This window comes from Mixophyes fleayi, chromosome 12, assembly GCF_038048845.1.
Source record: "Mixophyes fleayi isolate aMixFle1 chromosome 12, aMixFle1.hap1, whole genome shotgun sequence".
In the NCBI taxonomy this organism is placed as follows: domain Eukaryota; kingdom Metazoa; phylum Chordata; class Amphibia; order Anura; family Limnodynastidae; genus Mixophyes; species Mixophyes fleayi.
Window position 1 is genome coordinate 11,022,864 of NC_134413.1, and position 72,089 is coordinate 11,094,952.

The following is a 72,089-nucleotide window of genomic DNA, read 5'->3' on the forward strand; positions in this document are numbered from 1 at the left end:
GTGGAACCCAAATCCTTGCCCATGAAAAGTTTGAAAAATATCACTAATAGGTTGCTGAAGAGATGAGGCAGAAAATGCTGTGGTGCGGAAAATCTAAAGTGGAACGCCTTGACATAAATGATAAGAGATAATCAAACACTGCACACCAGCCAAATAATACAATCCCTACCATGACGTATCACGGATGATTATTAATGGTAGGGATTGGAGATTTTGCCATGATTGAGGGGAAGGTGAATGGTGCAAATTACAGACAAATCCCAGACAAAAACCTGTTACTCCCTGCCAAAAGCTCAAACTGAAGAGGAATTTTGTCTGTCAACAAAACAACAATCCAAAGCACACAGTAAGAGCAACACTATAGTGGCTCAACATGAAGAAAATAGATCTTCATGAGTAGCCTAGTCAGAGTCCTGATCTTGATCTAATTGAAAATACCTGTGGCAAGATCTCAAATATCACTGATTCTAAACTAAACTGACACAGTTACAGCAAGTTTGAAAGGAGAAATGAACTAACATTACCTGCGGCAAATCTCAAACTTGCTGTCTAGAGTCTTGAATATGCTAGGATGGCAAAGAAGTGCTAGGAATTTTAGAGGAGGTGACTGGGTTCCTATCTCAGCAAGTTCTAGAACCAATAACTGGGGCAAAGGAGTTTCCTTCTATTCCAAGAATTCCAAATAGTTTATAGATGTGAAATCCAACCTATAAGTATGTAAATCCCTGACGGAATTGATTGCTGTGTAGTGTGAGGAGCTGAACGTGATATCTACTTAATATGTTGCTTTTCGACATTCTAATTTTGACTGTGGGTTTTCCAATTTATTTAATTAATCTGGAGTTAGTGGGTTGTACAGTAATATGTAACTATACTATACATTTCAAAATTGTCCGCAGTGAACAACAGATGTGTGTGTGTGAGGGGGAGGGGGGGTACATGGGTGTTAAAGTGTCCTTAGCTCCAGCACCAACTAGGGCACAAGGACATTTTAATCCACCACTGGTCTGGATATTTAATTTTAGTGTCAAAAAAGCAAAGATTCGATGGAAAATGATATCTACTCATTGTTATACAAATGTTTGCAGTTTGATTGGTGACTTAATATCTTTGTTGTTCTGTTAACTGCGACACTTTTGGCTCAATGTTTAGGTTGCCTTACCTTACCTCTTCCTCCAAGCAATCATAGCCTGGTCCAATTATTTAAATCTAGCTGAAACTGTGACTGCATGCTGCTCATCATAACCGTTCCTTCTGTGCACAGGCAAAAACAGTTTGCTTGTCGGTAGCTCTAATGTCATACGTCGCAACTTACATTAGTGTTCCTGGACTTTATAAACAAGGTGAATCGTCAGTGTTCAGGTTCATGCATCCCTAAGATAGCGGGGACAAAGATTGCTAGTAAAAGTCAAGCATTAAGATGGAACACTTTTTGTAACATTTTGGATGTATGGAATATTTTTTTACACTTGAAATTGAATGACATTTTATTTATTTTTGTAAAGAAAATGTTTGTGTTGTCAAAAAGAAAACATGCTGTATAAGCTCTATGCATATAGAATATATTGCACAGTAAAATAAAATATTAGCATATCCCTAATTTCCAGTGGACCTATAGGGGGGAATTCAATTGGCCACGTTACTGTCAAAAGTAACGCGGCCTGTGCACTATTACTGTTATTACGGTAGCTTCAACGCCGGCTTTTTGCTCGCAGCTCCCTGAGCTGCGAGCAAAAAGCCGGGCTAAATTTACCGTAATATCGGTAATAGGTTTAGCACGGCGCTATATTGGGAAGAATTGAATATCCCCCATAGATTCTGTCTCATGTTCCTACCTTGAGTATCATTGCTCTCAATGGGTTGGGTGCACAGACAATTGCGAACGAGGAAGAATTTCCGAAGCAACATGACTGATTTACTTTAATCAAATTCAGTCCTTAATAATCCAGAAGGGAATTATGTTCTAGCAGATGATTTGTGGGACATCTCCTCCTGGATCACATTTACAATGATCCTTGGGATTACTGTGCCTGACATGTAATCAACCCAACTGGAGGTCCAGGGTAGGAGGACTAGTTCTCCAAATTACAGGGCAAGAATCTCAGTGCCTTTCTTTGGCAGGAGGCCATAATTTGACCTGTATGTTGACTAAATAATTAGACAGACACTTCCTTTAGCACATAGACATGCTCTAGGTACTACAGATACTGGAAACCTTCTTGAGGAGCAAGCAAGATGTCAAATATCCTTCACTTTGACTGACAGCCTAGATAGTCTCCCTTCTTCATGGCAAATCCATGGCAGACCCATCGGCTTAAGACTATACTCCTAACCTACCATTTTGAATAGCCATTCTTTTATTTTACTTATTAACATTTATTTATTTAGCGCCAGCACACAGCGTGGTGATTTATTTCAATCAATCATGCTCCATACTCTGGGTGACTCATCAAGTAAAGAAGAGGGAACGTGATATAAATTATGGACGTCTTCACCCAAGACAGACAAAGGAACTGTCTGAGAAGCGCTCCTAGGGATCGAGGCTCTAGTCCTGGGGAAACCCACCTACTGTACATTGGCTTTAGACAAACTTCAAGCTAATATTCCGATCTAGATCGTGTGCTACATAAAAGTAAACGTTTGGAAGGAGTTAAGCAGAAATTTTGTATGTTTTAGCTTCCACAAAATGATTGATTTTGCCGTCTGCAATTTTTTTTTTATCAGTTTTAGCTACGAACACTGAACACTGCAAGATTTTTGAATGATTAAAAAAATATGAAAATAGTCAACGAGTCATTTATCAGAGATGTTATGTAAGTAGCCAACAGTTCTCTGTCCTTTGGAGTAGAAAATGTTCCTGAGTCATTTGAATGATTTACGCGGAGAGTTATATGGATTTGAGTCAGTGAATTAGAACCTCATCCTTTTCAGCACCACAAGTGACTTATTACATAGAGATTATAAGGTTTGTTTTTAATGTAGAGTAATACTTTGGTAAGTCTTAACATAGAATATAGACCTATAGAGCCACATTATGCTTATTCTTAATGCTATGTGATATAATATAACATGATAATATATATTTTTAATTCCCACTTTAAATATAGACATGATCATATCCTAATCTCTTTTTTTTATTATATAGATAATCCTTCAGTTACTGTATGCTCTGAAAATTAAAAGCGTAACTATTTAGGTTGGTCCTGAAATAATATAAATATAACAAGAAATGATCTTGGCTGAAATGGAATTCGTGACCCTGAGCAAGTTGCACATTTTAAGTAAAAGATTTTGGAATCAAAAGCTCAAGACCCCAAGATGTAGCATAGCATTCAGCGATACATTTCTCTGCAAGCAAAGTACTTTTATTCCAACAGCTGAGCTCCGAGGTGTCAATTGAGCTTTTAATTCACCTTTGTTCCCTACTTCTGACACCATTTCTTTCTTTCTTTCCAAAGAGCAGGATGAATGATTCATGATTTGAGTCCTTGGTGGATATAAACAATACGAAAACTATTAAAGTTTTGAAAAGCTATAGGCTAATTCCTAAAAAAAAAAAAATCAATAGTAACCAAAGAAAAGAAAGTTAAATTATGTAATACGAAATAATTTAGTGAATTGCATATAAAAATATGACATTGCAATAAATAATTGTCATGAAACTCTGGATTGTATGATAGCAGTTCAATAAAAACTTTCTGTATTTCGTCAATGTCACTAACCATCGTTTTATCAAAGCTGGAAGTAAAAAAAGGAAACAATTGCACAAAGTTTATCTAAAGCAAATAAAAAATTATGTTAAAAAAGTAATAATGTGTGAGAAAAGATCAAAGAAGGGTGCACTCCCATGGTGAAAAATCAGTTTTTATTAAAAGGTTTAAAAAGTACACACATGCCAGATATAGAAGATATATAGGTATGATTCAGTCTTGCGGCTGTACACTTTGGCTATCCTTCCCGTCCTATGGACCAGTGAGGTTAGGCACAGCATACATTAGATACAATGTTGGCAACTAGCTGTAAACCAAGACCCTACGCGTTTCGTAGAATTTCTTTTTTTATATATATATATATATATATATATATATATATATATATATATTATGACAAATGGAAGGGCTTTCCACAGGCGTCTATTCAAATGTCAGTCTGCAGGTAAAGTCTTCAGACTGGGTTAAATACAGGTATAGCAGCGCACCTAGGTTCAGAGATATACAGGTGTAAGATGTGTCACAAAATAAAAGTATAAAGCGTGATTTAACTTACATGCTTTGAAAGTGTCTTTTTTCGCAGCTACAGAAAGCTGACTGGATGTGTCTGCAAGAAGAAGTAATTACAGAGCCTCTGCTGAACTCCTTTGTGAAGGCAAAGTGGGAGTGTGGCCTGTCCATCAAGCTAGGGATTCACGTATGGAAACCTGAAATGTGCACTTGTGCATTGCAGCCTGTGTGTAGACAGTAATATTCAGTCTAGCCAGTGATAGGTTTCCTGGTGTCATCCTAACAGTATAAGCTGTTTATTGTGATGGAACAATAAAAGTACTGTTTATTTCAACCAAGAAGTTGTCAGTGTATAAATCACTTGAGGGTGCCCGTGACACAATATGTATTTACGTGTACATCATGAACTACATTAAATTAACTTAAGTATGAGGATGAAGAGGGACTCAGAGAGTGTGGATGCAGAGGGGCACAGAGAGTGTGTATGCAGAGGGGCACAGAGAGTGTGGATGCAGAGGGACCCAGAGAGTGTGGATGCAGAGGGGCACATAGAGTGTGTATGCAGAGGGGCACTTAGAGTGTGGATGCAGAGGGGCACAGAGAGTGTGGATGCAGAGGGGCACAGAGAGTGTGGATGCAGGGGGGGCACAGATTGTGTGGATGATGGTGCAGAGGCACAGAGTGTGTGGATGATGATGCAGGGGCACAGAGTGTTTGGAGATGAAGGAGGGCACAGAGTGTGTTAGCTGTAAATTATTCTTTGACAGAAATGTAATTGAAAAAAATATATAAAAATATTATTTTTCCTTGGATTTATGTGTATTATTTTTGCATACAACTAAATAAGTATTTCTGTCCTGACCTAAATACTTATTACGGTTTTGACCCAATTACTTATAAAACGGGACTTATTATTTTGGAGGGGTGCTTGAAAAAATTATGGAGACTCTAAGGGTGCCGCGAACTGCAAAAGTTTGGAAACCATTGGTCTAGTTTATTGTATATAGAAGGTTGACAAACAAGTGCTGGGAATATTAGAGTAGGTGACTGGGTTCTTATCTCAGCAAGTTCTAGAACCAATGACAGGGGTAAAGGAACTTCCTTCTATTTCAAAAATTTCAAATAGTTTATAGATGTGAAATCCAACCTAAGTGCTATATGTGTGTGTATGTTCTCGCTTCTCGGCCTTTTGGCTAAGATCAAGTGAGTACCTGTCCAAGTAGGGAATCGCCCACCTGAAAGAGCCATGGGAAAACTTGGTCTGGCCAGAAGGCCGCTAGCTTGAAAGCCTGGAACAAGTGCCCCTGGAGTGGTGACCCAGGGGTGCTTGAAATCACTTGGGGACTGGTCACCCTCACTTGAAATTAAGGCACATTGCACAAATTCCACTTCCTTTGCTCTGGCCTCCTGGCTTGGCAGGAAATTTTTTTACATCTCAGCCGGAAGGCTGGGGCCGTCTTGCACGGTCACTATTTATTTATCTACACTGTTTGTTCCTTTGACTTATTTATATGTTTTTTTTCACTGGATTGGAGGAGGTACGGGTACCCTTATGGGTCCGATCCCCAAAGATCTAGGATGGGGGGGTGCGGTCCTAGAGGCTCCCACCTCCCTGACCCATCTGAGGTCTCCCCTTGGGGGAGGCAGAAGATTTTTGTGCCAAGGGAAATGCTTTGGCGGAACCCTTGGCAAAAGAGACCCCCCTAGCCTTGTGGCGAAGGGGGTCTGAAGACCCTTGCTCCCCTAAGGGGCCTTCTGGCACCAGGGGGTCGGGGATAAAGGGACCCTTCCTCTTTTGAGGAGGGTCTGAAACCGTACCCTTGAGCATGTTTTTTATGAGTTTCTCACTTATTTTTTTCGAGCACTTTTGAGAAAGCACGTTCCAGGCTTTCAATAAAAAATAAAATGTGTGTGTATGTTCTTGATGGAATTGACTGCTGTGTACTGTGAGAATCTGAACGTGATATCTACTTCATATGTTGCTTTTGAACATTCTAATTTTGGCTGTTTGTGTGACCATCAGACAAATAATATTGATATTATGCAAAATAGTAAAGTCAATAAAATACCAAAATAAACATAAGAAAATAACGAAAATGTATAAACCATAAATATACTATATATACATTTATATATATTTACATATAACCGAGTGTGGATATTCTTTATCGATACATAATAATTAGCTCTTGACAAAGGAATTCTGATTAAAAAAAATTCAAACAAAAGCAGAAGCCTTCTGGTAGCCTACAGATATACTTTTATACTGCCCCATATAAAAGTCTTCTTTTTGTCTGAAGCCATATGTCATTATAAAATCCCCAATTATTCTCAACACGGTAGTATGTAACAAAATAACATCTTAAGAAAAATATATGTTTTAAAAGTCAAAGGAAATGTTTCAAACATTCTGAATGTATTTGTTTTGTTTCCAGATGGGTCCCGCAGAACCTTTGAAGTAAACAGGTGTAGAGCTTGGTAGAATCACTTGTTTTAAAGCATATTGTTCTTTCAATCAATAGACCATTTGAGAAAGAAAGTCTACCGCCAGACATGATCATTTTGCTAAAAGAGCAAGTTTAAAAACAATGATTTTATATTTAAATACAACGTAATATTGATCTCATCATTACTTACTTTTTACTTTTAAGAGAAAATGGAACATAAAGTACATTTTAGCAAATAAATAATGTACTCAGTAAATATCACTTTACTATAAATTAGTTTCATGTTAAATATGAGCAGCACCTTGGCACAAACTTGCAGTCATAGGTTCAATTCTGACCAGGACCCTGTCTGTGTGGAGCTTATATAGATTAAATAAATGAGTGACTGTTCTACAAAACATTTACCTTATTATGCATTTGAATGTAAATATCAAACCTTGTTCTGACGTAATGTGGCCTCAAGTGTTCACATTCCTACCCCAACCATGGGACAGAGCAGAATAAAATGACCTTCGTTGTCCCAGATCTTTCGAGCAACTATAAATTTCTTCAGATGTGAATTTCTAAATAAAGTTTAGAATGTCAAAACAAAAATTAAATTTAAAGCTAGCATAACGCAACAGTAATCTAATTTTGCAATAAAACAGGTCAGCTTGCAGAGAACCAAACTTCTTACGAAAGAATCTACGAGTTCCCCTTTTGTTGCACCAGTCTGCGGAATGCCATTACATGCTGTATTCATGAATTGGCTTTCCGTGACATCTATTGTCAGCTACGCTGCTTGGATGATGATCAATTCATTTTGCTATGTGTTGAAAATTAGGGTAGAACTAGGAACAATCTCGTTCAAATTCTGCAAACAAACCATGTGAAATGTTGCCGCCCAAAAGCGGAACGAGGTTAATGTTTCACAGGACAGCTTTGACAAGCATTTATTTTAAGTTGCCAAAGACCCAAGAGCACCACAACAAAACAACCACAACTTTTTTTCTTGTACAGTAAACCTAGTGCGTGTGTCATGGTTCAATGCAGGAATACAGCTAAGGAGCCACGAATACGGTGAAAACATACAATGTTTATTTGCTGAAGAGTACAAACCAGAATGTATAATAATGAGCTTGCAGGGGAATGCAGAAGTAAATATCAGGTTCACAGATGATGCAGGTAAGCAAGAGGTATGGAGAGATCCCAAGCAGCTAGTAACCCAGAAACACAGCAGAAAGGAAGCAACAACAGCATGTAACAACAATAACCAGCAATGTATGCTGGGAGTGACAGGTATAAGAAGGGACACAGCCAGGTGCAAGGGATAATTAAAGAGGAGGTTAACCCCTGGTACAAGAAGAAGGCTCAATAGCAGCACCTCTGGTGAATAGAGGTACTGCCACAATATATATATATAAAAAATAATAAGTCCAAAAGTCCTGGAGGCAGGAGCTGACAATACAAAGCAGCAAGCTGCAGGCAGATCGTTACAGTGTGATGGCTATAAGAGGTAGTACCCCCAAGATGCTGTAAATTAGTATAAGATTTAATTAAACATAAAATATGGGGTAAGGGTCAAAATGTTTCATGAAAGTCAGAGCTAGTGCGGTTGGTATTTTCCTTTTTTTTGTGCAATTGCCTAAATCAGGCTCAACAATGCTTGGGCTGACAAATGACAGCCTGGATGCTACAGTGCCACTTCTAACACCAATTAAAACAATTGATGAGAAAGCTTTTTCTTCTGTACATATGCAGGCATCAATTTTTTTCTCAATGCCAAGACTGCCCATTTCAAAATCTTGCAAAACAGTTTTTATTTTTGATCTCTTTCCCTCCTTCTCACTTTGTCTTTCCATTTTTTTTTTCCTCTCACCCTCTATCATTTTCTCTCTCTCTCTCCTTTTTCCATTGTTACTCTCTTATTATCTTTTACTTTTCGCTGTCTATATCAGTCTCTCTAAGTCCCTTACCTAACCACAGCAGCTGTTAGTGGGGTCGAGCCTTTAATAACGTGCTCCGTGATGTCACAACGTGGAACAGAACATATTAAGGAGAAGACCAGGTTGCAATCGATGTCAACTTTCTAAAAGCGTGAAATTTCGCGCCCAAGTGAATATTCAGCCAACAGTTTTGAAAATCTTCTTCAGTTCTACATATATGTAAGTATAGAGCCTTTACAACAATTCATCACAAGTGAACAACATACCTTCACAAATTCCCTACTGTCCGTACAAGAGAAATGTGAATCAATATTTCAGCCACTTAATACTTGTGTCTTTTGTACGACCTCAGCAAAATGGCAGAGAAACAGCTCAATAAACATGTAGAATAAAGCCTGATACATTCTAGACAATGTAGCTTGGACCCCAATTTATGTGTAAGGGTCTGGAATTGGATTTCTGTGAACTTTGTAAAGCACAGATACATGAAGCAGTAAAATCAATGTACTGAGCAGCTGAAACTTTAGACTGGAAAGCCAGAGCAAGTGGTCATTGAGTGAAAGGTTGCTTATTACTTCCAACGCGGAATGGAAAAGACAACAGTTTACCAGAATATTACCCACTAATGACAGCAGTTTGAGATGTAGCATGTTTCTAGTCTAGTGTTAGAGGCTAAATCAATATTTTTCCTTCATAGTTTTTTTTTTCTTTTAACAAAACTGATAGAAATGGACAAATACCAGATAGCCTGTAAAAGAGCAGGGGCTATTTTTCTATATTATTGTGAAAATGTGAAGTCTTTTTTTTACCAGAACTTGTTTTCAACCTTTAATGTTGAGCCTAATTTGGCACTTTTTGGTTTGGTTACATTCCAACATCAATATCAATCATTTTTTGTGTGCGATATCATCATCATCATCATGATTTATTTATATAGCGCCACTAATTCCGCAGCACTGTACAGAGAACTCATTCACATCAGTCCCTGCCCCATTGGAGCTTACAGTCTAAACTCCCTACTACATACACACATTCACACACACAGGGCCGGTGCTAGGGTTCTCGGCGCCCTAGGCAAAATTTCGCCGCCGCCACTCGCACCCGCCCCCCGAACACACTAAATAAAAAATAATTAGATTTTATTTACCTTTTCTTTCTCTAGCTGCTCCTCGCGATGCATGCTGGGAGGGGAGGGGGGCGTCGGGAAGAACTTTATTCACACTTTCTGTCAGTACTTCCCAGAGGCGCAGCCAGACAGACTATCACATGGTCAGTCAGTGATCATGTGTGAGATGCGCCGCGGACATTGAAAAACAGCGGCGGCACCCTGCTGCTGCTGCACTTCTCTCCCGAGCCGCTGAGGTCCCGGCGCCCTAGGCAACTGCCTAAGGTTGCCTAATGGGAGCGCCGGGCCTGCACACACAGACAGACAGGCAGAGACTAGGGTCAATTTTGATAGCAGCCAATTAACCTTCCAGTATGTTTTTGGAGTGTGGGAGGAAACCGGAGCACCCAGAGGAAACCCACGCAAACACAGGAAGAACATACAAACTCCACATAGATAAGGCCATGGTCGGGAATCAAACTCATGACCCCAGCGCTGTGAGGCAGAAGTGCTAACCACTAGGCCACTGTGCTGCCCACACAATACCCACAGAATTTATACCTTGATTTTTTCTGAAGAGTTTAAATTATCAGTGAATACAATTAGTTTGCTTATACATTATGTCACTGCAAAAAAAAATGTTTTTACCCAATATGTATTTTTTAATTGATATTGCAAGAAAGTGAAATATAAGCAAATATATGTATTTTTTTTCTCTAAACACCACCAATAAATACTTTGTGATTCTGGCTCAATACACCTTTTAAAAAAAATCAAAAGTCAGGATTCTACACATAGTTTTTCATAATACAATCTGCACTTGAAATTGATAATGACATTCTTTTTTTTTTTTTTTGCTAGTTTGCACAGACTTGAATGAAATGCAGAAAATGTGTAGAAACATTAAGGGCAGCCCAACTAGACAACCTACTGCATCAAATGACTGTACCACTGAATTTATTGAAGCCACGATGGGAAGGTGCTGGGCATTATAGACCCTCTTCTCTGAAGTTTTTAGCTCTTACTGTAGTGTTGGGTATTATTTTCTGGTGTTCAACAGATTATAACTATGGGACCTCTCATTTGAAAGAGGGAACCCACTGCTTTCAAAGGAGGTTCCCCCTGAATTTCCAGATGCCAGAATGGAGGAATTAGAGCCACTTGCATTTATTTTTATTTATTTATTTCACTAAGATTTGGCAATGTGTTATATAATTGTATAACAGTTATACGGACTTAACCACTGGATGTCTCTATCCTAATGTAAGGAAAGGCATAAAAGTTAAGAATGTCTGTTTTTGTGGGTTTAATATAACTTTACCAAGCTTCACATGTGATATATTAATCAGTCATTATTCTCCCATTATATTTCCTAACGGAAACACATAACAACAAACTCATTTTTAATTTTCTCATTTTTCATTTTTACAATGCAATCATAAATATTTTAGATTCATAGAATGTTTCATAATGGAGACAATTAACGCAATAAATAACATAAAAATAGGGACATTCAGCATCCGTTTCATATATTGTGCTTGCCTTTGAATTATGAACTTGGAACCATTAATGAACATAACAAAACTATAAATTCTTACAAAGAATACTGACAAAAATGATAACCCAACACCCCTATCTCATGACACCTGCACTCCATGATTTTTCCTTAAATTGCGCCATTCCTTTGTTACTGTGTCGTATTACAGATGCCAGGATATTTTAAAAGTCCTGAGCAGTTATACATCATTTTCTGGCATCATTCAGAGAGTAGTAACATATTACAGTATTATATTGTACATTATGGACATTGTTACTATACAAAACGTACACTTTAACCGCTGGCGCTATGCCCAATATGTGTCCACTGTAGAGGGTGAACTAGTTAAAGCCAGTTAACAAAAACAAATAAATACATTGTTGCATTTTCAACAACTATAAATGAAACAAAATCCTTTTATTTTGTAAAAACTGTTTAATTTTAATAAATAAATAAATACATACTTAAATTAGTATTATATAGCGTATATAAACACACATATAGAAATATACATGCACATATATAAATACATTATACTGTACTATATATATTTAGATATATAGACACAGATACAGATCTATCTATCCATCTATCTATCTATCTGTCTATCGAGGGTGACCAGGGCCGGATTAACCATAGGGCTAACTGGGCTACAGCCCAGGGGCCTATGGCATCCAAGGGGCCCTTGAAAGTGCTCAGCATCAGTATTGATCGGTCAGGGGCGGGGGAGCCCCCGGTGCGATCAGTGCTGCTGAACACTTTCCTTGCAGTCCTTCCCCGGCGCGCTGTAGTCTCCTTACTGAGGAGATCTCGTGAGTCTCACTCTCACGAGATCTCCTCAGTAAAGAGCGTACAGAGTGCCGGGGAAGGAGGTAAGTGTCGGGGGGGGTTCAGCTCGGATCACGGGGGAATGGAGGCCCCCTTAGCCCAGGGGCCTCCATTCCCTTAATCCGGCACTCAGGGCGACGCGTGCCAAATGAGCAAAAGACTACAGCCTATGATTTAATGGGCAGAACGGGGAGGGGACCGGGAGTATGTACATAGTCATTGTACAGTAAGGGCACGTGCCAAACTCGAGTGCACACAGTAACGTCCGATTCAAGCTTTGGGCATCTCAAAGGTACGTGTTTTTCTGTCGTATTACTTGCACCAGCTACAGGTCAGTGTTACTAGTGATGACGGCTGTGTATACAGCTAGAACATGTGTTTGTAATCAGGTGCAACTGTAAAAATGCAGTTTATGTACAGTAGACATTAATTACATTATAAAAAAATTATTTTCTTGAATTTAAATAAAAACAATTACTTTATTTTTGTGAAAAAAAAAGTGTGCTTATTAGTGACTATATTATTACCTTATATATATTATTACTATATACCACAAATGAACTATAAGTACCAACATGCAGTCCTAAACCACATATATGATACAGTTCATTTATTTGAATGAAATCTCTAGTACAGATGTACTTTATACAGTATTATTGAAATAAGCCAATGAAACACTATCACAAGAATGAGAATCGCTGGTATTGAAATAACTGACAACCACTGTAGTATACATCTTTTTTCTACTGTATATTCTGTCTTGTTGGAATCCATTGGAAATAACATTAATAAAAAACATACCGTATATAGTACATCAAACACTTAACCCCATTTATCTATGTTTTATTTATAACTTATTATATGTTTAACTAAAGGGGGGGGGGTGCAAGTGGGGTGGCAGAGAGTGGAGCTTGCATCTCTGGTGCTGCTCATTTATTTATTCCCGGAGTAATTATATTTATGGGGTTCCTTTGTTCCTTGGTTCCGAGGTTCCTTGGTCATGCGCACATCGATTTCTTCACGATTACCTCTGGTGGTAGAATTAGGATACTACATATGTAACTATTTAATTCACTTGCGAACCCTCACAATGCCATGTGTTTTCATTAAGCGCCAGGGCATGTTACAGTAATGGCCGTGTGACGGCGCCAGGTTGCTACATCTGTAGGGCGATTTATTGACATATACAGGTATTATCTTAACAGAAGCAGTGAAAAGATCACAGACTGGCGGCAACAAAGATCAATACTGTTCACTACCTGTAATGCATTTTCTGAAGCTTCTATTCCTAGACTAAAGTCAAAATAGCTGCATATTAATTGATGTGAATAGAAAAAAAATATACAGCAGCTTATGCCTAGAAATTAATGAAGAGGTTTAGCATTTTTTTTTTTTACAATCCTTGGAATTTTGCTGGTTTAGGGGTCTTGCAGTCACGCAGAATGAAATACAAGAAGCACGTTCAAAGAAAGTATCAATAAGCCCTTGACACCTGTGTGACTATGCTCTTTTTAACTAATTTATTTGGCGTACATACAACTACTAACGTCAATAAATGCAGATGCACACCATATTATTTATAGTTAAAGTTAAATTCGCCTATTTGCACTAATCAACATAAAATGGCCCACTAAAGTGTAGGCCAACGCCCGATTATTGCCACCTCTAAGGACGTATAAAAAACAATTGTTAAGTGGGGGCCAATTAGTAAACCGGAATTCACCTTCTGAAACTGATTTAAGTTACTTGCTATACAACACATAAGAAAATGTGGAGGTGTTGCTCATAGCAACCAATCAGATTCTACCAATTATTCATCTAGTGCATTCTAAAATCTGATTGGTTGCTGTGGGCAACACTTCCACTTTTCCTTATTAGAAGTTGGGACGATTCCAGGCCTAGCCCATATTTAACTATTAACGACCGAACACCTTTTATCAGTAGGAGTCAAATTTAACACACACAGTTTTCACCATCTGCATGTACTAATCCACCCATGTAACTGTGCACAATCATGCTTAAATAGTAACATGATATCCTACTCATATTGAAGCTTCATAAATGACTTTCTTTACACATAATTTATTTTGTTTTATAATACAATAATCCATATTTACAAAGACACAACACCAGGCAAGTAAATTGTTAGCTTTCCAATCTGTATCACTTAAATACTTAAAGAACAGATCATTTGCTAAAAGATGTTACAACCATTTAGAATAAAATATGATTGAATCACGGGAACAAAAGCACCTAGAATGTAAATGTGAAGTTGAATTGCGACAAAAGGGTAAAAGCCACTAATAAAATTGCTTGCGATATTTTCCACTATTTTTCCAGTTAGTCTCAATTTCCTGCATGTGGGAAATATATTGCAGGGGAAGATGATATCATCATTTTCAGATCTGACATGAAAGTGACATTTGCAGCCTGCGATAATGGAGTGTAGTGACAAACGTGAGCATAGCACTGACCCCAATCGTCCAAGCCAGGGTAAGCTTTTACAGCATAATGGAAATCTCGATATATGACAGGCGATCTCTTGCATAATTTAGTCTGCTGATTGTATTCACTTAAAACGACATATTCACATTGAATGATATCATTATGCATATGGAAGAGAAATGGAGGGGCAGGAGAAACAAGAGCATGTCACTAAAAGTAAAATAAAACAAACACTATAGCCCAAAATAAACATAAAACATAGATTACAATACACAGCACAATCATCACAAAGAATAAAAAATTTAACAACAAAAATAATTGTGATAACAAAATATTGTATTTAGAAAAGGGACTGGTTAAGCAATGATAATAATAATAATAATAATAATAATTAGATAAAGTGCAATATGATGTAGCACGTGCCATTGTGTTTCAAACTCCCATTGTCCCGTAGATTGTAAGCTTGTGAGCAGCGTCCTCTTACCTCTCTGTCTGTCTGTATTACCCAGTATTGTCTTATAAGTGTTTGTTCCCAATTGTAAAGCGCTACGGAATTTGCTGGCGCTATATAAATACATGTTGATGATGATGATGATGAAGCTATTAAAAGTCAATAAATGACTTCTGTCAATTTTTAACTCTGTCCTCAAGTTAACACAATGACAATTATCAATGGAGCAATGGAGCTCTCCTCTTTGTGTGTTAGTTATATAACACAGTACAATGTGACTGCAGATTTACACCAAACCTGCCAGCCCTATTATTTGTATTTCAGCAATGACAATTAGCAATGAAGCAATGGAGCTCTCCTCTTTGTATGTTATCTATATAACACAGTACAATGTGACTGCAGATTTACACCATGTCTGCCAGCCCTATTATTTGTATTTCAGCAATGACAATTAGCAATGGAGCAATGGAGCTCTCCTGAATGTCACTGGAGACTTTGAGGAACACTGCTACCCCTCCTCTTTCTTTTCTACTTATGATGCTGCCCAACTGCAAGACTGCCAAGAACTGTGCTACCCCTTCTGTGTCCCTTTGTGATATGGCGCTGGATCGCCGTGGAGGGCAGTACTTATAGAATCCATAGCTCGTGAGATCTGAGATCCGGCGACGTAATGATGACATTTTGCCTTGTTTTCAGTTCAGAGGGAGCGCGAAAGTACCGAGCCAGTTTGGTACTCGGATCTGCTAAGTTCAGGTGTTTTCGGTTCTCGGGGAACCGAGCCTGAGCATCTCTAATACAAATCCCTATAGACGATTACTTGCTCCTTTTGGAGCCGTAACTCTACTGACCCTTGACATCAGACAAGCTGCTAATCAGTACAGAGAGTCTTTGCTCTGATTGGTCAGCATGTGGGAACGATGCTCTGCATTGGTCAGTAGTGGTTACACCCCTCATGAGGTATAACCACAATGAACTACATTGATACAATGTAATTCATTAATACATTACTACACTCCCCTTAACACCAAGAAAATATCCCAGAATGTTTGTTCCAGTGTTGACAACTATGCTAATATAACAGAAACACATTATCATAAACATTTAATTTCATTCTTAGGGAGAAATAAACATTGCTAATACACTGAGTAAATAACTAACAATATAATCTGGTTTTGTGATATTTTCGTTATCTGAAATAGAAAAACAATCTACCTGACCTTGTACACGCTTGTTATGCTGTGTTTATTAAATGCATTTTATGCAGTTGATATCCCTGCCAACAGCACAATTATGCCATCTACAGCTTTGCCTGCCCAATTTACAGTTATAAAAAAAAATAATAATTTTTTTCCCATTGTGTAAATATAGTATCAAGACACAATGCTAAATATAACTAGCACTGTAAAAAAAACACATTTAGAAAATATACTTCCAAAGAGGTTTCGCAAAATCCGACCCCACATTGTATGTGAAACCTCAAGAGAATTTATGTATCGCACAGTAAAAGTAATTAGGAATCAATCACGTAGAGCAGATTGCTGTGTTTTAACACATCTCTACATCACTGATGCTCAGGCAAAGCGAATAATCCTTTTTCTAAATAACACAAAGAGGTCGCCGGTGGTGCATGTGTAAAAGAATCTTTCTAATCTTTATATGCTATGAACAATTAAATATATTCAAATTCTGTACTGCATTTAATCAAAAGAAACTTTTCGTCTGTTATATGCATTGTTAGTGTTATTACGCACACTTTTATTATGATGTTGCTTCTCTTTAGACTTTTTGGTTAGTCTTTGTTTTATATCTTGGAGGTGCTAAGCTATGGCAGATTGTTACAAAATGTTGTTGTCTAATAAAATGTCTATATTGGGTTTTGCAACTTACTGGAATATCTCTTGATACGTGAAACAGGAATCCTGCCTGAAATCGTCTATTGAAACATCAGATATATACTGTTGCTGCCATTTGACAGTTTTTGAATAACGGACCTTTCTTGGTAAAATCTATAACCATGGAAACAATCTGTTCTGGGCATGGTGGGACCGCGGTTCTCACGTAAGCAGAGTATAATAAGGGTGGACCTGCGCAACTGCAAACGAATGCAGTCTGCAACAAAGACGCATATGTGCATGAGAAAGCTGTAGCCTTTGTGGTTGGCCAGTGGCCGGTGCAAAAAGCGGATGACGATGATAGTTCCCAACACAAGTAAATCATTAGTGACTGGCTATTGTGAAAGCTCTGCTTGTATTGGTTGGTGATGCCATTGGGAATATATTATGTGTCTAGTAAGCAAAACTTACATATGATGACATATATCTTAAAATAGTTACCGCTTTGCATATGATCGCTTTTGCGTTTTGTTTTGTTATGGAACGCAAATTGCGCCTGCGATCTGGGATGCAGTTGCATACAACTCTGTATCAACCCTAATAACTTAGTAACCCAAATGTTATTTTATTAGCATGCAGAATCAGATGCCTTACTGCCTGCATTCAGCAAAGAATGGTCATAACCGTCTGGTTTCCACAATCGGGAGGAAAACATTGCTCTCTTGTGCTTGTTGTCAACTTAACACACTTTGGGACTCGCTATAAGTTGGATATATGTCTGTCTTGTTGCATAAGATACGCATTTGCGTATTATTATTATTATCTTTATTTATAAGGTGCCACAAAGGGTCCGTAGTGCCGTACATGACATATACAGAAAGCAACGATCCATAGCACATAACATGAACCATGAAAAACAAAATACAGACATACTGAATGAATAAAATAGAGGTAACACAGTAATGTAGATCAGATTATATGAGGGACAGTGAGCGAGAGTGATTGTAGTAATCAGCCGGAAGTACGTCTGAGCTTAAGAAAACAGGGCCAGGGAAGCAGCCAAGAGGTACAGAGGGTGATGGAATAGTAGAAGGAGAACACAAGGATAGAGGATCCTGCTCCTGAGAGCTTACATCCTAAAGGAAATGGGGAGACACAAATAGGGTGGTACCAACTGGGGGAGTGGGGTATGACTCCTTACCACAAATGATGATAAATTATTATATGAATCCATCACCTATTTTGGTAAAATAAGCTCTTTCTTATATTACCTTTCAGTCTTTTGCCCTCCAAACGTGTCTCCTTATTCTAGAAATCCTCTTATTGTAAAGAATACGGCCATCCTGAACTATTAAAATCTTTACGTTTCTATCACTCCCTTCTGTCCTCTAAGCAGTACAATATTTAGCATGTGGTCTCTCCTGATAAGTTTTGTTATATAGCGCATGCACCATTTTAGAAGCCTTTCACTGAATAGTTTGTCTTTTTTTGTCTTTTTGATGATATGGCCTCCAGAATTGTACACAGTATTCCAGGTGCTAGAACTGCGTTTTGTCACGTCCCTCCATGCTCCCTTACCCACTTCTACTACCCAGGATCTATAAGTTATGCTTCCAGGACAATGGCGGGAGATTGAGAAGGAGATGTCTGCAGGAAGCAGTGTATTTGGCAGGAGACGGCGAGTGTTCTTATTAAGCAAACAGCCACACCCATTTCACAGCTACTACCCAAGAGGATTGTCACACCCACCAGCCACACCCATTCCATCACTCGGAAAGGCGTGCCAAGGGCGTTTCAACGTCGAAGTGGGCAGATTCAAGTCCTGGGATTCTCGTAAGTACACTTATTTCAGCCATATCATTTGCACCAGCTACAGGGCTGATAGTGGTGGCTATCACGGCATTGTCTTAAAAACTGCACATATCTGTGTCACTAGATAGCACAGAACAACTGTCTGCAGGTAAGATAAACCTTAAAAACACATTTTATGAATAGTGAGCATGGAGAACATTTTATTTTATGTATTAAATGTAAAAAAATGATAATTTCAAAAATAAATATTTTAACATTCCATATTTTTATGTAACCCCCTTGAAGACCCAGGAGCTCCTTCCTCCTCCTTCTAGTATAAACTGTCTTTCACCAACTGTCGCACTCCCTCTCCCCACAGGATCCGATCCCCCCATTCCAGCCTTGTTGCTAAGCAACCCTCCTGGTGTCTCCCCTCTGGGTCCTAGTGCCAAGCCACACATTCAGCCACCGTGGAGGGGTGTTACACTTATAATGATTATACTGTTTGCAGTTCTCCATTCATTTCTATCATTTTTGTTTGCATGCTGACATGACCTTATATTGCACATATGTATGTACGTATACCGCATACCGTAAACATACGGCAGTAACGTTTAGGCAGAGAGTACATAAACCCAGATTAAAATGGAAACGCATCTTGAGATCCGATTGGATCTGAATACGAGCGGAACTACGCTCAAGTTCCTTGTATTTCACACATTACAATCAATTTGAATTTCTTACCGGAGAGTCAACATTTTAAATGGACCAGCTATTATGTGAACAAGTTGAATCAGCTCCCATTTTGTTCATCTCTGTCTTCTGGCTTCAGCAAAAAGGCTGACAAGAATCCAATTGCTGCCTTAGCGACGGAACGTGTTAACATGTACTGACTTAAATAACAGTAGCATTTATGTGATTGCTACATTCCATTCTTGCAACATGCAAGATATAGAGCTAACGCTTAATTAAAATGTACCTGTTGTTATCATGTAGGCCTATCTGCAACAATCCCGGGCTTTCATTCTTGAAATGCATCATTAAATTACTTTTGAAAATAGCTGCTCTGAATGCCCAATTATATTAACAAATGTAAGATAAGATGACGGCACTATGTGACACCACAAGAACTGCAGTGAAAGGATATGTGCTCACTAAGGGGTGGGGGAATTGCAGTATATTTGTGGCAATGAGCCTAAAGAGTGGATACGTACTGTTACTGAGAGATATGCAGTGGTTGTATTAATTAAATTAGCACATCTCAAAAATAACATATGGTCTGTGAAGATTTAATTACTTCAAAATGTATAACTACATACACCGATCAGCCACAACATTATAACCACTGACAAGTGAAGGGAATAACATTGATTATCTCGTTACAATGGCACCTGTCAAGGGGTGGGATATATTAGGCAGCAAGTGAACAGTCTGTTGAGTTGATATATTGTAAGAATTTTTTTATTTCATTTATTGTATTATTAATTTGAAAGCTATTCAAAATAAAAATAATAATAATAATAATAATAGTAATAATAATAATGACATTAATATTATCATTGTACTTTTTTGTGTATGAGATGCTTAGGTACATAGAATGCACCAGGGGCGGCCAAGTGAAATTTCAGGCCCTGGTGCAGCAACTTCTTGGGGCCCATTCCATAGTTGCCAAAGGGGATGTGATAACACCAGGTAGTGGCTCCTCCATTTACGCAGTTAGGCCTGGGCCCAGTACTTTGTTCCTGTTCCCCCCCCCCTCTTGGCTCCTCTGGATGTACCTGTAAGCCCAGTACTTTCTACCTGTCCCCCCTCTCTGCTCTCCTTAATGTACCTGTAGTTCCAGTACTTTGTACCTGCCCCCCCACTCCTGGTAGTAATCAGTTTAACGATACTGACTACCCCGACAGCGACTACGACGACATGCCAATTCCAAAGACTACTACCCTGACCTGAAAAAATAAACGACTTACCATGACACAGATGAAGTGGTGTGACGATCCGATATATGTTTCTGACAAGACTGGTCCAGCTTGTAAAGGTAAGGTTAATCCTAACCCTAACCCCTAACCCTAACCTTAACTCTTAACCCTAACCCCTAAAATAATACTTACATTGGATGAATGGCAGCCGGGTCCGTCCATCGGCGCTTTAAGAGGAGTCGTGTTTTGCTGTGACGTAATTTTTCTCAGTCGGAAAAACATTGGGTCGTCACATCACTTTATTGATGCCATGGTAAGTCGTTTTTTTTTCAGGTCGGGGCCGTAGTCTTCGGAATTGGCATGGTGCATTAGTCGCTGTCTGGGTAGTCAGTATCATTAAATGGTACTACACCCCCATCTCAGCTCCCCTGGATGTACATGTGAGCGCAGTACTGTGTACCTTTTACCCCCATCTCGGCTCCCCTGTACGTAACTGTAGACCCAGCACTTTGTACCGGTCTCCCCCCTCTTGGCTCCCCTGGAATTACCTGAGGGCGCAGTACTTTGCACCTGTCCTGCCTGCCTCGGCTCCCCTGGAAGTACCTGTGCGCCCAGTACTTTGTACCAGTCCCCCCCCTCTTGGCTCCCCTGGAAGCACATGTGGGCCCAGCACTTTGTACCTGTCCCGCCCACCTCGGCTCCCCTGGATGTGCCTAAACTCTAGTGGCCCTTAAGCGTTAAACAAAACCGTATCCCCACTCAGCCTTTTAAATTTGTCTGAAAAAAAATTGCCGTTATTACTAATAACAAGTGACTGGCAACATCCAATGCTCTATCAAAGTGACGGGCAACAAGTCGCCCTAGGGCTGTATGCGACCCTCCGTGCCTTCGCCTGCCCCCAGCTCCTTCCTGCATTATTGTCAGCTGTGTTTGCTATAACTTGTCACATTGCTGATATGTTATTAGATAAAGGAGTCTCTTTTTGATTAAATGTATTATTTTAACTTATTACTGATATTACGGGCAATGTGCAGTCCTTTGTACTGTCCCTGTAGTGTAAGCTGCCCGTCACAGTTATATCAGCTGCACAACATACCACCTTCTTGCCCATTCCCTTTATCATCCGTTGGATGCCTCTGACATTTGTTTTACAGTTAATAAGGTTTCCCAATATACACAACGTTCTTTCATGAAAATCTCAGTACACTACTCGGTATTAGGATTGTATAAAGCACCAAAAATTTTGTTAACTGCGATTCAGGATAACACGGTGGCTTATTGCTGGGGTCATGAGGTCGTGAGATTGAGTCTCGACCATGGCCTTATCTGTGTGAAGTATGTATGTTCTCCCCGTGTTTGCGTGGGTTTCCGGTTTCCTCCCACACTCCAAAAACATACTGGTAGGTTAATCGGCTGCTGACAAAATTGACCCTAGTGTGTGTGTGTATGTGTGTTAGGGAATTTAGACTGTAAGCTCCAATGGGGCAGGGACTGATGTGATCAACAAATATTCTCCTTACAGTGTTGTAGAATTTTCTTCATAACTATCAATCCCCTAAACTATATTTTTGTTACGTGCACATTTAATAAGGGTGCCCTAAGATCTATCTTTCCGGCTGTACTTTTTTCCCCCTTTGTGTTCAGCATGGATGGTTGGCATCCATTGTCATAGCTGCTTTTGTTTTTTCCATTGGAATTCTAACAACCATTACATGATGATGACCAAGAGCTTGCAGTCTGAACAATTGTCATCAGATGCCTCTTCAGTGCCAGGACAATAACTATCGTCATCATCATCACCACTCACATCACTATTAGCACAGACAACACAGCTAGATTAGCTTTTTTATTTGTAAATTTGAAACTGTCATTTGTTATGTTGAGAAGGGGGAGCAGGAACAAAATACCAGGGCCCAGGTTTGCCTGGGCCCTGGTGGGAGGAGTGAGCAGTCTGGTGCGGCCATGCCCCTTCGGCAGGGCACCAAGTACCGGGACCAGAAATTTCTCTTGGCGACCCTGAACATCATCCTCTTTAACATTACTGAAAGTCAATACCGTAATTGATATATAATCAGAACAGACTGCAGAGAGTGACAAATGGGGAACAAAATAGAGTTTTCGCACCAGTCAGAAAACTGGTGAATTGTAAAAGATTCTCCAGTTTAGATACAATAACAAGCAATGTATTGTCTGAGTATTTAAACAGCAATACGGCAAGTACAGAAACAATGGTTTTTGGGTTTATTACAGCACTGAATAGTGAAAGTACATGATGAAGATATAATGACAATCAATGTATTGGCTGAGAATTTGAACACTTATATATCAAGTACAAAAAAATTGGGTATTGGGTCTGTTACAATGTTGAATAAAATAAAAGTATAGGACGGAGATATGGACAATTTGTACAGTGAAAAAACCATATACAAATCTATAATACTCTGATAGATTGTGAATAAACTAGCTAGGTTAAAAAAAGTACCAAGTATGAACAGAACATAAGTTAAGTGAAATATTAGAGTAATCACAGCTAACCTCAAAAGTCCCAATCACAGATAAAAATTTTCTCTACAATAATCCGGGAATAATGAGTTTCAGAGGGGCGGGTAGTTCAATTTCTAAGGCTGTACACATATGCAAATTGTTGTTCCTTGCTGATTGGCCTCTTTCTGTTCCATGCACTTTGACTGGCCGATCATCCAGTTGGCATAAAATCTCTGCTCAACCAAATGGTTGACGATTGCCCGGCTAGTGTGGCAAATTTCGATTCACAGTGTTATCTTCTTGCTATAATAAATAAAAACCCATCACATTATTAAATGTCCAGAGATCCTGAATGGATTCTTTCACAAGTGTGTCTTCCTTAGTTTCAGATATATGAGCTCTTTCATAGGCCCCACTCATCATCATCATATATTTATAAAACACCACTAATTCCGCAGCGCTGTACAGAGAACTCGCTCACATCAGTCCCTGCCCCAATGGAGCTTACAGTCTAAATTTCCTAACACACACACGTCAATTTTGACAGCAGCCGATTAACCTAATAGTATGTTGTGAAGGATGCCGGACTATAAATTAATATTTCAGAAAAGTATGGTGGGTTACTTTAGTTTCATTGATTAAATAGTGTTTACTGCTTAGATGTATATATTGTAATGTGCACCTGCAAATTTCTGATCACTAATTCTTTTTTTTTTACTCTGCTGGAAATATAAAATACATTGTATACTGTTTTATTTTTGCATTAAGATTGCCTTCTGAATTAAAACTGTGTAAAACTGTACAACAGTATAATATAGCATAATGGTCAGCTTAAATATTACAATAAGTAATTATATTATACAGCTGTAAAATATAGCATAATAATGGCTAGCAAACTGAGGGGCTGCATGAATTTACTGCAGTACTAAATATCTTACAAATATATAATCCATTTTAAAATTACTGAGACATTACAGTAATGCAGTGTTGTTATATGACTATATAGTAACGGCATTTACAGCCATACAATACAAAATAGGGCAGTTAAATGAAGTAATAAAGTAGTTTGCTATTCTTCACAACTGTACTCAGTAAAATTCCCTGTATTGCTTGTTAGCACAGTAAAAATCTCACATTAGTCACCTGATTATAAAAACTTGCATGCAGAATGTATATATTTGAAGCACAGTTGAAATGCTGATTACAAATTGTTAGACATAAACATATGTAACTCTTATTGCATTGAACAGTTTCCCCCCAGCAGATAAGCAATTCCTTTCATACAGTACACTTAAATACTTGTATTGTTGAAAGTAAAGTGCCATTATTGGAAGGCTGGATACATTTTTCAAATGTCAGTGCAGCGACTTTAACATATGCTAAAGTGGGGGAGGAAATTTCACCCACTCAGAATAGTTCCTTTGCAAATCCCAGCGGGACTAGTCATCTAATTTATATCATATTGAAATTCTGCATGCGTGCAAGATTGACTTTTTTTTTCTCGCTATGCAAAATATTTTAGGCTACTTCCTAAGTTTGTAATACCTAAATCATACTCTTTAACCTTTCATTGTTAGGAATCAGGTCTGCTCTATAATCCTTACAGAAAATGTACATTATAGAGAAGAGGTGCACCATGTTTGCAGAGAGAAAATGTGATATATACCGTGAATGCATTTTTTATGGTATCCCTAAATTATTATTTTTTTTTAAATAGGTTTCTGTACCAAACATGATTGGCTCCTCTGATTTAATTACATTTTCACATGCACAAATGAAAAATAACAAGGTGTATATTTTATACACAGGGACCCTAGAGACCCTAAGAGCGGAGTGAGGATATTAAATAGTTGCTTTCTCCAACATTAGCTGTATCAAGAATATGTTGTTCAGTGCAACCCTGCACAATTAATGTTTCAGAACTCAACGCTAATACTTTTGTTTCCAAATTAATCAGATTCCAAATGGAGCAATCTGTACTAATAGTGTAAAAACTAAGCTCATCAGAAAAAAATCCATTCTTCGAAGTTGTTTTGAACTCTCTTTTCAGGGAGCTCTTAATCCAATAGAACTCGATAACTTTAATGAGGTCTATTAAGCTCTTAACAGTTTATAACAGTGATTAGCAAACAGATAGCCTTCAAGGGCCGAACATTGACCATAGTCTCAATAATAAGTTAAAACAACACATTTAAACAAAGAAAGAGATGACTTTGTAATAACATATCAGTAGTAATTTTAACATGAAATAAATGATGAAACAAATAACGCTGATAATTCAATGTCACCTCTTAGTGACCAGGTCTTCCACCGACATTTGAAAGTTAGGTGTAGGGCTCTAAAAGCCACAATGCAGTTCTGAAGAGAGGTTTCCATCCAAGGCATAACAGGACCTTCCTTAAAATTCCGTACCTTGCTTTAATGAAGTAATCAGGAATCACAGAGTTCTTTTCAGTGGAGGAAGGCAGGAGATTATGTGGTGCACATCCTGCTTTGATCTCAGATGTAAATAATACGATCAAGTTTAGTCTTATTCTCTGATTGATGACCCGCCGAACTTCCCCCAAAAAACCAACCAATATTCAATAAGAACTGAGGGCACAGGTACAAGAGTCAAACAATAAGAGCTGGAAGCGATTGGGTATCAAATAGGAATGATTCGTAAAGAGTCATTTCAAATTTACCACCATGCAGTGCAAATGGTCTGGACCTCACTCTACATCAGACTTAAAATGAGATATCAAGTTGTGAGATGAGCTTTAAGAGGTGAAGATTGCCTATTTAGAACAGGAGAACTTTATATGGGAAAGTGCATTTCTATAAGCAATTGCACTATAAAAACTTAAACAAGTTATATTTTAGATAAAACAGGGAAACAATATTATTGATGAAGGTGTGGTCTCAAAGTGGTGTTACATTATTAAATTAGTCTTTGAAGTCACATCTTTGCTTCCATAATAGGCTCACTTATGTTCTTAGCTGGCGTAAATAAGGATGTGAGCTACAAACATGGTATTCTCCACCTTCATTTTTTCAGACGAAAGTTATGCTTAGCCATTGCTTAGCCATTCTTTGTCCATTGTGAAGGACACTCCTTGGACCTCATGTTCTCCCATTTATGAGTCATCTGCAGCTGACTCACATTGTCTGTGGCAAGCCAAATACAACCTTGGCACACCAGACATACCCACTACCATCACAAGTGATCCCATATCACCAAGCTTAATGGAGATAATATTGTTCCAACACGAGTTATTCCACTACAAATGTATCATGTCTTCTTAATACACTGCCTCTCTCTCAGCAAGCAAACATACTTTAGGTCATTAATATCACCCAGTGTATCAGCCCTAATTGTCTCTTTGTTTTCAACTCACATATTTGCCCACCACCTTCCCTCATTGCTTTCAACTTTGCCACCTACTTTAAAGATAAGATTTACACTATCAGTTAAGAAATTTCCTTTTGTCAGATCAAGCACCCCGTATCCACCTTCTACTCCACTCTCTTGTCCACCCTCATTCTTTCCCTCATGTTACTGAGAATGAGGTCTTTGCACAGCTCTCTTCCCCCTCATCCTGTATCCTTGACCCTGTTCCCTCGCAATCTATCCATTTCCTCTCCCCCAATGCTTGCCTACAATTTGCTCACCTTGTCAACGCCAACCTCTCCACTAGCACTTTTACTTCTGTCTTTAAACATATGCTCATCTATCATATTCTTGAGAAATCATCTCTCAACCCTACCTCTATTTTAACTACCCCCTGTCAGGCTGGAAGAGCCACTGAATTCAGAAAACACCAACTGGTATTAGCGCCACTGAACTAGGAGGTGCGGAATCTAATGTACCTCTGGTGTTCACAAGGAACTCCTTCAAGGAAGTATGGTCTTAGCTGCAAGAGGTACACAGGTCGCGGCCCACCTAGACAGCTACCAGTGTGGTGAAGAAGGGTCAGGACGGTCTGGGTCGAACCAGCAGAGAAAGGCAGTTCAATGGAGAGATCCAAAGTGAAATCAAACATGCCGAAGTCAAGGGTCACGAGAAATCCAGAGAATCGTCAGCAACCCGGGGTCAATAATGAGATAGAAAACAGGAACCAGGAGAGGAGTCAAATGGAAGCTGGGTCAGAACCAAATAGCAATGCAGGAATAAAGGAATGCTGGAGAAAAGGGGGACCTGATACTCTGGCACCCTCATGGAGAGCTGGACGTCAGAGGCGCTGACAGGAAGCGTCCTGTTGCTATGAGGCGGCGCGCATGAGCCAGACATAGTCAGGAAGACCGGGGACGCTGCATGCCTGCTGCCTAGCAACAGGACACCCCCGGCAGGATCTATCAGGTGACCGTCCCCGCTCCGTGGAGGAACAACGGGGATGGCGCCTGACACCACCGGCTTCTTTTATCGTCTTTTCTTCCAAGCTACTTCATGGACTTATATACAACTGCATAACCCATTTTCTCTCCTGATTCTTCATCCTCATCTCTTTTCAAACAAGGTTCTACTTCTATAATTCATCAATACTGTTCTCAACCATATGCTCACAGCTAAGTTGAAGTGTCATTTCACCCTACATATCATTCTTGACTTCTCAGTGGCTTTTGATACAGTCGACCACCCTTTATCCTGCACACCCTTCACTCCACTGGCCTTCATGGTACTGTATTCTCCTTTGTCACTACATTCTTTCTGATTGCTCCTTCAGTGACTCTACTACCCGCTCATCCTCCTCTCCAATTCCTTTATCTGTTGTGGTCTTTCAAGGCACTGTTCTTGGCCCTCAATTTTTTTCTTTTTATTAGAGATGCTCACTGACCCCCGTGTTTTGGTATTGGTATTGGTTTTGGATCTGGATTACCGTCGTGTTTTGGTTTTGGTTTTGCCAAACCGTCATTGCGTGTTTTGGTTTTGGTTGGTTTTGTTTTGCCATTTTTGAAAAAAATAAATTTTTTTTTATCTAAAATAACCTAATTTAGTGCTCCACTAGTTTCTTGGATAAGGGAGGTAATTCTAAAGCTAATAAAGTATGAAAAAAATAGTTTAATCCCGGTAGGCCATCCTTAATGCGAACACTTGCCTGCAAATTATACAGACAAACCTGGTTGTCTACCTCCTCCATCTTTGATTATTGGCAATGTAGCCATCGTCTTTGGGTGTATATTACACCCTCCACTTGTAGTTGAATAGAAAAAAAGCAGCCTGCATAGACTATGGAATTAGAAAGTAAAAATAAATGGACCACGGTAGTTTGGTGGCTATCTATGCCCCCCCCACACCCTCCACTTGTAGTTGAATAGAAAAAAAGCAGCCTGCATAGACTGTGGAATTAGAAAGTAAAAATAAATGGACCACGGTAGTTTGGTGGCTATCTATGCCCCCCCCCCACCCTCCACTTGTAGTTGAATAGAAAAAAAGCAGCCTGCATATACTGTGGAATTAGAAAGTAAAAATAAATGGACCACAGTAGTTTGGTGGCTATCTATGCCCCCCCCCCCCCACCCTCCACTTGTAGTTGAATAGAAAAAAAACAGCTTGCATAGACTGTGGAATTAGAAAGTAAAAATAAATGGACCACAGTAGTTTGGTGGCTATCTATGCCCCCCCCCCCCCCGCCCTCCACTTGTAGTTGAATAGAAAAAAAGCAGCCTGCATAGACTGTGGAATTAGAAAGTAAAAATAAATGGACCAAGGTAGTTTGGTATCTCTCTGCATCAGACCCCCTCTCCACTAGGAGTAGAATAGAAAACTATTCAGCCGTTATAGAGTCTAGAATAGAAATAGAAATTGAGAAAGGCAATTTGGTATCTGTCTGCATCATAATCATCAACATCATCATTAGTGCCTTTGTCGCCTACACAAATCTCCCCCTCATCCTCTTCTATTTCCAAAGTGGCATCCTCAATTGGTGTATCACCGACTACACTCGGGCTGTTAAGGCACACATCAGCAGAACTGCTGAAAGGAACCTTCTTTATGGGTACACTGTCACTAACAGAATGCTCACAATTAGACATACCACTGATGGATGGACTCTCCCCAGGGATTGGTGTCATTTCTGATTCCGAGCATACATTATCCTCTAATGCCTTACTGTTTTCTTGCAGCTCGGCTTTCACGCGTAACAGTAGTTGTGCACCACTTTTAGACTCCAAATGACTTGGTTTTGCTTTGTCACGAGTGTCCGTACAAGAAGAAGGCTCAGTAACATTTTTTGATTTGCCACTAATAGAGAAAGACAAAGGCCTCATTCTTTCTTTGCCACTGCGTGTGTAGAATGGCATGTTGGCAATTTTTTTTTGCTGTGTGTTTTTTTGACTGATTTCAAAAGACTGTGTAGTTTGACATCGCCTTTCCCAAATGACGTACTGGGAACACTACCATCAGGACTGGTGACAGAACCTGGTTGCTCATTCTGCTCATATGTGGACTGCTTTGAATCCATTATGAGCCCAAAGCACTTGTAGTGCTACAAATTGTTTTAGATACTGCTGATAAATAGGAATTTTGACAGCCAGAAATATTAATGCAAAAGAATGGGGGACACCCCAAAGCACTTGGAGTGCCAAATATTGAAAAAAAAGACTCCTCTATCCTCCTCTCTTCTCTATCAATTGTTATCAGAATTGGATTGCTCTGTCCCTCTGTCAAATGGCGATGGATTACTGTGAAGGCAGGTATTTATGGATTTCAATTATCGCGAGAACCGAGCCCCAACGACGTCACGATGACGTTCAGCCTCGATTTGGATTCCGAGCGGGCGGGAGAGTACCGAGCCTGCTCGGCTCGGTACTCGGATAGGCAAAGTTCGGGTGGGTTCGGTTCTCGGGGAACCGAGCCCGCCCATCTCTACTTTTTATACCACTTATCATTGTGATCTAATACACTATTTTGTCTTGCACTTTTATCAATTCTATGCAGATGATACCCTGACCTTTTTTCTTCACTTTTATCGCATATGTACCACTGCTGCTCTGCCATGTCCACTTGGATGTCCCAATGCTATTTGAAGTACAACATCTTCATAGCTCAGCTCATTATCTTCCCTCCCCCCAGTGTTACTACCTCCCTCTAGCCTCATCATTGATAACATCACGCACTCCCCATATACCAATGGCCGCTGCCTTCATGTCATCCTTGACTCATCCTTGATATTTTTCACACAGTCAGTCCCTGCACTGTCTTCTCTCCTCCTACTTAGAAAAAATTGCAAAAAATTGCCCCTTATCCATTCATTACCTCCCACCTGGACTACTGAAACCTCCTACTATTTGTCTTTCCCCTCACCCATCTATTCCTTCAACAATCTGTCACAACGAGACTGATCTTCTCCTCTTGCTGTTCCACATTTGCAGCACTATTCTGAAAACCCCTAAACTGACTCCCCGAAAATTTCAGAATTCAATTCAAGCTACTCCTCTTCTCCTCCTCACCTTCATAGCCTTCAATGTATCCCCCTCATACATCTCTAACTTCATCATGAGATACTCTCCTTCACGCACTTTTAAATCTGCCTTTGACCTGCACTTTGCCTCATCACTGATTACATCCTCTTACTGCCTCCTCCAAGACTTCTCCTCTGCTGCTCCCCACTTATGGAACCTGACCAAACTCTCCATCAACCTTCAATTTTTAAAACGATTTCTTAACTTGGAGTCTGCTTTTCCATTTAAGCAGAATTTTGATTCATCTATTGAAATGTTGATATTTATCCTGATGTATGAATAAAACATATTTTGGATACTACTGTTTATTTTAACACATAAAAAAATAGTTACAACTTTATATCCGAAACCAATAGAAACACATTATTACAATATATCTATATCCAGTGGTGGAAGTGGAAATTTAGAAGTGGTGGTATGAAAATTTAGATGTGTCAGTATGGGAAACATAAAGGACTTTAATTGTTGTTCAATGAAGGTAGTATTAGAAGTGGCGGTATGGCATACCACCTTCTCGCAGCCCACTTTGACTGTATCTATACCATGACAGTAAAACAATCACTACGACAATCTTAATATATCAGGGTGAAAAGGATTGGTTTAGATCATGACAATTTGAAAAGAACTTGGCTATAATGAAGAAACAAGATAACCCTTTACATTTATTGCAGCGCGAGAAACAACATGTGATATTAGATGCACAACCAATAAAACACAATGATATTAATAAGAAATTCATTCCTTTTGTATAGAAAACAGTCATCTTTTTTCTGAGCAAAAATTCAAGTCTACAAAATGTAGTTGTCTTTAAATAGTTATGAACAACATACTAAAAATAGCTAATATCACTTAGAAAGACAGGTTTATGCTTCCAAGCTTCCAGTTTAGAATGCAATATTTCACCGTATAGAGTGCGCACAATGTTCTAACATGTTAAAGGGTGATACTTTCACACATACAGGGAAACAATTACGAATACAGGCACATTATACTGGTGCTACTTTGTTCTATAATTTTTTTGTCTCCTTTATATTAGGGAGCTAACACAGGAAATAGAATCTTGAAACACGAATGCGCATTTTGTTGTCAACACACAGAATGACCAATGTTCCATTGAACATGTTCCTGTACATACTGTAGACAGTGATTATACATTAAAACAATTGAAGCTTAGGGAGACATATTGGAATCAAACTGCTTGCTTACTCTTTGGAATTTTTCAGGGCTTTCTCCCAGACAAGTAGACCACTGTCCGGGATCCCGCTTCTCCTCTTGTAAATAGGACGGAGCCTTGATAATGGGATTCACGTCATCAAGCCTTGTCGAACAGGTCATGATGAGGAGAGGGGTAGTTTTTAAAATCCTCACCAGATAGTATGACGCCTCAGCTGTCCTAATTAAAATGTTTCCATCTAGTTCAGAAAGATGTTTGTACTGCAATAAGGAAGGGGAGATTTTGATACATATCTTATAACACAGCAAATTCAACTATAGACATCTTGTGCCCCATTTAAACATGGAACCAAAATATATATTCTTATTAACTAACCACCAATACTGGTCATTTGTCACAGTTTATATAGGCACTCAGTTGTAGATTGAAAAAAAAACATTTCTTTGGTAGCAATTGCGATAACAGGAATAAATTAACAGGAATAAAAGATAATGGAATTGCTTGCAGCAATTGCTTGAGGTGCAATGTAGAAATTCTCCAATGTGTGATTGCCCTGGTCTCAACACTGATTGGCTCTCACTTATCGCTGGCTCATTAATATTTGACCCAGCAATTGTTTATCATTAAAGATAATCAAAGGAGATTCCTATTTTTTTTTTGCCACATGTTATGAGTTCTTTACTATTGATGGATGTGCATGATACCAAAGAGATGTGTTTGTAATTACAAACATGTATTTGTAATATCCTTAAAAACATTATAGTTAAAGATTTCTGGCCCTTTAATAATTGAATACAGTCAGATGAGCATAGACGGAATCTCAAGCAGATTTCAAAGACATATCATAGCATATTTTATTGAGTAATTTAATAGAGCAAAAGCTGTAAGTAGAGTAGCATATCCCTACATGTATAAAAAATGTTCATATTTCATGCCAGCAGGAAGTGCTCCATTTGAATAAACACATACAGTGTAATCAATCAAGCGCAGCGTATCATAACACTGCAGATTTCCTAAAGGTCTTTCTATTTTGGGATCTGTGTGCCGCAGTAGTAATGCGGAATGTCCAAGCAGAATGTACGCTGGTGTATATAGACTTCGATCAAGCAGCTGGAGAAGCACTAGGTGAAAAGTGCTCCCACTCAATGAGACCAAGTGTGAAAGAGAATATGATGCTAACCTTTCATCAGGAAAGAAAAGGAAAGTGTTATCTTGATTCTCATGGGGCATGTCAGCTAGAGGATATGAAAAAAGATACAGCTAGCAATGTAGTGAGATACAAGGGAAGATTTCTAATATAGCCACAAAAATTAAGGCCAAGTCCAACAGGATTTGATGCGTCGACAGCATGGGTTAATGGAACGTAATTGCTAATACGTGACATATTTTGCATTCAAATGCTCTGAGCATGTAGATGGAAAAACAGGTGTCTGCGCTCCCTCTATAAATGTAAGGTGGCTGCCAAACAAGGGGAACAGGTGAGCAGGAGGGGGTTCAACCCCCCATTAATTGCAGTATGCAAAAAGCGACCGATTCCAGGCACCTGAAATAATGTAGGGGAATATCAGAAAATTAAACAATAGTAATATGAAAAGGTTTATATACAAATGTAATAAAACAGATATACATAGTGATCACTCAATACGGCATCTCTATACATAGTATTCTCAAACATAAACTGCATAATAGAAAAATGGAGATCCATCATCATCATCATCATCATTTATTTATATAGCGCCAACATATTCCGTAGCGCTCAATATCCAGCTCAATATCTGCCATACTAATGTAAAAACTGAATCCAAGTGAGTCGTAGAGCAATGTCCAGGAAAGGGCTAGTGTCTCAGTCTCCGGATCGTCCGGTCCTCGATTAGTCCCTCCGTTGGTATTCTGAGTTGTAACCGCTCCAGACATGAAAAAGAACTCCCGACAGAAGGAGAGTTTGTGTGCAAGTGCACAGAGCATTAAAAGTCCTTGCATTCAGTAATCCCGCTATGCAGGCATTACAAATAGTAATTCCTGTTTCTCACAAAATAATAAATTCCTGTAATGGGGTACCTCATAGGAATATTCCGTATTCTTTGTTTACCTACGCGTTTTGCCGTGTAGACGTCTTTGTCAGGGATAGTCTATTAAATTTTGTTCCAAGCGGGACCTTTATATGCAAACTGATCTTTTTTTCTACCTAAAGCTGATTGGTTACTATAAATAAAGATTAAATAAAAAAATAAAAAAATAGTGTGCTATGTCCCTTCAAAAGTGAACCCAGGAGTCCCCTTACAAAAAAACCTCTGACCAATACCAGGCTATGACAAGTTGGAATGATCACACTATAACAGGTAAAGCCACAGTAAATTTATTAAAAGGCGGAATATCCTAGTAGAATTGGTCGTGCAAAATAATATGGGTTCCCACAAGTAAAAAACAGCCCCATGCTAATAGTACTGGGACTTATCTCAACATGGCTGGGTGGCTGGTCTTAGGCTGATAATGTTAAAATTAAAAGAAAAAAATATTTTGATATTATTATTTTTTATTTATAAGGCGCCACTAAAGGTGTGTGGCTTAATTGGATAAGACGTCCTGGTGGATGGAGTGAAGTGAGTGATGAAGTCGAGGGCAGAGGGAGTGGACGGGAGGATGGGGGCAGAGGAAGGAATTGATGGTAGCACCGAGACAACGGTGAGGGGAGGAATGAACGGAATGGAGACATAGGAGAGAATTGAAGGTAGAAAAGAGATGATGGGTTTGGAGGAATGAGACGAGATGCGAAATTTGAATTAGGACTGTTTGGATATAAATAGAGAAGAACTATAGGAAACAATTAATTTGAAATAGAGGTCCGTGTGAGAGTGTGACTTCCTCCAGTGCCACTCAGTGATACAAGAGCATTTTTTAAGGTATCTGGAGCATTTGGAATGTCAGGGTTTTGGTGTGGAGATACGAAGGCTAGTAGTGACAATTGGGGGAGTTGAGTCCAATTGAGGGCAGGAAAGGGTGGAGATGGGAGTGTGAAGTGAGTCCTGTGAGGAGGATAAAGTATCAGGGTCAATGGCATCAAAGTCACCCTTAGTGAGAGTAGCCTTCTTAGGGGAAGGAGGTGAAGGGGTAGAAAATAGCCTAAAGGAAAGGTTATGATAGTAAGAGAGGGTGAACAAGGAGTTTGAGAAGTCAGAGATCTCACAGTGATTTGTGGAGACCAGAACTATGGAATGGCCATTAGAGTGAGAAGGCAAGGAGGACCAGTGAGGAAGGCTGAAGGATGATGATGAGAGAGAGAGAGTTTAGAGGAATTGTGGATGTCAAATGGCATGTTGAAGTCTTCTACAATGAGGAAGGGGTGGTTGAAGGAGAGAAAGTGGGAGAGACAGGCGTTGTGGTTTTCTAGGAATTGGGAGACAAGGCCTAGGGTGGCAGTAGATGAACAGGATGAAAAAGTCGAATGGCCTTAACCTCAAAGGAGAAGAATGAGGGAGAGGGCTTGGGTGGTAAGAACCAGAAGGTGCAGCAGGACTCCCATACCACCATCTTGCAAATGCCCAGACCTAGGGGTGTGATAAAAAAAATGGTACCAGAGGAGAGGTGGAGTCAGTCAGGGAGATCCAATACTCTGTGATGGCAAGGAGGTTTAGGAAGTTGTAAAGAAAGAGGTTATTGGTGGAAGCCAGTTTGTTACAGACCTGGCATTCCAAAGAGCTCAGTCGTGCGGGTAGGGGTGGAGAGGGGGAAATGTTGATGAAATTGGCAGGGCTGCTGGTGTAAAGGGGTGAGGCTTGTGTGGAGCATGGTGAAAAGAAGGGGAAGAGCATTGGGCTAAGGTGTGAGCCTGGGTTAGGATGGAGGTGACTAGGTGCTGATAAGTGTTGGGGAGATGTATAAGGTCATCAGGCGCTGTGCGATTAGAACAAGAGACGGGAGGGCAGAGAGGGAATCAGCAAGGAGAGAGCAGAGGGGGAAGGTAGAGGAAGGGAGCGTGGCATATGGACGTAGATGATACTAAGCAAGGAGCTAGTGGCATGAGGTAGGAGAGAAGATGTGGGGCAGAAGAAAAAGATGGGAGCTGGTAGGAACACAGAGTTCCAGAGTGAGGAGCAGTGGGTAAAAGGAGTTGGGGGCAACCTCCATAGGCATCAATACATGGACATAGGACACAATTTCTGAACTGTGTCATCATGCCACAGATGGCAAAGCCAACCACGTCTTGTACTGGCTCAGCATCAGGGAGAATGCCAGTCTCTTCAGGGATTGAGGGAGATCATCCATATTTTAGGTAGTCTCCCTGACATTCAGGGAAAGTTGACAAGCATGGTTTTAAAATCTATAGAAAGTAGGATCGCTTGAGATAACAATCAAATCAATCAATAAATGTTCTCCAATTATATTTTATATGGGTGTAAAAAGTCTACTTAAGATTATGATGCATTTTATAATGAATGATTCCTATGGGATCTCTATAGTGAAATAAGTAACATAGCAATGCCAAGTACTTACCCTTTGTTTAGCTATAAAGCATCTGCAATTTGTACATGTATAAACATAATCATGGAAATTAGGTTTGAAAATCCATTTCATTTCCTATTGAAGAATATATTATGAAATATAAAATATTTTTAATTGCATATTGAAGTCACACTATCTGTAACTATATGTATGGAAGCACTTAAATATTTTGTGCAAAGGTAGAAATTAGCGACTCTTTAATTGCAGAACAGGAAGTTTGATTGATAAAATAATTCTGCTTTTCTCTATCATACAGAATGTGCATAGTGTGGTTTCATAAATATCATTTGTTGGTCTATTTTTTGCCCTTGGAGTTTGTAAGAAGAGAGGTTGAAGGTCAACCTAATTAGAATGACACATTTGTTCCTAAATTACCATCATTAACCCATTGCAATGACCTAATACAAAGGTGAAGTGTCCAGTTGTCTGTAGTCATGAAATATATTTCTGACATTTTGGCCTGAGGAATTATACACCATAAAGGTTTCCTTTTTTCCCAATAATGAGAGCATTTTGTGCTTCACCTCAAACTTGCCCTTCTTGCTGTATTAAAGCTCTGTAATTAAAAGTAGCCATGACAAACATATTTGCATAATCAATGCACATCGATGTACTTCATCCTCGTTGACTCGTATTGAGCAGTACTATATTTGTTTCCGTTTAACAAGTTGTGCACATTACAGTAATCTCTCATGACATGAAGATATGCAATATTACAAGTGCGCATTGAATACCTAAATATGAAGCAATTATTTTCAAGTTCTATGTGAGAGCCTCTATTAATGCAGGTCAGTCTTCTGTTGACTTGGTGTTGAGATGATGAGACTGCCGTGCTTTATACAGTATTCTATTCTGAATAAAGGAAACACATTGGGGCTAGAAGCAAAGAAAAAAAAAAGTGCAAATGTATGGGGCGCCAGAGGCAAACGCAGGAATTGTAGAGGGGGGTTTCCACACCACGCCGCCAGTGGGCGTGACCAGCATGCATAGGGGCATGGCTATAATTTTAGGCAGTGCCTGGCTGCTCTCCAACTCTTCCTATCCCCATAATATACAAGGGCAATGCTGCGTGGACTACTGTTAGGTGCACGCAGCTCTCCCTTTTCAAGCAGAGCCGTGTGAAGCTGAGGCAGGGTCCAGCCACCTCAATTATACAGTGCTCGAGGCTTTGATGGGGGGTTTCCAGGTACTAGGAAACACCCTCTCGGGTTGCCTATGGGCGCAATTACATTTATTATCGAAGGGATAGTACCGGCTGCATTTTCACGCAGCACAAAAATGGACAGCTTTATTTTTACATTGCAATTTGAGTTCCCCTCTCTATTTTAAATTCGTCCACACATTTTAATGACCCCCCCCCCACCGCAGTGGGACATAGTTTTGGCAAAGAGCAGATTTGCTCCTTTTTTTTTTTTTTTGCTTTGCTCCTAAATGAGGCTATACGACAAGACAGTAGATTAGCAAAGACAATATGTTATCTGGTTTTACATTAGCTATTCACTTGATTATTAAACAGTGCCTTGTACACTGTGTAATTAGTAAAAAAAAAAAAAGGTTATCCATGCACATAAGCACCCAGGAGAGAGCACTTAATATAGCATGCTCTCGGCTGATAGCTTATCTTGGAAGACAGGCTATCAGCCTATACTCTGCTCCTTTCCTCTACGGCACAGGAAGTCGACCAGGGGAGAGCATAGGACATAGAGATAGTTCTGTATTTGCTATTTGTGTCTTGTTGAATGGGGTCATATAGGAAGGCCTTTTATTTTGCCAACAGACATAGATCCTGATGCTGAATTGGACGCGTGCCTGTTTGCATAGTACAAAATAAATTTGTACTGCACATTCCTAGAATGCTCTGAAGTTGATAGGTTCTTTCATAATTTTCCTGAAGGATATTGGATCTTGTGGGCATAGCTTAAAAATACTTTGTTTCCTATTTTCATTAATATACGAGAAGGAATAGTATATCTGCTGTATTATATCAATCCTAACAACGAATGTGTTTTTCGCTATCAAACCGATGTTAACAAACTTTTCTTACGCTTATGACCCGGTTGTGTGTATTCGTAGGTTGGGTTATGTATGCCTAACAAAAGCCTAAGGTAAACCTGGCATTTTTTCTACAGGTGGAGAGAAGGTCACATCTTGAGATGCCTATGACTATTGGCGCCTATTGGTATAAATAGGCTAGCTATATGGGCAGCTTTGTTTAGTGTACTCAGGGGCGCACGCAGGGGGGTTTCTGGTACTCCAGAAACCCCTCCCCTCCGCGAGCGAACGGACGCTAAACATTGCCCCTTCACAGCAGCACTGTACTGTACAGCAGCCGCGTCGCTGTCAAAGAAGCGTCCGCGGCTGTGCTGTGTTGTATAGTGTCGCGGCTGCTGTACAATTCAGCATTGCCTAAATGGAGCTACTGCGCATGGGCGGCCGCATGTGCAACAGCTCTATATATATACACAGATTTTCTTTTTTTGGGGGGGAAACCCACCTTAAAAATCTTGCGTTTGCCCCTGGTACTTTACACCTCAACAGCATTAGGCCCATAATGAACAATGCACTACACAATAGCTAAATAAAAAGCCAGCATAGAATCTGTTTAATAGGCCCTCTTATAAAAAGTGTGATAAGTGAACATGGAAAGAAAAATAGCAGTGAGCATTCATGTTAAGTCAGTGACCTAGTATTTAGGGTAAAAAATAGGGAATTTATTGTAGTTCATCCAACTCTTTAAAATTATTAAACAAAATTCCATGATTAATTAGATGGGAAAAATTTATATCAAGCTGAGAGTTTTCCGGCGATTTTGAAAAACCAATCAGATTCTAGCTATCATTTATTTAGAACATTCTACAAAATGATAGAAAGAATCTGATTGGTTGCTATAGGCAACATCTCCATTTTTCAAACCCGCCAGAAAACTCTCAGCTTGATACATTTACCCCCATGTGTTCGCAGATGAAACTTGCAGATATTGTCTGCTTGAAACGGGTGCAAAAGTTTTGCCAAATGCAAAAGGACATTTTTTTTTTAACACCAGTTAAAAGGGGATGCTAACCAGCGTGTTTAACAGGAGTGCGCACAAGACGCAGCGGGATGGCAGAACAGCAAGAATAAATCAATGTGTTTAATATCACAAATCTCCACAAATAGAAGATTTCAAGCAATGGTAGTCCTGGCGTCAATGTACTTTTCTGTGTTACTTGATATATTAACGAGGGTCATAAACACAGTTTATTGGAAGAAACTGCCTATAGTTACATTTATCTAGTAAATATTGTATATGGAATTTCCTTACGGCGCTTCACAAGCAACTGCCGCAGATATAATCGCCAAGGACTAAACACCCAAGTCACAATATAGAAAAAAAATGAAATAAAATCTATGTTCGGGATTACTTCTGCGCTGAAGTCACACTGCAATAAATATGTAAATAAATGCATAAGCAATAGCATAAAATCTATATAGAAATAAATTGTAAAATACTTAAATTCAGAAATGTTGACACATGTAGTTTCTTCTCTTGATTTCCAATAGTACCATATATAAAGGAAAAGATGATAATAGTGCAATTCTGTATGATAAAGTACTTATCATCTTGTCATCGACGCATTTCGATACTGTAATCTGGACTACCTTGAAGAAGATCCAGGTTACAGGATCAAAACGCGTCAGGAACAAGTGGTTTACTTCTATAAAAGGACCCCTACCCGGACGTGATTACCATCTATCAGGACCTATAGCACTACATTCCCCGGCTTAAACATCTGATATGCTATTTGTTTTCTACGTTCTGGTAGGAGTACCTATGTACTGTGATTTTTTTTATTTATTAAAGTGTTTTTATATATACTACCTTAGATTTCCTTCTGTTTTCTATTATATGATGGCTCTGCTGTGACATGGTGAAGAGACAGAGTTTATTTGACGTGCTGGCCTTAAAGAAAACAATTTGTAAGTAGGGCCTCTTAGGGGGGCACCCTCACTTTGTGGAGTGGTGATTATTTGAACGCCATTTATACACATTTGAATACACAGCTGGTTGGTGGAAGTAATATTTGAAAATACAGCTTACTACTCTTTCCACTGGATGGTTCTATTTATTGTACCATTTTCAAAAATAAGTACTTTATCGTACAGAATTTGCACTATTATCATATTTTCTTTTCTATATGTTACTATTGGAAATCAAGAGAAGAACCTACGCGTGTCAACATTTCTGAATTTAAGTATTTTCCAATTTATTTCTATATAGATTTTATGCTATTGCCTATGCATTTATTTACATATTTATTGCAGTGTGACTTTAGCGCAGAAGTAATCCCCTACCTACATTTGTCTAGTATTTACAGTCCAAGTGAGCATGTAGGGAAAGAGTGATAAGTGGAGATGCTCCACGCGTGGTACAATGGAAGTGTACAAACCGTTGACCAAAAGGGACATTTTATGCACATGACCCTAAATCATTATTCATGCAAAAACTGCTGCAAAAATGTTCAGGATAATTTTGCAGTTTTCTACTCTATTAGAAGCAAATTGTTCTCTATTTATTTAAATCATCCTTGCATGTAGTTAGGGAAACACAGTTCAAGATGGTAGTCCTGAAGGGCACCTATTGGTATGATTCAGGACAGGTCAGAGCGATGTCCAAGTGCTGTTGAAAGCTGAGTAACCCAACATCTCATCCCCTGTTGTATGTGTGAGCCTGTATCACAGTTTTTGGATTGTGCCCCCTAGTGGCTACAATATTGAACTGTGTCTTATAGCAATGCAGAATTTGTTAACGTAAAGCAGTTTTGCAACATAAGTGAGAGTGTTGATTTCCTTTTTTCACATTTCACAGATTTTTGCAATTTCCATAACCTTTGCGCACTTGTTTTCTTTGTGCTTCAGAAATATTTAATTCACGTTTTTGGGCATCGTCATTGACATAAAATCTGTCTAAATGATTACCTTGCGCTGACATTTTAACAGTTGCCACGATAAATAAAAAACAATAAAAAGCACACATAAAATTACTTTTTATAACATCTGTAACATTATACATTTATTTCAAATTAAAACCAACATCCTTTTTACAACCATCATAACAGGGTCTACTTAGGTATACAAGCTGTGAATTATATCTTGAATAAGGACTTCCCAGATGAGCCATCGTGAGCCATTCACAACATGTGAACTCAGTGTAAAAGACAATTTTCTGCTAATGTGGCCACAAAAAAACGTCACATTTTTAGACATACAACTATTTTAGTCGGACACTTAGCAGATTGAGTTGGTCCGTGGTTGTGACTAAAGCTGGGTACACACTGAAGAATTTTTCCGACCTACGTGCTATCTGAAACGATTGTCCCTACGACTGAAGGTCCGATCAGTCTGACGATTCCTCCATACACACTGACACGATTGACCTTCAGATCTGTGCTCTTCATCTGGTCCTTCATCTGGTCCTCTAGTCTTCAGAGAATGACAGCACAATATTCATTCATTCACTACTGTCACATTGTCACACTGATTAAAACCGCCTTGTTATAATTATCCACATGTCCTAACGAATTTTGTTAACTTCTGCGACTCTGAAAACAAACATTCTGTCTCAGAACGAACAAATTAATTATTCCTTCTACAGCACTTTCTACATTTATTCACCGGGACATTCATCACTAGCATCGGCTGAAAAGAGCCTGACTCTGTAAACTCATTCTATGTACAGTGCACATTAAAAGTATACAATAGGGGCAACATGGTGGCTCAGTGGTTAACACTTCTGCCTCACAGCACTGGGTTCATGAGTTCATGTGCCAACGATGTTAGGGAATTTAGACTGTAAGCTCCAAAGGGCCAGGGGCTGATGTGAGTGAGTTCTCTGTACAGCGCTGCGGAATCAGTGGCGCTATATAAATAGCTGATGATGATGATGATCTCTGCCCAGCCGAATTGTCTCATTATTGAACTGAGATGTTTAAATATAAAACGCACAAAGTTACATTGAGCAAGTGACTGTACCTTAGTGATTTGGCATAAGAACATTATTAATATCACTAATCCAACCTATAGAAAACTTCCTGCAATTCTGTTCATTGAAACACAAACCTTAAAAAATATTTCGTTAATTTTGATGCTTCAATAGGACATTGCATCTAGAGTGCACAGATAAGAACCAGGAAAGGCCTTCACTCATATCTCAGAAGGGCCACAAGGTTACATCCTTTTATAAGCACACTGTAGCTCATTTTGGTTTCATTTTCTATAAATGTTTGAAAAGGTTCTAGTTCGACCATTAAAATTAATTCAATCCTATGTTGCACTGTCAATTTCTCATGTCATATATTATTGAGCATTATTTCCTTGAATGTTTGTGTTTACAAAGCCAGAACTATAGTAAAACAAGATGTCAACTCTTCTTTTAAAGGGCTCACCGTGTATGTCCCCATAACCTTCACAACAGCCTTAAAATTCTTAACCATTTATATCAAACAAGTTAACCCGTGCATGATACTCATGCATTCTAGTCAAATCAAGCTACTTAAGGTGTTAAAAAGGTTCTTGTCATGCATTTGGGCCTAGCCCAGGCCTCCTCAGGGGAAGAGCGTTACTTCCCGACGCAAGCGGCCTTTTTTAACGTGGTTTTGTCCACATGTCACCACCTCATCATTTTTCTCTATCACCTCATCCTTCATCTTCATCGCCACATCCTTCATCAAGCTACTTAAGGTGTTAAAAACTCCCCACTGTCACCCCCGGCAACCACCAACCACTCCCAACTGTCACTTCTCCTTCAAGAAATATATAGGTCAGTGTATAACTCTGCCCAGCAGGTGGCGCTGCAGCTTGGGTTTGTTTTTTTCACACACGCCACTAGGCATTTATATAGTAGATAAACACACAGAGTCGTGAATAAGTTTGCAAAAAAATGGAGGACATATTTTATTAATATATTAGTTTTAAACTAAACCTATGGTGGCGGAGAAAGGGCACTGCGGGACAGCTCCCAAGCTGATACAACCAGATAACGTTGGAACTGGCGAAACCGCCGTATATCCACTAACCATAGGGAACATATCCTAAACTATCATGCGCTGAATTGGCGTCAGAGTGACTGCCCCCCCTTCTAAACTCACACTGCCCTCCCTCACCGAGCCGGACAGGGCACCCTCCTCACCGATGGACCAAAAAAGGAGTTACTGGCGCCTCTAAGGGGACAGTGACCTGCGGCCAACTACCTTTGCGCCCACTAATCAGCCGATGAACGCAGTGCCTTCCTACCGCAAACCGTGTGACATAAACTACCTTAACCAAGGAGTGGGTGGGTGGGATCTCGTGCTGAAGAGTGAGGCAACCAGGAAGTGCCATCTGCTATATTAGAACCAGGACCCTCCCACAGGAGCTACCATTGGTCGGGCCCCACCTGATGTTAACCCTTCAAGTAAGTGTTCAGCCTGTTACAAACCATGTCGCCCTTTAAGTGCGTTAATCCTAAAAGCCTCACTTGTCATTGCATTGAATCATAAATTCAGATTATACTACACTCAGATAATTGGAGAAAGACTTTATCATTGCATTGCTGTGAATAATTACTATTTATATCCAGAGTTAAGAGAACATATCAGAAACTTTATTGACTTAAAGTGGAATGAACAGCACTGCAAGCCCCCAGAGACCTAATTATCTATTGTCTTGGGTGTTGTATATATACCTACAAATTCCTGTTTTCCTCTAGAGGATTATTCTCTGCATTAAAATTATAACCTTAGCTCATTGGTGACAGTTTTTTTTAGATCTTGTTTCTGCTATTTTGCCAGGGAATGCCAACGAAACCATTTCATGGCCACAAGTACTGAGTAATTATGCCCACTCTGAGTAAAAATAGCATTGATTAATTGTATTTGCGGCTGAACGATTCTCATTTGGCAGATGGGAAAGCATCATCTCACAGTGATTATAGCAGAGTGCAAATGTTAGCGTGTATTTAAGGGCACATTCTAAAATATTCTAATTTCCAGTATGAGTTCATTATTTTAAGAGTGTGATGATTTGTTTTATTATCAGTTCTTTGTAAACTCTCTGGCCATTGCATGTGTACTTCCACTTAGTGGCTTATTGTACTTTGTTTTACTGTTTTATTACCTTGGTATAATGCAGATCTAAATGCTTGATCTATACAGAGGATAGCTGTTAGACTGGTATTGGTGGTGTCAGACGCCGTCTCCGTGCTATGCCTGCCGCACAGAGACGGACGTCTGCTTCTGTGACTGAGCGCTGACCTCCGGGTCAGCGGTCGCGCGTTCCGTTGCTAGGCAACGGAACGCTTCCTAGTAACTCCGGCGGTGGTGTTTAGCGTCACCACCGCCAGTGATTGGTCTGCACCTGTATAAAAACCTCACTCTGGCACATGGAGAGTGCCAGAGTATTAGGTCTCATCCTAGCTCCAGCGTTCCTGTGTACCGTTTCCAGCGCTTCCTGTGTATTACCCGGCTTGTTACTGACTACCCCTGTTCTGTGCTCCCTGTGAACTTGACCTCGGCTTGATATTTGACTCTTCCTCCTGTGCTTCTGACCTCGACCCGGCTTCCCTGACTACGGCTTTGAACTATCCTTTGGACATCTCCTGAATTCACGGTTTGGACTGGGCCTGTACGACACCGCTTTCATCTACTGCTTCACTGATTACTCCCTTAGAGGACCGCGACCTGCGTGTTCCCGCAGCTAAGACCACACTTCCTTGCGGGGGTCCCTGGTGAAAACCAGGAACACGTTAGACTCCGCACCTCTTGGGTGAGTAGTGCAAAAATCAGTAAGCAAATACCCTAAATCTGTGACAGTATACTCTGGCCATGACGTCAGATGGAAAAGGTGAACCTACAACTCGGGACCTCATTATCCACCTGGGCCGCCGAGTGGAACAACAGGAGGCGGACCAGGCTCGTTTACTCCAGTGTGTGCAGGGAATCCTATCTCGCCTGGACTCTCTACGGACAGGACAAACCCCTCCTACGGAACCATCTGCGGCTCCTTCTCGCTCTGCAGTGTCCCCTGCGGCTCCTGCTGCCCCTCCAGCCGCCACTACTGGACTAAGAATACCTTCCCCCGATAAGTTTGACGGGGATCCAAAAAGATGTAGAGGGTTCCTTAACCAGTGTGCCATTCACTTCGAGTGTAACTCTACAGCATTCTCCTCGGAACGTACCAAGGTAGCCTTCATAATTTCGCTACTTAGTGGGCAAGCCCTGGCCTGGGCATCCCCGTTATGGGAGCACAATGACCCTTTGCTGGAGAACTCCGCAGCCTTTATTGACATGTTCAGGAAGGTCTTCGACGAACCGGGCAGAGTCTCTTCTGCCGCATCTAGCCTATTGAACCTGCGACAAGGTTCTATGTCTGTCGGGCAGTATGCCGTAAATTTCGGACTCTCTCCTCTGAGCTTCGATGGAACAATGAAGCCCTCATTGCTTCCTTCTGGCAGGGTCTTACCGATCGAATTAAGGACGAATTGGCTACCAGAGAACTCCCCTCGGAGTTGGACGCCCTCGTTTCATTATGTATCAGGATCGATCTGCGTTTCAGAGAGAGAAGTTCAGAAAGGTCCTCTACAAGACGGACTCCCCGTTTGGCTCCCCAATTTCAAAACCCAATATCTTCCACTGAAGAACCTATGCAGCTTGGCCGCTCTAAACTAACGTCTGAAGAACGCGAGAGACGGTTCAAGCAGAGATTATGTCTATATTGTGGGGAGTCTGGTCATGTTCTAAGTCTCTGTCCCAAGAGACCGGGAAACGCCTCCTCCTAGACGGTAAGAGGGAGGCTGCCTTAGGAGTCACCGTTTCCACTCCCTACTCCACCTCCAATCTCGAGTTTCTCATGCCTGTCCAGCTCTTGACTACTAAAGGACCCCAACTAATCTCTGCCTTCGTGGACTCCGGTGCCGCAGGAAATTTTATTTCGGCCTCTCTTGCTTCAGAGCTCCAGTTAACCATTCAAGATCTGCCCTAACCGCTTACCCTCACTGCCGTGGATGGTAACCGTGTCAGCAACGGTGTCATCTCCAGCATTACGAGTGCGGTTCAATTGTTGGTAGGAGCCTTACATCAAGAGTGGATCCAATTCCTAGTATTACCACAGTCTATTAATCCACTGATACTAGGCCTTCCTTGGCTCCGGAACCATTCTCCTCAATTTGACTGGATTCGTGCGGAGGTAATTTCCTGGGGCCCGCAGTGTCATAAGCAATGTATTCCCTCACACCGCTTTCAAGTCTGTCATACTCAGACGAATTCTAAAACCTGTACTTTACCTTCGGTCTATTTAGCCTTTAAGGACGTCTTCTCCAAACAAAGATCAGAGATTCTTCCACCCCATCGCCCGTGGGACTGTCCGATTGAATTAATCCCGGGAAAACAAATTCCTCGCGGTAGGACGTATCTCCTGTCCTTACCGGAGACCCAAGCTATGTCACAATACATATCTGAAAACCTAGCCCGAGGGTTCATTAGAAAATCATCTTCTCCAGCCGGAGCAGGATTTTTCTTTGTTAAGAAGAAAGACGGATCCTTACGCCCGTGTATTGATTATCGGCATCTAAATAAAATTACTATCAAGAACCGTTATCCATTACCCCTTATTATGGACCTTTTCGACAAGATTAGTGGAGCCCGCATCTTTACCAAACTAGATCTCAGAGGGGCATACAATTTAGTACGGATACGTCAAGGAGACGAGTGGAAGACAGCGTTTAACACGCGGGACGGACATTTCGAGTATCTAGTCATGCCATTCGGGCTTAGTAACGCCCCCGCAGTATTTCAATCCTTCGTTAATGAAATCTTCCAAGATTGTTTATATCACTTCGTCGTTGTCTATTTGGACGACATTCTAATCTTTTCCCAAGACATTGCCTCCCATCGACACCATGTGAAGGAAGTCTTACTCCGATTACGAGCTAATCAACTCTTCTGCAAATTAGAAAAATGTATCTTTGAAGTGGAACAAATCTCTTTCCTTGGGTACATTGTTTCCGGAGCAGGATTAAGCATGGACCCACTAAAGGTGTCTGCCATTACCAACTGGCCTCTTCCCCAGGGCACCAAGGCCATCCAAAGGTTTATTGGATTCGCCAATTATTACAGACAATTTGTTAAAGGGTTCTCCTCCATTATTGCACCTATAACAGCGCTGACACGAAAATCAGCCAACCCCAGGAATTGGTCTCCAGAAGCCCTAAAGGCATTTAATCTCCTGAAACAGGCCTTTCATCCGCTCCAGCCCTGTCTCAACCGGATCAATCTGAACCCTTTTTTCTAGAGGTGGACGCCTCTTGTATAGGTGTGGGGGCAGTACTCTTCCAAAAATCCAGAAACGGTTCTCATTTACCTTGCGGGTTCTTTTCTAAAAAATTTTTATCCCACGAGAAGAATTATGGAATTGGTGACAAAGAGTTACTAGCTATCAAAGCTGCCCTAGAGGAGTGGCGACACTTACTTGAAGGTTCACGTCATCCAGTAACGGTTCTTACCGATCATAAAAACCTGCTTTATGTTAGCGAGGCTCGATGCCTTAATCCACGCCAAGCTCGATGGGCATCGTTCTTCGCACGTTTTGATATCATCCTGACCTACCACCCAGGATCCAAGAATATCCGAGCTGATGCTCTATCTCGATCTTTTGACAACACGGATCTCTGTACTTCCTCGGAACCTCTACCCATTCTAAATCCTACCAGGGTTATCGCCCTTACCAAAACCACGGCCAAGACACCCCCAAGGGGTTGTTCCTTCTTAGAGCCTAATTTGCGAATTAAAGCCCTCCGCTGGGCGCATTCCTCTAAATTGGCAGGGCACGCTGGTGTTAAGAAAACTCTTGAATTTCTTCGTCAGAGATATTGGTGGCCGACACTACATTCAGATGTACGAAGTTTTGTGGCTTCTTGTGATACATGTGCCCGTTGTAAGAACCCCAGAATGGCCCCTTCGGGACTCCTTCAACCACTTCCCATTCCAGATTCCCCTTGGCAAAGCATATCCATGGATTTCATCACAGACCTTCCCCCCAGCAATGGATACACCACTATTTGGGTTGTTGTGGACAGATTTTCTAAAATGGCCCACTTTGTACCTTTGTCTGCTCTACCATCTGCTTCTCAGTTAGCTTCTATCTTCATTAAAGAAATATTTAGACTTCATGGATGTCCTCGTGAGATCATCTCTGACCGTGGAGTGCAATTCGTTTCCAAATTCTGGAGGGCCTTTTGTAAAATACTGGGGTCTGACCTCAAGTTTTCATCAGGTTATCATCCACAAACCAATGGTCAAACTGAGCGGGTTAACCAAGATCTCGAAGTCTTCTTACGATGTTTTTCTTCAGATAATCAAGCAGAATGGGCTAATCTCTTACCCTGGGCGGAGTTTTCTCACAATATCCATCATCACGAGTCTACTGGTGCCTCTCCATTTTTTATTGTTTATGGTTCCCAACCCACCCTCCCAGATTTTTCCAGCCAAAGTTCCTTGTCAGTCCCCGCAGTAGAGGATGTCATGCGGAACCTTTCTCAGATTTGGTCTAACACAAAAGCTAGACTCCAAGAGACTTCCCTACGCTATAAGCAAGCAGCAGACCGCCATCGGAGACTGGTCCCTCTTTTACAGGTTCACGACAAAGTATGGTTATCCACACGTAACCTTAAGTTAAGAGTACCTTCTCAAAAATTGGCTCCCCGTTATATTGGTCCCTTTTCCATAACACATGTGATCAATGCTGTAACCTACAGACTCCGGTTACCCTCTTCTCTGAAGATCCACAATGTCTTTCATATCTCTCTTCTCAAACCACTTGTACTCAATAAATTTCATCAGTCACCTCATCGTCCAGCTCCTGTACGTACTACGGAAGGTGAAGAATTTGAAGTTAGCCGTATCCTGGATTTCCGTATCCTTCATGGACGACACCAATTCTTAGTACATTGGAAAGGCTTTGGGCTAGAAGAGAGATCCTGGGTGCAAAAAGAAGATCTCCATGCCCCACGGTTGTTGAAACAGTTCTTCAAACAAAGATCTATCCAACAAAGTAGGGGAGGAGGTACTGTCAGACGCCGTCTCCGTGCTATGCCTGCCGCACAGAGACGGACGTCTGCTTCTGTGACTGAGCGCTCGGTTGCCAGGCAACCGAGAGTACTTCCGGGTCAGCGGTCGCGCGTTCCGTTGCTAGGCAACGGAACGCTTCCTAGTAACTCCGGCGGTGGTGTTTAGCGTCACCACCGCCAGTGATTGGTCTGCACCTGTATAAAAACCTCACTCTGGCACATGGAGAGTGCCAGAGTATTAGGTCTCATCCTAGCTCCAGCGTTCCTGTGTACCGTTTCCAGCGCTTCCTGTGTATTACCCGGCTTGTTACTGACTACCCCTGTTCTGTGCTCCCTGTGAACTTGACCTCGGCTTGATATTTGACTCTTCCTCCTGTGCTTCTGACCTCGACCCGGCTTCCCTGACTACGGCTTTGAACTATCCTTTGGACATCTCCTGAATTCACGGTTTGGACTGGGCCTGTACGACACCGCTTTCATCTACTGCTTCACTGATTACTCCCTTAGAGGACCGCGACCTGCGTGTTCCCGCAGCTAAGACCACACTTCCTTGCGGGGGTCCCTGGTGAAAACCAGGAACACGTTAGACTCCGCACCTCTTGGGTGAGTAGTGCAAAAATCAGTAAGCAAATACCCTAAATCTGTGACAGGTGGAAAGGACACAGACTCAGGCCCAGGGCGTACAGGGATAGGTCACACTTAACTTTACACAGCATTGTTTCTTTTTTTTATTTCATCATCATCATTTATTTATATAGCGCCAACATATTCCGTAGCGCTTTACAATTGGGGACAAACACAGTAAACTAATAAACAAACTGGGTAAAACAGACAATTAGGTGAGAAGGCTCCAGGGTTGAATGATTTGCGAGATCCTGGAGGGAAGATAAAGTATGGGAGGGGCAGGGCTTTGTGAATGGTGTAATTTTGACCCTGTGATGCAAAGCCGTGGTTATTTCATCGCGGAGGGCTGGGCCAAAATTGCGCAATTTGAAACAAATAGTGTCATGGAGGCCCACCGAGCCAGCCCACTTCACTAGGAAGTGGGAGAATGGTCTGCTCTCCTTGGAGTTTGAGAGGCCATTCCAGGAATTTCCTGGAAATTTTGGGAGAGCCAGCAAGTATCATCATCATCATTACCATATATTTATATAGCGCCACTTAATCCACAGCGCTGTACAAAGAACTGATTCACATCAGTCCCTGATCCATTGGAGCTTACAGTCTAAATTCCTTAACATACACACACACACAGACAGAAAGAGAGACTAGGATCAATTTGAAAGCAGCCAATTAACCTACTAGTATTTTTTTTTGGAGTGTGGGAGGAAACCAGAGCACCCGGAGGAAACCCACGCAATCACGGGGAGAACATACAAACTCTACACAGATAAGGCCATGGTCGGGAATTGAACTCATGACCCCAGCGCTGTGAGGCAGAAGTGCTAACCACTTAGCCACCGTGCACATATTAGGAAGGGGTTAATTCCTCATGAAGTCTGATAGATACACCCCTTTGTTTCATAACTGTGTGGGATTATATCCTTCATAAGGCATGGACCCATTCTCGAGTGGTCTACTAAGAGAAAGGAGCTCTGCACGACTTATGGCAGGCCTAGTTCTGCTAACTAGGCATGAACAGCCCCATTCCTGTTAACATCTGACGTATCTGATTAATGTGCTACTAATTGTTTTATACTTGTTGCTGTGCAATTCCTGAACTTTTGAGAATTAAGGTCAAATATTTGGAATTTCCCTGTCTCCTCAATACTGACTCAACAGTGTCCGTCTGATAGCTAATGATACATTGTATGATTGATACTTGTCTTCAGAAATAGCAATGTATCACATCATTTTGATATGCAAGTAAATTAATATTTACATTTCAGCTGACTAATGCCTGCTAATTTTAAAGATACAATATTTTTGTTTACATAAAACTATTACTTTTTCTCTGTTACTTGTTGTTGGGATTAAATATTGAGCACTCATGTCCCATCAAGACCAAATTAACAATAATATTTCTATTTTCTACTACACCTCCATCATTATTTATACTGTGGCCATGTGAGATAGGAATGACCAACCACATCAATTTCTATCTACAGATTGCAGCTATATATGGCAATAATACAACTGAGTAGGTTTATATAGTTTTTTTTATTTCTACAGTTTTATGTTTTTTTACATTCTATGGATTTAGTTTTTAGCTTCTTTTGGAAGATTTTGTCTATTGTCTCAATTTAACTCAAAATGCTACATTAGATAGCGATCAGGCTCTGAGAGCATGTACGTGTGCGGGCATACGCGTGTGTAGGTATGGCGGGGTGGGGGGACATGATTATTCTGAGCCGGCAGCCAACCAATATAAACCCACATAAAAGGTGAAGCAGTTTCCTTCTCATATTTCCTGTTGACTAATCCCCATTAAACTAACGGCTCCATTTTTGTGTCAGTATGGCCATTGTATTCTGATATTACCTTAACTACATACCTATCCGTCCTGATCAATATACTTCAGGAAAATGATCCCCCTTTTGGTCACCGAAAATCATAGCTTTCTGGTGAAAATAGGGACTGTCTGCAGCTATGTATTGAGCCCATTGTTTTTTTAGGCCTGTGGAATGCTACTAACATACTGTAACAATTTTCCAAAAGTTACAAAATAAAATAATCTTATACAAATATGAAATGATTCTTGCTTTTTAGTAGCTATATTTTTAATAGAAGGTGATATAATGTTTTTAAAAATATCTAATGTGGTTAATCTTTCCATCCCAAGATATTTATAAAGAGCTCTCCACATATTGTATAGAGCAATTTGTCATTTGCTGTCTATACACGTTATTACTTATTCAGCCATATGAATCCATTTATTTAAATTAAATTAACAAAGCATTAAACGCATACAGATGTAGTTGTGCTAATATTTCCATTTGCCTTGACAAGGCGATTTGTTTTGTTGTGGTTCTGAAAGTGATATATGAGAAAAGGAACTTTATGTAATGGCCGAGATTCTCTATGTGCTACTGGCTCATTTCAACTCGTCCCACTTAGACTTGCTCGTTAGATAATTATATCTAATGCTGAGAAATTCAGCACTGAAACCTAGAGATGTTTATAGAGTGTAAATGGCAGGGAATGTGTACTGCTGTTGTCAATTAGAATAGAAATGAATAAGGGTCATAGCCCAGAGTTAAATTATTGGCTGGATACATATATAGAACTGAACAAGGTAAATAATATAGATGTGATAGAGATGGGATCCAAGATTGCAGTACTATTTATGGTGCTAAGTATAACTTTATTCATAAAGCATAAATCCACAAGTGTACAAACAGCGCTGCAAAGAGTTGAGAGAGAGCATTTTATTCAAAGAGCTATTAATGCAGGAGAGATGTAAGGTACAATGGAAGCCAACCTGGCACGGATCTCAAATATGAAATCTTTTAGAGGTAAATGTATTAAAAAAAACAAATTTGTCAAATCGGCTATCTTCATTGATTTTGCTGACTGGTGGGCAGCACAGTGGCTTAGTGGTTAGCACTTCTGCCTTACAACACTGGGGTCATGAGTTCTATTCCCGACCATGGCCTTATCTGTGAGGAGTTTGTATGTCCTCCCCGTGTTTGCATGGGTTTCCTCCGGGTGCTCCGGTTTCCTCCCACACTCCAAAAACATACTAGTAGTTTAATTGGCTGCTATCAAATTGACCCTAGTCTATGTGTGTGTTAGGGAATTTAGACTGTAAGCTCCATTGGATCAGGGATGGATGTGAGTGAGTTCTCTGTACGGCGCTGCAGAATTACTTACACTATATAAATAAATGATGATGATGATTAAAGGCAAAACCCACCACAATACCAGCTACAGACAGCAGGTGGCAGTGAACCGCCAACTTATTGCAATCAGCACTTCTGCTAAAGGTTAAGTCAATCATCACTTAGATCCTCATACTTAGACCTCACTTGTGTGCAGCATCTATAAGGCCCTTACACCAATCTTTGAATGAGCAAAGTTGGAACCTCTTTTCTCTGCTAATTCTTTAAGAGTCTTGTTTTGTACGCTTGTTCATCAACTTCAACTTTATCGCCTTTACTTTTTGTACCTTCTCAAACACATCAACATCAACTTTATCCTTACCAGACTAAGCAGCTTGGCCGGATATAGTGTGACTCTGGTAGCTACCCCAGCCAACAGATATTTTTGTTCCATACAGGCTGAAGTGATAGACTTCCACCTCAGCTAGTTTTAAAGGAGCCCTAAATGAGGAAAGCATGTGGCTGGGTAAAGAAGACTTATGAAAAGGGGGCTTATCAACTTATTACTCTTTATGAAGTTATTTTAAAAGGTGTAGAAGCCTCAGTGTAACTTTGGCAGCCCTAGAGGAAGGAGAGTGCTCTGCAAACCTACTCTCTATCAATCCTCTGTCAAGCAGCGCTGTTCCCTGATCCCGGCCATCCTGACTTCACTGACTCCTGATTTGCTATGACACCACTATGCTGTGACATTAATTTGCTCGGACGTCAATCTGCTTTGATGCCAATTTGCAGTGCCACTGACTTGCTTTGACACTGACTCGCCGTGTTGCTGCATCTGCAGCTAATACCACTCACATTTGGAACAGAGCTATCTCCAGAGTTCTGATTCGACCCTTCACAGTGAGAGTTATTTATGTTTTGTTTTAGTTTTCGTTTTTAATTAATAACTGCATGGATCAGATTACTGTAGTTAATTTTAGTCACCGACATATTTTCTTGACGTACAATAAGGGCTACATGACAATACGTTTTGATTTAAAAATAATTAAATAGGACACTAACCGCCTCCCCCCCCCCTTCCCGACTTTTCCAATATATAAAATTAAAATAAAAGAAATCTTTTTGAAGCCTTGATCACCAAACACAGGCTAGGCAGATGAAGCGACAATCACGAGGCGATTTGATGTCATATTTGACCAAAGACATATTCAAAAAAAAATGATCAATCCTTAGCTACTATTTTATTAATCTTAAATTAAAGGAACAAAGACAACATTAACATATCAAATCTCACACATGTTTGGGACAGTATTTGAAGTTGTCCTTGCTTTTTATTTTAAATGTCACCAACGCATAAAGGGGAGAAAGATATTTTTTTTTCTATGGAAAACGTACCTCAAACCAGAGCTGTCTGAAACAGAGCAATTAATTTAATTACGTGTTTGATCTACAATACATCCGTCCTACAGCATTTAAATATATTAGTATAAGAAAGGAAACACAGTTCAACATCTCTCCTTTTAAGTTTTCTGAGTTTTGTTTTTAATGTAATATTTAATTTTAGAACAAACTATATCAGCCTAATGGAGTTTAAATATATTTTCAATTTATTGTATGTTTTTAAAGCTTTTTTTTTTTTTACAAATTTATTTTTATTAACAATTTCAAGAGCTACGTGAAAAAATGGCTCTCAACGAAGTCACAAAAATCTTGTCCTTCAGTTTTAGTCGCTCAATCAAGCTTGTTACTATAGCCTGTTGCGTTTAGTTTGATTTGATTTAGTTTGAGAGTAAACGCATAAAGCCTAATAAAGGAAAATGACCCATTACCAGCATGTTATATAATAGCGGCATATATCAAAACAGAAAAAAAAAAGATGTGTTCTACAGTCACAGATGTTTTCAAAAATAATGTTCCTAAATTCTCTTTTTTATGTCTGTATGTTGTCATAGGAGCTGTACTATGCCGTGATGAATAATTTATGACTATAAATGAGAGAGTGCATCTCATGTATCAGGAATACATGATAGTGTACTCCTGAGAGACTTTTTATTATATTATCAAACTATATGATTTCATAGGGTATAAACTGCAATTTAAAAAAAAAGATATTGATTGGCTATTGATGACCACATGCAATTTCTCAGATTACATCAAGTTTCCTTTGACTTTACAAAACTGAGTTCTCTACTTCAGTGATCAGAATATATAATTTGCATACATGCCCTCATTTGCATGTTGGCCATGACACTGTATATGTGAGCACAAGTGTATTTGGTAATTTTTTTGTGATATTGACATTCAGCTGTTCTTTGATTTCTTTCCTCAGATTCTAATTAATAAGAAAATAAATTGCATGAATATGGGGCAGTGATGGAAAGTACAACTACAGGAGAGCACTGAAAACATTTTGAAACCCTTCAAATGGTAATGTCAGTAAAATAACACATACTTATTAATGATCACTGTGAGCGATTGTCCGGCTCTTTGTTTTGAGAACTGATTTTAAACTGCCAAAGCTGTCAAAAATTGACAAATTATGTAACTTTCAGAATGTGTTTATTTGTCTCTGCCAAAAAATTTAAATTCCATTTATTGATTGAAAGGATTTAAACAAAACAAAACAATTTCTAGCAGCTGTATCCAGAGTTAATTGCAAGTGTACTATAATAACGCAACATTTTTAATAGTTTAACTAGTTTAAATAAAATACTTTAAAACACATTTATAGGAAAAAAGAAAAGCTACAGAAACAATGGGTGTAGCTACCGGAATATTGTTCTACAGATTAATTTCAGACTTCAAATTGCCCAAAATCAGACAATTTGCAAAAATAATTGTTTTGTTTATCTCTTAGAATAATCAATGCTGAACTCAATTAACTAGGTATGGAAGGGAACATATTGTTCTCTGCTATAGCCCATATACACAACGCAATTCATCATCAAAGACTTGGGATATTACAGCTATTGAGTTAAAATAGTTTAAATCCAAAAACGATATATTTCATCCTATTATTTCTATCCTATGCTCCTTGCAGTTAAGACTGAAAATGCTGAAATTCATTCCAGATTGGATCATTTTGTTCCCTTTGTTCTTTCATCTGTAAAAATTGTTATACCGTATCCTTTTCTCCAGTAACAAAAATATAAAACAAAACCCACTTGAGTGATGATTGCAAGTGAGTTTCATTTCTTCAACATAATTTTATTTTTTATAATGTTCTGTGACTACATAAAAGCTCGAGGTGGCAAAAAATTGCAAGTTATAAAGGTCACACGTCTTCCCAATGAACACTGCAGTAGACATCGGAACTCACCAAATCTAGTCAATGACACCAGGGGGTAAATGTATCAAGCTGTGAGTTCCGGCGAGTTTGAAAATGTGGAGATGTTGCCAATAGCAACCAATAAGATTCTAGTTATCATTTATTTAGTACATTCTACAAAATGAAATTTAGAATCTGATTGGTTGCTATAGGCAACATCTCCTCTTTTTCAAACCCACCGGAAACTCACAGCTTGATACATTTTCCCCCAGAACTCTGATTATAAAGAAATTGTTTATTGAAGTTTACACTATTATTAACGTCACTAATGTATTGTATGGATAGATATAATAGCAGCCTCCGCATGTTTGTATTTTTGGAGGAAACTATTTAGCCACAAGACTCGCCATCAAACAGAGCAATTCCACCCTCTCTTCAACATGTTAATTCATTGATGGGGCAGCACGGTGGCTATGTAGTTAGCACTTCTGCCTCACAATGCTGGGGTCATGGGTTCAATTCCCGACCATGGCCTTACCTGTGTGGAGTTTGTATGTTCTCTCCATGTTTCCGTGGGTTTCCTCCAGGTGCTCCGGTTTCCTCCCACACTCCAAAAACATGCTAGTAATTTGACCATAGTCTCTCTCTCCCTGTCTGTGTGTGTGTATATTAGGGAATTTAGACTGTAAGCTCCAATGGGGCAGGGACTGATGTGAATGTGTTCTCTGTAAAGCGCTGCGGAATCAGTGTTGCTATATAAATAGATGATGATGTTTAATGTCAATTATTTTGTCATGGCAGTTAAGGTTGGGGGTCCCTGGGATTTTCAGTCTCTTGGTTTTTCATTTTAGGATGAAAGGTGGTGTTTTTTAATGCATTGCAATCTCTTTTCCTCCATGCAAGTGAGCGGGTGGAAGGACTGATAGTGACATAAACATTTTAAGGAAACGTAAACAAAAATAAACATAGAATATCCTCAACAACGGACCAGCGTTAACACTTATTAAACGTTAAACACAGTAGAAGAATTCTAGGAGGTGCAGAAAAGATGTCACAGAAAGGTCAGAACATATTGCATAAGTTGGTCCAGTTGAGTTCAAAATTAAGTTATCTTTGAAAGAGTTAATTTTAGTAAAATAGATGACATATTTTGATGATCCTAAGTATCTGGAATTGGAATTCGTAAGAAGACTGCTCATTTTGTGTAAGTAACACTTGTGATCATATACTGTAGTTTGGTGGTGTGTTATAGTACAGTAAAGAGTGTTTTGTAAAGAAACTGCTTAGTAATCTGCAGTGTTTTAGTGAACATTTAGGGTCTGACTCATTAAGGAAAGTAAAGCAAAAAAGGAGTATATTTTCTCCTGGACAAACCATGCTACAATGCAAGGGGTGCAAATTAGTTTATTATTTTCCACATAAGTTAAATGTTGGCTGTTTTTTCATGTAGCACACAAATACTTGATAGCTTTATATTTACACTGAAATTTAAAGTTGATTTAGAACATGCCCTACCCCAACTATATATCTTTCCCCACATTTTAAATTTAGCTCCCCCTCCAATGCAGCATGGTTTTGCCAAGGTTTAAAGTCACTCATTTTTTTTTGCTTTCCTTTCCTTAATGAATCAGTCCCAAGAGCGTAAGGGCTAGATTTACTAAGCTGCGGGTTTGAAAAAGTGGGGATGTTGCCTATGGCAACCAATCAGATTCTAGCTATCATTTTGTGGAAGGTACTAAATAAATGAAAGCTAGAATCTGATTGGTTGCTATAGGAAACATCCCCACTTTTTCAAACCCGCAGCTTAGTAAATCTAGCCCTAAGAGTTCTACGACTGTATTGTGTTGCGTACAATTACTGTAATCTAGTTGTGTATGTAGTTTGGAATGGTGGGGTATTTAGGGTGATTTCAGTCCAAAGCACTATTTTAGTTTAGTTGCCTTGGCACTGCAGGCAGGTGGGCAGGGGCAAAACATAGGATCACAAACAAAAAAGTGTCTGATGGTTCGAGTGGGAGCTTTAGTTAAAATTCTTCCCTCTAGTGGTGAAGACTACTAATAACACCTACAGTAGACTGTCTTCACTGACATAAGAGCCTGAAGAGAATAACTTGTGTTGAAAATTGGACTGTCTTGATCTTATTGTTTATGTATTTTATTACATTTTGCTTTTCATTATTTCTCATTTAATTAATTAAACTTGTCACACTGGGTATACTGAATATTTCTTGCATTTGATTAATGTACCATTTACTACATTATTGTTTACTAAATCTCTTGGAGTATTTTAAATTACACATGAGATCAGTTGTTCAGTTCGGTTTAGAGCAGGGGTGTCCAACCTTTTAGCTTCCCTGGGCCACATTGGCAGACGACGAATTGGTTTGGGCCGCACATAAGAAAACATAGTTAATATATATATATATATATATATATATATATATATATATATATATGTGACAAAAAAGGTGATTTTATATATATATATATCACTTTTGTTTTCAAATCCCCCTATACTTACCTTTCAATCGCCCTATTCAAAAAATCCTCTCTAGTTATTATACTATAATCACTTTTTGTATCGTTTCGATGCAATATCATTTAAGCCAGGCATTGTATATCAGGGTGCCCTGACCAGGCCTGCGGTACCTGACATATGCATCACTGTGACCCCAAATTGTGACCTGTTTTGATAATTACACCACTATGTTAGTTAAGGGATAACAACTTATAATGGGCCAAAGAGAATAATATATAATGCCCCATTAGTAATACAAGTAGAAGTATGTAGCAGGGAGATAAGGTCCATGATGCTCCAGGACCAGGTGACTTTTATTCACTTGTCAGCGTCCCTTGAAATAATAAAAAAATCCCCCTTAACTTACCTTTTAATTGGCTTGTTCTCCTGTCCTCTTCTCTTCTTTTCTCCAATTCTGTGCTGCTGACTGTTCTTCTCGCGCGGGTGTCTCCTCTGTGCTGCGCTCCGCAATGTATGTTGGGCGTGATGACATAACGCCCGACATTCACTGCGAGCGCCACACAAAGGAGGAGACAAGGGAGGGAGCCGGAGTACCAGCTGACGTGACCACGTGACCACATGGTAAGTATTTTCTTTTCTTTTTTTTCAGGATTTTTTTTTTCCATTAAGAGTGCTGCCCCCTTGCCACAACCAAAACTCCTTCTGGGCCACATTTACAGGCGTGCTGGGCCGCATGCAGGATTTTCAGGATAACACACAGGTAGCAGAGTGCCAGGAACTCAGCATAGCACACAGGTAGCAGTGCCAGGAACTCAGCATAGCACACAGGTAGCAGTACCAGGAAATCAGGATAGCACACTGGTAGCAGAGTGTCAGGAACTCAGCATACCACACAAGTAGCATGGTGTCAGGAAATCAGGATAGCACACTGGTAGCAGAGTGTCAGAAACTCATAATTCCCAGAACTCTGGGTTGCAGAAACAGGATCAGGAACTAAGGATTGCAGGAACAAATTGCAGGATATACAGCCATGTGACAGCATAGGCTAGACAACGATGTGGCTATAACATCAGGGAGAGCCACAGTGAGTAACAGAAATCCAGCAAACAGCAGCACATCTGGTTGGCGTATAATATTAAACCTACAGAATACACAGTCACCGGAGACTCAATCCCTGGCATTCATCATTTAAGAGATTACAAAACATTGATATTATAGGATTCCCAGTTCTGCTAGTTAGGAGAGCTGAGGATTATTGCAAAAGAGACGTTTTAACTGAGTTCTTCTTTAATTTACAGCCAACAGTAAAACATATATAAGAAATGCATAATTTATTCAAAATTGATTCATGGTTCTCCATGCTAACTCCCAATGAAGCCATAGAATTTTACTTCATAGCTACCTAAGTCCACTGACTTCAGACAACAGAGATAGATTGTAATAAAATAAAGGGCACGGGGCAACATTTAAAGAACCATGCATTGTATATGTATGGTATAATTTGTATGTTATGACTCTTGAGATAAACGTTAACATATAACTCTTGAACGCACATTTGTGCTATTTGCATTAGATGTATAGAAGATCCTGCACCAAGATGTAGAAACAGTAACCGATGAGTACTCATCCATTAAACATTCCTTCCTTGCATCAGTCATCTAGCATCCAGCCTACTGTGTCTTCATTATCTCCTTTTCAATACATCATTTTATCAATGTCAGCTGGGTACTAAAATGTGCTACACAAAAAACTATGTTTGCTTTTACTTTGTACCATTTCAATGTTGGCTTTGTGTTTATTTTTCCCTAACTCCCATTTAAAATATGGATTAGAGGCATTGAACAACATTACTTCTAAAAAAATATCACAGTACAGCTTTTAAGTATATCTCTTTGTTATTCACATTAGGGGATATAATTACAACGTGGCGGTTCCGTGGAACCGCCGATTCCCGACGCTTTGAAGTCATTTTTTAAAACAGCACTTTTATTAAAGACAAAGCCCATCGGGTTTAGTTTATAATAAAATTGCCTTCTGAAGCAAATGATTTCAAAGCGCCGAGAATCGGCAGTTCTATGGAACCGCCACATAGTAAATATATCCTTAGGTGTTTTCTTAATACCTTAGCCACGGATAGCTTTATCAATCAAATAACACAGGTCTGCAGCCAAAAAGCTGTTTTGATAATTTTATCTGATGCTTATGTTTTTTGGTGCGCTGAATTCGAAAATTACCTGGGACTTCAGGTTTTTTCCTGGGACGTCAGGTTTTTTCACAATCGAAATGTGCCTTGGTCAAACAGGTACATGGAAATCGCTAAATTTCAAATTCATCATACTTGGGGGAAAAAAACTGAACATGGAAAAACAAATTTATTTTTACTGCCAGTGCTCCCAAAAACATGAAAATACATGTTTATTGGTCCTGATGGTGATCACTGCATTGTTAAGTGTGCTTGCTAGGGCCTACCCGGACATGTTCTTTCATGCATTAACTTGTTCTCTGATTCCTCCACAATCTTGTATTTCATTTCAGCCATCATCCTGCTATTGTCTGTGTGGTTCAAAATTAGTGCAATGCCTCCAAGAAAGTGTGTAAATTCGCCTGACAGTTTCTGCTTCATATGTGGAGAGTTCATGGTGAAAAAGCAGCAGTTGAATATTACAGATTTTGTTAAGAAAGTTTATTTTGTTTATTTTAAATTAAAACTTGGTGACCAAGATAAAGTATTGTGTATGCTGCTGGGACAACAGGCTGGGTACACCAAATACCCTTGTTTTCTATGTTTATGGGACAGTAGAGACCGACAAAATCACTGGAAGCAAAAAAAATTGGCCACCAAGAAGTCTAGTTGTTGGTGAAAAGAATGTTCTCAGAGACACATTGGTACCCCCTGAGAAGGTTTTATTACCACCACTCCATATAAAATTAGGATTAATGAAGCAATTTGTTTAGGCACTTCCCAAAGATAGCGAATGCTTCAAGTACTTGGGATCCAAATTTCCAGGTTTAACGGAGGCAAAACTGAAAGAGGGGGTTTTTGTTGGCCCGGATATTAGAAAACTCATATCCGACAAAGACTTCATCAGTTCAATGACTCCAACTCAAAAAGAAGCATGGGTTGCCTTTACTTTGGTCATAAAAAACTTTTTGGGAAACCAAAACGACCCAAATTACAAGGAAATGGTGGAAACAATGTTGAAAGCGTTCCACAAGCTTGGTTGCTCCATGAGCTTAAAAGTTCATTTTCTCAACTCACAGCTTAACTATTTTCCTGAAAATTTGGGAGCAGTGAGTGAAGAGCAGGGAGAACGTTTCCATCAAGATATAAAAGAAATGGAAAGAAGGTATCAAGGGAAATGGAGTGTTACAATGGTGGCTGACTACTGCTGGATGTTGTACAGGGATCTTCTGGAAGCCACCTACAAGAGGAAAAGCTCAAAAAGAAGTTTAGAGTTTAAAAGAAACCGATTTCACAAGCAATCTACTTGAGTGTGGTGTTAATTTTGTCGTCACCTGTGCAAATGAGTTAATATTTTTCATGTAAATAAAATATTTGCGTTGAGATTTTTTTAAACAATGACCACCCGTTTGTTTGAAAACCTGATGTCCCAGGACAAAACGGCTGTCATTTTTTGATTCAGCGCACCAAAAAACGTAAGAATCAGTCAGCGAAACCAAAACAGCTGTCCAAAAATATTTTTTTGCAGACCTGTGTAATATTTCACAATAATTTCGCTACTACTTTGCAATGTTCTATTGCTGTACATTTATTATATTTTGCTTTGCTATTGCATAAATACAGATATGTTTATAAATAAAGTTAATTTGCACACATAATTTACATCCCTACAGTATGTTTCAAGTTAAAGTAAAAAACAAACATTACTTAAAAATAGGTTATGAATGAGCTTTTTATGTAATTACTTTTCTTTATTGTTTACAATATTTTTTTTACACATTTCCGATGTGTGTATGTAATATATCGAATTATATATCCTCTATTTTAACAATAACTTAAGTCATTAAAGTGTCTCCCTTCATAGGCAAACCGAAGGGGGGGGGGGGGGGGGTTCCTAGTGCCTGGAAACCCCCCTCCAAGCCTGGGCACTATAATTGAGGTGACTGGACCCTGCTCCCGCTTCACACAGCTCTGCTTGAAAAGGGAGAACTGCGTGCACCTAACAGTAGTGCACGCAGCATTGCCCATGTATATTATGAGGATAGGAAGAATTGGAGAGCAGCCAAGCACTGTCTAAAATTATAGCAACGCCCCCATGCATGCTTGTCACACCCACTGGCGTCGTGGTGTGGAAACCCTGCTCTACAAATCCTGCGTTTGCCCCTCCCCTTTCTTTTAGGCATAAAATATATACTGGAAACTTGGTTTAACGGAATGCATTGATGCATTTGTGCCTGCTTGTGTAGATTCTGTGTTATTGAGCCTTGATGAACAAAGGGTTAAACTTTTTGGTGGATGAAGTTATTCCGTTGTTGGTCTGTAAATCATCTCTGTGACATCTCTGCTCCTCCCAGCTTATTAAAATATCTGGATATTAAACAACATCTTCTTTTTGTGCTCTCAATCAGATGTTGCATTCACTACCTAATTTCAATGCCAGCAAATGTGCGTTAACCTATCCAGCCCTGTTCTCCAAAACCATCCCATACGATGATCACCTACCATCAATTGCAGAGATTGGTGAGAGATCCCTACCGAAGTGTTACATTTAGAAGTTACTGAAAAAGAACAGCGCTCCCTAAAATACATATTTTATTTCTCATCTGTGTTGTCACGTCTGGAAGTTATTGTTCCAAGTTTTAATTGGGAAAAATACAACAGCCTTATGTAGTACTTTGTTCAATATTAACAGCACGTTGGCTTAGTGGTTAACACTTCTGCCTCACAGCAGTGGGGTCATGAGTTTGATTCCTGAGCATGGCCTTATCTGATCTGTGTGGCGTTTGTATGTTCTCCCCGTGTTTGTTTGGGTTTCCCCCGGGTGCTCCGGTTTCCTCCCACACTCCAAAAACATACTGGTAGGTTAATTGGCTGCTATTAAATTGCCCTTAGTCTCTCTCGGTCTGTGTGTGTGTATATTAGGGGATTTAGATTGTAAGCTCCACTTGGGCAGGGACTGATGTGAGTGAGTTCTCTGTACAGCGCTGCGGAATTAGTGGCGCTATATAAATAAATAGATGCTGATGACGATTATAAAGATTAAAAACAGTTTGTTACAATTTTCAAACTTTAGTATGTGTGCAATATAATTTGGCTACTTGATTATTTAATAATAAAATATTACTTGATTATTTAATAATATAATATTACTTGATTATTTAATCATTGTAACCACAGGGCGCTAAAATTACATTTTACAATGTAAAGCCTTTCAAATACTAATTTGTTTCCAAATAAAATATGAGAACTCTTGCAACTGATTTGTAAAGTACGAGCGTGCTCTCCGAAAGTAAAGTGGATCAATAAAGTAGTTCTTTAGTCATGTTAATTTGAAGTTATTTAGACGTGACATTCACAATGGCACAACTTTTTTTTTTTCTTTCACTCATATTGATTTCAAAATGATTTAGAATTCATCAAGACTCCTGGGTAATGGGGGAAAAAAAAACAGTCGACATGTAACAAAATCTTCCTCCATAATTTACTTTTTTTTAATTGTTTTTGCATTGTTGTTAGATGACCTTTTCAGACGTCGCTCTATTTCAGTATGTATTATGCCTGATAAATGGATATGGTATTTTAGGTTTGAAATGTTGAGAGTCACGGGAAAGGTATTCACCATTTGTAACATTCTTATAATAAAAGTGCATGCAGACATTATTAACATAAGTAGGTTGAATCCCAAACTAATTCTTCTATTGAAAAAATAAAAAATGGCATGTACTTTTAAAGGAACGTTTCTGCTTAGAGGGTCATTTTTGTCATTGTTAAAGAGCAGTTTAACAATAAACAGTAAAAAAAAATAATATACTAAACAGTCCAGTATCTTCCCTATTATATCTATCTATCTAGTATCTGTCTATCTAATTATATCATATCTATCTATCTATCTCATAGCTATCTAATTATCTCATATCTATCTATCTATCTATCTATCTCATATCTGTCAATCTAATTATATCATATCTATCTATCTATCTCATATATGTACTATCTATCTATCTATCTCATATCTATCTATCTATCTATTTCATATCTGTCAATCTAATTATATCATATCTATCTATCTATCTCGTATCTGTCTATCTAATTATATCATATCTGTCTATCTATCTCATAGCTATCTAATTATCTCATATCTATCTATCTATCTATCTATCTATCTCATATCTGTCAATCTAATTATATCATATCTATCTATCTCATATCTGTACTATCTATCTATCTCATATCTATCTATCTATTTATCTATTTCATATCTGTCAATCTAATTATATCATATCTATCTATCTATCTCATATCTGTACTATCTATCTATCTCATATCTATCTATCTATCTATCTATCTATCTATCTATCTATCTATCTATCTATCTCATATCTGTCAATCTAATTATATCATATCTATCTATCTATCTCGTATCTGTCTATCTAATTATATCATATCTATCTATCTATCTATCTATCTATCTATCTCATAGCTATCTAATTATCTCATATCTATCTATCTATCTATCTATCTATCTCATAGCTATCTAATTATCTCATATCTATCTATCTATCTATCTATCTCATATCTGTCAATCTAATTATATCATATCTATCTATCTATCTCATATCTGTACTATCTATCTATCTATCTCATATCTATCTATCTATCTATCTATCTCATATCTGTCTATCTATCTATCTATCTATCTATCTCATATCTATCTATCTATCTATCTATCTATCTCATATCTATCTATCTATCTATCTATCTATCTCATATCTGTCTATCTAATTATCTCATATCTGTCTATCTATCTATCTATCTATCTCATATCTGTCAATCTAATTATATCATATCTATCTATCTATCTCGTATCTGTCTATCTAATTATATCATATCTATCTATCTATCTATCTATCTCATAGCTATCTAATTATCTCATATCTATCTATCTATCTATCTCATATCTATCTATCTATCTATCTCATATCTATCTATCTATCTATCTATCTATCTATCTATCTATCTATCTCATATCTATCTATCTATCTATCTCATATCTATCTATCTATTTCATATCTGTCTATCTAATTATCTCATATCTATCTATCTATTTCATATCTGTCTATCTAATTATCTCATATCTATCTATCTATCTATCTATCTATCTCATATCTATCTATCTATCTATCTATCTATCTCATATCTGTCTATCTATCTATCTCATATCTATCTATCTATCTCATATCTATCTATCTATCTATCTCATATCTGTCTATCTATCTATCTCATATCTGTCTATCTAATTATCTCATATCTATCTATCCATCTATCTATCTATCTATCTATCTATCTATCTGTCTATCCAAAAGTAAGGTCAACAAGTTGGGATGTGAAGTGGTCACCAGGGAGGTATTGCCAATATTTTAAATTTCATAGCAACAGTGGGAGAAACTAATGGAGATGATGCACAATTGAGAGGATTTATTTGGTGAAAGCCAAGACCACTTAGAAATTGAACAGAGTGAGGATTAGGGACAACTTAGTGGACTCTCAGTTGGCAGACCTAGGATTGAAAAAACAGAGGTTTGTCCGACTTGCCTCGCTGTTAATAATACTCATCCCTTCATGACAGCATTTAGTTTAGCAGATAACTGGGATGTCAGAGTACATCGCGTATCAAGGAGACCAGTTGCTGAATTGGTACCTAATACTACCTTAGTGACCACTCCCTTTGTGCCAACATTGCTCTGAAAGCCATGCTAGAAGTTTCTCAGGGACAGCAGAGATTTTAGCCAAAAAAAAGTTTTGTGATGTTTTCTTAATTGTTTCTGAAAAGCAAAAAAGTCAATCAGGAGGTAAGAATTCATCACATAGCATCCGATTTTAATAGGTCCTCCTACTCTACTTATTGTTGCCATTCCAGCATACAATAGTGACAGGAAAGCACTTTGCTGTTTGTGACCACACAACTTACTGTCACTGGTATTTGAAAGCAACAAAAGCAACTGTTGCTAGATCAACTAGAGTTTATTAGCAAGGTGAGAGCAACAGGAGTAGCAGAATGGTCCTAGTAGGTAGCACTAGCCAGATATCTCTTGTGAAAGTATGTAGGACTTAAGAACCAGAACTTCATGAGTTAACGTTAGATATTTTTGTACGTGGCTTGCAAAATAGTAGAGAAAGCCAACAAGGAGAAGAAAAGGAATGCGTAAGTGTGATGGCAACATTGGTACTTGTTTCTGTAAGAATTGATGTATGTGCTTAAGGGATTTTGATTAGTTAAATAAGAGAATGTATGTGTAGGATGCAGAGAATATGTCTCAGTCAGAGCCAGATTTAGACCTCATGGGGCCCTAGGCAAGATACTGGTTTGGGGCCCCCTCCCTGAAAAAATCCATAGCATTATAGTTTTTAGCATAACATATACCCCTATTCAGGGGCTGACTGGCAGACTTTAGCCCAGGGGGGCAAGCACATAGCACTGACCCATAAGTAGTGGCTGATTTTTAAAGGTTGGTCTCACCGCCGGCCCTGGGAGGGCACTCTGGGGACCGCTGGGCCCTAGGCAATTGCCTAGGTTGCCTAGTGGTAAATCCGGCTCTGGTCTCAGTATTCAAAATGGTATTCAAGAGTGTGTTTCCAAAATGTTAGTCCAATAACTGAGAAGAAAGGAATGTGTACTGAAAAGAGTAACTGTTTTGCCAGGAAAATCTTACTGTGCTCTGCGCAGTGCATCCGGTCTCTAGGAGAGAGTGCTCTGTAACTTGCATTGGAGACTTTGTACTCTCTAGGTACATACCTGAATTGTAAATAAATGTGACTTTGGGCATTCTTACTTCATAGAATCCTCCAGAAATCGATTTCTTCCATCACCACTCTGCTATCACCAAAGCCATCACCATCAGTCACCTTCATTAATTTATTTTAACCCTAGACATAAAGGTTTTAAATGTCATCTTTTCACTAAGAATCATGTCCATACCTGTATTGAAATATCTGTATTAGACAAATCCAAATTCTTATCCATGTCCATCAAGTATCGATAAATAGCCAACATCTAATTCTGTGTATCAATGCTTTACAGCAAACTTCAGTTCTAAAACACTAACAGGAATGTATATTGGGATCTCAGATGTAGATGCATCCTCAGAAATGCCTTTTATGAGGCTTATTTCTTGAGGGTATTGAGTATGTAGCCACTGATATACTGATTGCATATTGACCCATCCAACTAATAGTACTTGAATTATTAGCGTTGCAGTGTTCCCATACCCCTGGTCCAAAGCAAGGTGTCAAAGTGCCATCAGCAGGGATGGTCAACCAACCTTGTGGTACTGACCACACTGGAAGCCTCCCACGGGACTAGAGTTCTATGCCCTGAATTCTACATAACAATATTAGCTTGAGGATGGAGCCAAGCCCTCCCCACTATACAGCAATCAGAAGACTTTGTGCTCCATACACTTATCCCTTATTGGACCCCTTGTTTTCCGACTCAGTGGAGCCAGGCACAGTGGAGAACTCAGGGGAATAGTGGAAAGAGACTTGGTCCATCTGGCAAGACACCAGATAAGGGCCATTGATGCACACTGCTCCGGGGTTACTGAAAGAACCAAACCAGCAAGAGTATCTCTTATTTTTATTTAAGGTTTTATATTCTGACATCAGAAACCAGGTGATTTTACCTCCTCTCTTGAACTTTTGAAAGTCTTCAATTTTCTGTGCCTCTTTGCAGACATGAGATATATTTATGAGATAAATATTCTATGGAATCTTTCTTTTGTAGGACATTCCTGAAGGTCTCCCGTGGGACTTCTGAATGTTTGAATATATGTTTGAGCATATCATGTGCAAGGATGTGGTCATTTAAAAGATTTGCAATGCTCACATTGTTGGTATTTTTTTTATAGAAAGCATACAGACCACGCCGCATAAAATCTGCTATCAATCTGGCATTCAAGAACAGCCAGCGGACTAGAGTTATCCAAATGCAGTAGCTATGACATCTAACCAAGCATGCAATTTTAACAAGCTAAATCTCTGAACAATACCTGAAGGACACAATGTTGATCTGTGTTGGATAAAGTGAATATATCTGATTGCACTTCTAATGATATAAAAAAAAACCAGATAGTATTCATCCGTTTTTTGCAGCATTTCACTTACAAAGATTGTGGGAATGTCTTTAGAGCTTTTCTTGCCAAAGCTATAATCTAATTTTATTTTATTTTATCGTGATTTAATATATATTTTTTTTTAGTTACATTAATGAGATATGAAAAAATATTATAGTAATTTCAATTTAGCCCTAAATTAGTGTCCAGGTAGGAGGTTACTTATACACAGTACGGAAAAGATCTGCTACTCCGTGCAAAACCAGGTTTGGACCCGATGTTCGCTCAAATTACCGCTGACGGGAATGGGTTTATGTAGTAAGACGTTGGTCTTTTTACTCCTAGTATTTAATCCATTTAAGTTTATTTCAAAAGCAACCTTCGTAACGTCCCACCTGCTACAGAAGAGCAGCCACAATTCAAATCCGTTAGTTAACCAAAAAAGAAAAATAATAATTCAGTAAACAAATTAAACCACACAATATACAGATCTATTAACATTATACAGCATTCCAATTCATAACATAGGGACAGCACGGTGGCTCAGTGGTTAGCACTTCTGTCTCTCCGCACTGGTGTCATGAGTTCGATTCCCGACCATGGCCTTATCTGTGAGGAGTTTGTATGTTCTCCCCGTGTTTGCATGGGTTTCCTCCGGGTGCTCCGGTTTCCTCCCACACTCCAAAAGCATACTATTGGGTTAATTGGCTGCTATCAAAATTGACCCTCATCTGTGCATGTAGTTTAGGGAATTTAGACTGTAAGCTCCAATGGGGCAGGGACTGATGTGAGTGAGTTCTCTGTACAGCGCTGCGGAATTAGTGGCGCTATATAAATAGCTGATGATGATGCTAATATCCTGTTTCACACTTGCCACCTCCAAAGAAAATTTGGCACTAATTCTTGACCACTGTATGCTTCACAATTGAAGCCCATTTTGTTTTGTGCATTGGTTTGAATTGTGAATATAATGAATAAAAACTTACAAAAGAGCTGTAAATTTCAAATAGCCATTAAAAAAAAAGGAAGAACCATTTTCAAGATAAGTAAGAAAAAGTTCAGTATAAATCAGTAAATATTATATAATATAATGCACATACTAATGTATATTATAGAGATAACAGGAGCCACTCAGTCATTTAGGGGTATATTTAAGAAAGCACGGTAGTGCACTATCGTGCACTTACCGTGTAAATTAGGCCAGGATGTGCTCTCCGCAAATTTATTATAGGTGCATCGTAGCAGATATCATCGATATCTGCTGCTTTGCACTCCTGATCGTTTTTGCGAGCAGTCACCATTCAACAGAATGGTGACTGCTCCTGGCCGCAATCTAACTAGTCCCGAAATAATGTTTTTTTCGGGAACTTGTTGTGTTAATGTACGCCAGGTGAAGCTGGCGTACATCATAGGAAATGCAGGTGAAACTTCTGTTCTTCGTTATGTCCAGCTCTGCTCCGGAGAGCAGAGCTGGACAGCGCATGCGCAGGGAGCGATCTTGTGATCCCTCCCTGTCACAGCCTCAAGTTCTCCGGTCGGCACATGCGCAGTAGCATGAAGAAGAGAAAGTGCGACCGAAGAGGAGGAGATCCGGGGCCAGCGCGACCGAAGAGCCAGTGGTGAGTATGGTTTTTTTTATCACAGAAACAGCAGTTTTTCGGAACTGCTGTTTCTGTGATCCATTTTTAATAAATTTGAGAAATACATCAATCCTTATCCATGCGATAAGGATTGATAAGTATTTCTCGTTTTGTCCGATACATGATAAATGTGCCCCCATTTAGTGATCACATAATATAGGTCACTAAAGTCTAAATTAATTTCTAATATCCGTAATACTTTACAGAAATTGGTGGATTATAGTTTAACAAAACACACGTTTTTCTAGTTAACAGTGAAGGAATGAAATCAAAACTAACAGACTGTAAGCAACGACATCAGAACTGTTTATACTAAGAAAAAAAAACAACATTATAAATTAGGAATATTGTATGCCTGAGAAAAAAACAAGGAGATGGACCTAGATTAAATTGTAAAAATCACTGTCCTAAAGGGGGGGGATATGGCTATAAGGATGTAACTCAATGTTGTACTGCCGTGTTCACAGGACTGTGAAAATCATTAGAATTTCGTCAAAGGTATTTAGACACATTGACGTTAGTGTCCCACCCAAAGGTCCCTGGATAGGATTGGAAAAATCTATGTGACTAAATACCTATAAAAAAATGTTATCGATTAATCATAGTCCCGTGAGTACTGCATGTACTGTGTGGTATTTACATATAGTAAGAGAGCAGGTGATATTTCATTTTTATATATTTGATTCTGTATTTCTTTATCAGAGTAAAGACATTTTATGCATTTTCATCCATTTATCATATATAGATGGACTTACATTTTATTAATATATAATTTATGTATTTCAGGTATACTATGCCAAAGGCAACCACCTGGTCTTTATGTTCGTATGCACTTCATCATCACCATTTATTTATATAGCGCCACTGATTCCGCAGCGTTGTACAGATAACTCACTCACATCAGTCCCTGCTCCATTGGAGCTTACAGTCTAAATTCCCTAATATATACACACACTCACACAGACAGACAGAGAGACTAGGGTCAATTTTGATAGAAGCCAATTAACCTACTAGTATGTTTTTGGAGTGTGAGGGGAAAACCGGAGCACCCGGAGGAAAGCCACACAAACACAGGGAGAACATACAAACTCCACACTGATAAGGCCATTTTGGGGAACTGAACTCATGACCCCAGCGCTGTGCGGCAGAAGTGCTAACCACTAAGGCACCATGCTGCACTTAATAATTTCTAATAAATATTCCCATTGTCTTTTTTTTTATCACCGAAATGCCTTAGAGTAAAATATTTTATATAGCAAGTAAAAGACACTATTTAACAATTACGTATGTCAAGGTATGTTGATAATGGAGCTGTAATAATCATAACAACTCAAATGCCTGCAGAAAGAGCTTTTTGACCCCTATGAGATCCCGTAAGAACCCTGGATCCTGTGGGAGGAGCGCCAGTTATCTGTAACGGAGTTATGTGCAGAGGTGTACTATAATGGGTTAATGGATTTTACTTTTATGGCTCCTATC